Here is a 72,089-nt window from a genome sequence, read left to right as displayed (position 1 = left end):
TGATAGAAACCCCATTATCACAGGACCTATTCCTGATAGAGAACACTACATGTCACAGGACCTATACCTGATAGAGAACCCTACATGTCACAGGACCTAGACCTGGTAGAGAACCCTACATGTCACAGGACATAGACCTGATAGAGAACCCAACATGTCATAGGACCTAGACCTGATAGAGAACTGTACATGTCACAGAACCTACACCTGATAGAGAACCCTACATGTCACAGGACCTAGACCTGATAGAGAACCCTACATGTCACAGGACCTAGACCTGGTAGAGAACCCTACATGTCACAGGACATAGACCTGATAGAGAACCCTACATGTCACAGGACCTAGACCTGATAGAGAACCGTACATGTCACAGAACCTAGACCTGATAGAGAACCCAACATGTCACAGGACCTAGACCTGATAGAGAACCCTACATGTCACAGGAACTACACCTGATAGAAACCCCATTATCACAGGACCTATACCTGGTAGAGAACCCTACTTTTCAAAGGACATAGACCTGATAGAGAACCCTACATGTCACAGGACCTGATAGAAAGCCTGTTATCACAGGACCTAGACCTGATAGAGACCCCGTTATCACAGGACCTAGACCTGGTAGAGAACCCTACATGTCAAAGGACCTAGACCTGATAGAGAACCCTACATGTAACAGGAACTAGACCTGGTAGAGAACCCAACATGTCACAGGACCTAGACCTGATAGAGAACCCAACATGTCACAGGATTTAGACCTGGTAGAGAACCCGTTATCACAGGAACTAGACCTGGTAGAGAACCCGTTATCACAGGACCTAGACCTGGTAGAGAACCCTACATGTCAAAGGACCTAACCCTACATGTAACCTAACCCTACATGTAACCCTAGACCTAACCCTACATGTAACAGGAACTAGACCTGGTAGAGAACCCTACATGTCACAGGAACTAGACCTGGTAGAGAACCCGTTATCACAGGACCTAGACCTGGTAGAGAACCCTACATGTCAAAGGACCTAACCCTACATGTGACCTAACCCTACATGTAACCCTAGACCTAACCCTACATGTAACAGGAACTAGACCTGGTAGAGAACCCTACATGTCACAGGACCTAGACCTGGTAGAGAACCCTACATGTCACAGGGACCAAGACCTGATAGAGAACCCTACATGTCACAGGACCTATACCTGATAGAGAACCCTACATGTCACAGGAACTAGACCTGGTAGAGAACCCAACATGTCACAGGAACTAGACCTGATAGAGAGGGATGGAGCACTGAGACTGAATGGAGACACCAAACTATCAGATGGGGATGAAGTACACTGACTTGGTTAGGGTCAAGGTCAGGGTTAGACTAAGAGGTATACTGTACTGACTATCCATGTCTCTCTGGTTGATTCTGAGCGTGGACACTGACTTGGTCAGGGGGAGTGTCATGGGAGGACAGCTGTGTCTCAACGGACGATACCTCCTGGACTTCTGATGTAGAAAAACAAAAAACAATCAACCAAATCATTTTTTAACCTTTATTTAACTAGGCAAGACAGCTAAGAACAATAAAAAAGGCTACCTGCCTCTAACCACTAGGCTACCTGCTCTAACCACTAGGCTACCTGCTCTAACCACTAGGCTACCTGCTCTAACCACTAGGCTACCTGCTCTAACCACTAGGCTACCTGCCTCTAACCACTAGTCTACCTGCCTCTAACCACTAGGCTACCTGCTCTAACCACTAGGCTACCTAACCTCTAACCACTAGGCTACCTGCCTCTAACCACTAGGCTACCTGCCTCTAACCACTAGGCTACCTAACCTCTAACCACTAGGCTACCTGCCTCTAACCACTAGGCTACCTGCCTCTAACCACTAGGCTACCTGCTCTAACCACTAGGCTACCTAACCTCTAACCACTAGGCTACCTGCCTCTAACCACTAGGCTACCTGCCTCTAACCACTAGGCTACCTGCTCTAACCACTAGGCTACCTAACCTCTAACCACTAGGCTACCTGCCTCTAACCACTAGGCTACCTGCCTCTAACCACTAGGCTACCTAACCTCTAACCACTAGGCTACCTGCCTCTAACCACTAGGCTACCTAACCTCTAACCACTAGGCTACCTGCCTCTAACCACTAGGCTACCTGCCTCTAACCACTAGGCTACCTAACCTCTAACCACTAGGCTACCTGCTCTAACCACGAGGCTACCTTCCTCTAACCACTAGGCTACCTGCCTCTAACCACTAGGCTACCTGCCTCTAACCACTAGGCTACCTGCCTCTAACCACTAGGCTACCTGCCTCTAACCACTAGGCTACCTGCCTCTAACCACTAGGCTACCTGCCTCTAACCACTAGGCTACCTTCCTCTAACCACTAGGCTACCTGCTCTAACCACTAGGCTACCTAACCTCTAACCACTAGGCTACCTGCCTCTAACCACTAGGCTACCTGCCTCTAACCACTAGGCTACCTGCCTCTAACCACGAGGCTACCTAACCTCTAACCACTAGGCTACCTGCCTCTACCACTAGGCTACCTGCCTCTAACCACTAGGCTACCTAACCTCTAACCACTAGTCTACCTTCCTCTAACCACTAGGCTACCTGCCTCTAACCACTAGGCTACCTAACCTCTAACCACTAGGCTACCTGCCTCTAACCACTAGGCTACCTTCCTCTAACCACTAGGCTACCTGCTCTAACCACTTGGCTACCTAACCTCTAACCACTAGGCTACCTGCCTCTAACCACTAGGCTACCTGCCTCTAACCACTAGGCTACCTGCCTCTAACCACGAGGCTACCTAACCTCTAACCACTAGGCTACCTGCCTCTAACCACTAGGCTACCTAACCTCTAGGCTACCTGCCTCTAACCGGCTACCTGCCGCCCCACAACAATACAACTATTTGAATGTTAGGTGGAGACTGTGTTGCAGATCCATAATGACTTACCTGTCCGTGCTCCGTGGTGCGAACCCCCAGCTCAGATTGGTGTTCTTCTGTCAGAGATTCTAGAGACCTGACCCTCTCCTCGTTGCTGCCCTGGTGACAGACCACTCCACGCAGCCTGGCCTCCTGGGTAATGGCGCCCAGGGCCGACTTCCCGTCATCACTTACTTCACTCAGACCCTCCAGGCTGTAGCTGAGAAGAAGAACAAGTCAATCTGCTGGACTGTACATAGGACATATTACAGATTGTGGTGTACCATACTATAAATTACCCTAATAATGTGCTGTATCATAGACACTGAGTGGCAATGTACAGTGGGCTCCAAAATGACTGGCAGCCCTGACTGGCAATGCACAAACAAAACTTTAAAAATATATAAACAATATAAATATAGAGATAAACTCAAAATACCAACATGTGAGAAATACTGGACTTTAATCATGTTTCAACAGAACCAACCAAAATAATTTATCGATTTAATTAAAAATCAATGTCCTCCAAAATCAAGGTTTCACAACTAATGGCACCCTTAAATATTATTGTAAATAACACCTACCAAAATTAAACCAGGAATTAAATTCCACTTATTAAATTAAGTGCGTCTAAGTGTTAAAGAACTATATTGAGCCATTACATCACTTCCTGTTTCACTAGGGTATAAAATGAGGTAACAGGCATGCAATTTCCCTTTGTCATCCAACACCATGGAGAAAAGAACTGGCAGTTCAAACGAGACAGATGGTCGTAGACCTTCATAAATCTGGTCACGGCTACAAGAAGATCCACAAACTATTGAATATACCACAGAGCACTGTCAGGGAAATTTTTTGAAAATTCAAAAGATATGGAACAGTTGAAAACCTCACCGGTAGAAGATGCAAATTAATTTTGCCCCCCAAGATAGGGAGGAGGATGGTGAGAGAAGCAACAAAATCCCCAAGAATCACTGTGAAAGAATTGCAGGCCTTGGGGTCACCAGGTTTCAAAAAGCACCATCAGACCCCACCTTCACAACCACAGGAAGGTGGACAGGGAGATGGAGAGGACAGGTCATGTCTTGATCAGTTCATGTCTTGATCAGAGGAAGGTGGACAGGGAGATGGTTGATGATGATGGAGTCTGGTGAAGATATTGTACAGGGAGATGGTTGATGATGATGGAGTTTGGTGAAGATATTGTACGGGGAGATGGTTGATGATGATGGAGTTTGGTGAAGATATTGTTCAGGGAGATGGTTGATGATGATGGAGTCTGGTGAAGATATTGTACAGGGAGATGGTTGATGATGATGGAGTCTGGTGAAGATATTGTACAGGGAGATGGTTGATGATGATGGAGTTTGGTGAAGATACTGTACAGGGAGATGGTTGATGATGATGGAGTCTGGTGAAGATATTGTACAGGGAGATGGTTGATGATGATGGAGTTTGGTGAAGATATTGTACAGGGAGATGGTTGATGATGATGGAGTCTGGTGAAGATATTGTACAGGGAGATGGTTGATGATGATGGAGTTTGGTGAAGATACTGTACAGGGAGATGGTTGATGATGATGGAGTCTGGTGAAGATATTGTACAGGGAGATGGTTGATGATGATGGAGTTTGGTGAAGATATTGTACAGGGAGATGGTTGATGATGATGGAGTCTGGTGAAGATATTGTACAGGGAGATGGTTGATGATGATGGAGTCTGGTGAAGATATTGTACAGGGAGATGGTTGATGGAGTCTGGTGAAGATATTGTACAGGGAGATGGTTGATGGAGTCTGGTGAAGATATTGTACAGGGATACTCTGGGAACCAGCCTGAGTCATGTACACTAGTTCTTCCTATAAAAGTTGTGTCATACTGCAGCACAGCTTGCGGGGTGCTACAGAATGGTATGGCATGTTGGAAAAACCACGGCAGAACCACAGTACCAATCACACAGACACAGTACCTTAGACAACCACAGTACCCTAGACGACCACAGTACCATAAACAGCCACAGTACCTTAAACAACCACAGTACCTTAGACAACCACAGTACCTTTGACAATCACAGTACCAATCACACAGACACAGTACCTTAGAACCACGGCAGAACCACTCAGACACAGTACCTTAGAACCACGACAGAACCACTCAGACACAGTACCTTAGAACCACGGCAGAACCACTCAGACACAGTACCCTAGAACCACGGCAGAACCACTCAGACACAGTACCTTAGAACCACGGCAGAACCACTCAGAGGTGGTGGAGGGGAATGGAGTTACTGGGATGTGTTTAAGTCAATGGTTTGGTCTGAGTGGAGAGGGAGAGGGTCTGAGTGGAGAGGGAGAGGGTCTGAGTGGAGAGGGAGAGGGTCTGAGTGGAACTGAGCATCAGTGTTCAGTATGATGTACTAATGTACTAAATGTTCAGTATGAGGATGCAGTACTTTGGGGTGTTGTGATGTACTAAATGTTCAGTATGAGGATGCAGTACTTTGGGGTGTTGTGATGTACTAAATGTTCAGTATGAGGATGCAGTACTTTGGGGTAATGTACTAAATGTTCAGTATGAGGATGCAGTACTTTGGGGTGTTGTAGTGTACTAAATGTTCAGTATGAGGATGCAGTACTTTGGGGTAATGTACTAAATGTTCAGTATGAGGATGCAGTACTTTGGGGTGTTGTAATGTACTAAATGTTCAGTATGAGGATGCAGTACTTTGGGGTAATGTACTAAATGTTCAGTATGAGTATGCAGTACTTTGGGGTAATGTACTAAATGTTCAGTATGAGGATGCAGTACTTTGGGGTAATGTACTAAATGTTCAGTATGAGGATGCAGTACTTTGGGGTAATGTACTAAATGTTCAGTATGAGGATGCAGTACTTTGGGGTAATGTACTAAATGTTCAGTATGAGGATGCAGTACTTTGGGGTAATGTACTAAATGTTCAGTATGAGGATTCAGTACTTTGGGGTAATGTACTAAATGTTCAGTATGAGGATGCAGTATTTTGGGGCGTTGTAGTGCTTCCATTGTTAAACAACGTCAATCTAATGAACATAATATAAGTTCCATTAGTACCTTCTCCTGTGAAACGTTGGCTGTCCTTCCCCGGGACTTTGTGTGGCCCTGAAGGAGATAGAAGATAAGGGATGAGAGGAACGATAGAGAGATTAAATGGATTTCTACACACATCAAGATGACAGCCTGGCATGTTATGATCAGTGATCAAAACTGATGGATGGGTGTGGAAACTATAGTACAGTAACATACAGTAATTTACAGTATTGTACAGTAACGTACAGTAATTTACAGTATTGTACAGTAAAGTATAGTATTGTACAGTAACGTACAGTAATTTACAGTATTGTACAGTAAAGTACAGTAAAGTGTATCCACATGACTGCAACTGTTGTGCTGGTAAAAGTTGTGCCTCAACAGACCCTCCTCAGAACCTCCCGGCCCTGCTCAGTTCAGCTCCAGTCTCCTGTACCTGCATTGGTTCATGTCTCCGTTTCCTGCTGTGTTCTTCCCTGCTCCCCAGCTGTGGCGTCTGAACGGGGACAGAGACCTGATGCTGGGACGATGTTTAGCTGGGCGCCGTGGCACCTCCGTCAGTCTGTCCTTCACCTCTTCCTCTGCCTCTCCTCCTGGACCTTCTCTTGCCGTGGGCCCTTGTGTGTGGCCCTCTACAGGGCTCCAGCTGCGGCCGTGGTCCCTGCAGCCCCTCTCCCCCAGGCCCCCCTCCACACAGCTCTCTGGGCTGGAGCTGGTCGGATCCCCGCTGGCCGTGTCATCTGTGGAGGAACAGGATACAGACACCTCACTGGTGCTGTCCCCCATCACCGTATCATCCCCCTGGAAACAGAGAGCAGTTAGACAGATCAGGGGGAGCTTAGTTACGAGAGAGAGACAGCGAGACAGAGAGAGACAGCGACAGAGACAGAGACAGAGAGAGAGAGAGAGAGAGATGTTATGTGGGAGATGACAGGAGAGAGACCAATAACTGATAGGACTGAATGATAGGGGCGGCAGGGTAGCCTAGTGGTTAGAGCGTTGGACTAGGAACCGAAAGGTTGCAAGATCGAATCCCCGAGCTGACAAGGTACAAATCTGTCGTTCTGCCCCTGAACATGGCAGTTAACCCACTGTTCCTAGGCTGTCATTGAAAATAATAATTTGTTCTTCACTGACTTGCCTAGTTAAATAAAAAAATACTTGATCCGCTGGACACTGTCATGAGTCTACCATCCTCCTAGTGGTTCACTGTACTGTATGTAATAGATACTGGACACTGTAATGAGTCTACCATCCTCCTAGTGGTTCACTGTACTGTATGTATTAGATACTGGACACTGTAATGAGTCTACCATCCTCCTAGTGGTTCACTGTACTGTATGTAATAGATACTGGACACTGTAATGAGTCTACCATCCTCCTAGTGGTTCACTGTACTGTATGTAATAGATACTGGACACTGTAATGAGTCTACCATCCTCCTAGTGGTTCACTGTACTGTATGTAATAGATACTGGACACTGTAATGAGTCTACCATCCTCCTAGTGGTTCACTGTACTGTATGTAATAGATACTGGACACTGTCATGAGTCTACCATCCTCCTAGTGGTTCACTGTACTGTATGTAATAGATACTGGACACTGTAATGAGTCTACCATCCTCCTAGTGGTTCAATGTACTGTATGTAATAGATACTGGACACTGTAATGAGTCTACCATCCTCCTAGTGGTTCACTGTACTGTATGTAATAGATGCTGGACACTGTCATGAGTCTACCATCCTCCTAGTGGTTCAATGTACTGTATGTAATAGATACTGGACACTGTCATGAGTCTACCATCCTCCTAGTGGTTCACTGTACTGTATGTAATAGATACTGGACTCTGTAATGAGTCTACCATCCTCCTAGTGGTTCAATGTACTGTATGTAATAGATACTGGACACTGTCATGAGTCTACCATCCTCCTAGTGGTTCACTGTACTGTATGTAATAGATACTGGACACTGTCATGAGTCTACCATCCTCCTAGTGGTTCACTGTACTGTATGTAATAGATACTGGACACTGTAATGAGTCTACCATCCTCCTAGTGGTTCAATGTACTGTATGTAATAGATACTGGACACTGTAATGAGTCTACCATCCTCCTAGTGGTTCACTGTACTGTATGTAATAGATACTGGACACTGTCATGAGTCTACCATCCTCCTAGTGGTTCAATGTACTGTATGTAATAGATACTGGACACTGTCATGAGTCTACCATCCTCCTAGTGGTTCACTGTACTGTATGTAATAGATACTGGACACTGTCATGAGTCTACCATCCTCCTAGTGGTTCACTGTACTGTATGTAATAGATACTGGACACTGTAATGAGTCTACCATCCTCCTAGTGGTTCACTGTACTGTATGTAATAGATACTGGACACTGTCATGAGTCTACCATCCTCCTAGTGGTTCACTGTACTGTATGTAATAGATACTGGACACTGTCATGAGTCTACCATCCTCCTAGTGGTTCACTGTACTGTATGTAATAGATACTGGACACTGTAATGAGTCTACCATCCTCCTAGTGGTTCACTGTACTGTATGTAATAGATACTGGACACTGTCATGAGTCTACCATCCTCCTAGTGGTTCACTGTACTGTATGTAATAGATACTGGACACTGTAATGAGTCTACCATCCTCCTAGTGGTTCAATGTACTGTATGTAATAGATACTGGACACTGTCATGAGTCTACCATCCTCCTAGTGGTTCACTGTACTGTATGTAATAGATACTGGACACTGTAATGAGTCTACCATCCTCCTAGTGGTTCACTGTACTGTATGTAATAGATACTGGACACTGTCATGAGTCTACCATCCTCCTAGTGGTTCACTGTACTGTATGTAATAGATACTGGACACTGTCATGAGTCTACCATCCTCCTAGTGGTTCAATGTACTGTATGTAATAGATACTGGACACTGTAATGAGTCTACCATCCTCCTAGTGGTTCACTGTACTGTATGTAATAGATACTGGACACTGTAATGAGTCTACCATCCTCCTAGTGGTTCACTGTACTGTATGTAATAGATACTGGACACTGTCATGAGTCTACCATCCTCCTAGTGGTTCACTGTACTGTATGTAATAGATACTGGACACTGTAATGAGTCTACCATCCTCCTAGTGGTTCACTGTACTGTATGTAATAGATACTGGACACTGTCATGAGTCTACCATCCTCCTAGTGGTTCACTGTACTGTATGTAATAGATACTGGACACTGTCATGAGTCTACCATCCTCCTAGTGGTTCAATGTACTGTATGTAATAGATACTGGACACTGTCATGAGTCTACCATCCTCCTAGTGGTTCACTGTACTGTATGTAATAGATACTGGACACTGTAATGAGTCTGCCATCCTCCTAGTGGTTCACTGTACTGTATGTAATAGATACTGGACACTGTAATGAGTCTACCATCCTCCTAGTGGTTCACTGTACTGTATGTAATAGATACTGGACACTGTCATGAGTCTACCATCCTCCTAGTGGTTCAATGTACTGTATGTAATAGATACTGGACACTGTCATGAGTCTACCATCCTCCTAGTGGTTCAATGTACTGTATGTAATAGATACTGGACACTGTCATGAGTCTACCATCCTCCTAGTGGTTCAATGTACTGTATGTAATAGATACTGGACACTGTCATGAGTCTACCATCCTCCTAGTGGTTCAATGTACTGTATGTAATAGATACTGGACACTGTCATGAGTCTGCCATCCTCCTAGTGGTTCACTGTACTGTATGTAATAGATGCTGGACACTGTATGTAATAGATACTGGACACTGTAATGAGTCTACCATCCTCCTAGTGGTTCACTGTACTGTATGTAATAGATACTGGACACTGTCATGAGTCTACCATCCTCCTAGTGGTTCAATGTACTGTATGTAATAGATACTGGACACTGTCATGAGTCTGCCATCCTCCTAGTGGTTCACTGTACTGTATGTAATAGATACTGGACACTGTCATGAGTCTACCATCCTCCTAGTGGTTCACTGTACTGTATGTAATAGATACTGGACACTGTCATGAGTCTACCATCCTCCTAGTGGTTCAATGTACTGTATGTAATAGATACTGGACACTGTAATGAGTCTACCATCCTCCTAGTGGTTCACTGTACTGTATGTAATAGATACTGGACACTGTCATGAGTCTACCATCCTCCTAGTGGTTCAATGTACTGTATGTAATAGATACTGGACACTGTAATGAGTCTACCATCCTCCTAGTGGTTCACTGTACTGTATGTAATAGATACTGGACACTGTCATGAGTCTACCATCCTCCTAGTGGTTCACTGTACTGTATGTAATAGATGCTGGACACTGTAATGAGTCTACCATCCTCCTAGTGGTTCACTGTACTGTATGTAATAGATACTGGACACTGTCATGAGTCTACCATCCTCCTAGTGGTTCACTGTACTGTATGTAATAGATACTGGACACTGTAATGAGTCTACCATCCTCCTAGTGGTTCAATGTACTGTATGTAATAGATACTGGACACTGTAATGAGTCTACCATCCTCCTAGTGGTTCACTGTACTGTATGTAATAGATACTGGACACTGTCATGAGTCTACCATCCTCCTAGTGGTTCAATGTACTGTATGTAATAGATACTGGACACTGTCATGAGTCTACCATCCTCCTAGTGGTTCACTGTACTGTATGTAATAGATACTGGACACTGTCATGAGTCTACCATCCTCCTAGTGGTTCACTGTACTGTATGTAATAGATACTGGACACTGTAATGAGTCTACCATCCTCCTAGTGGTTCACTGTACTGTATGTAATAGATACTGGACACTGTCATGAGTCTACCATCCTCCTAGTGGTTCACTGTACTGTATGTAATAGATACTGGACACTGTCATGAGTCTACCATCCTCCTAGTGGTTCACTGTACTGTATGTAATAGATACTGGACACTGTAATGAGTCTACCATCCTCCTAGTGGTTCACTGTACTGTATGTAATAGATACTGGACACTGTCATGAGTCTACCATCCTCCTAGTGGTTCACTGTACTGTATGTAATAGATACTGGACACTGTAATGAGTCTACCATCCTCCTAGTGGTTCAATGTACTGTATGTAATAGATACTGGACACTGTCATGAGTCTACCATCCTCCTAGTGGTTCACTGTACTGTATGTAATAGATACTGGACACTGTAATGAGTCTACCATCCTCCTAGTGGTTCACTGTACTGTATGTAATAGATACTGGACACTGTCATGAGTCTACCATCCTCCTAGTGGTTCACTGTACTGTATGTAATAGATACTGGACACTGTCATGAGTCTACCATCCTCCTAGTGGTTCAATGTACTGTATGTAATAGATACTGGACACTGTAATGAGTCTACCATCCTCCTAGTGGTTCACTGTACTGTATGTAATAGATACTGGACACTGTAATGAGTCTACCATCCTCCTAGTGGTTCACTGTACTGTATGTAATAGATACTGGACACTGTCATGAGTCTACCATCCTCCTAGTGGTTCACTGTACTGTATGTAATAGATACTGGACACTGTAATGAGTCTACCATCCTCCTAGTGGTTCACTGTACTGTATGTAATAGATACTGGACACTGTCATGAGTCTACCATCCTCCTAGTGGTTCACTGTACTGTATGTAATAGATACTGGACACTGTCATGAGTCTACCATCCTCCTAGTGGTTCAATGTACTGTATGTAATAGATACTGGACACTGTCATGAGTCTACCATCCTCCTAGTGGTTCACTGTACTGTATGTAATAGATACTGGACACTGTAATGAGTCTGCCATCCTCCTAGTGGTTCACTGTACTGTATGTAATAGATACTGGACACTGTAATGAGTCTACCATCCTCCTAGTGGTTCACTGTACTGTATGTAATAGATACTGGACACTGTCATGAGTCTACCATCCTCCTAGTGGTTCAATGTACTGTATGTAATAGATACTGGACACTGTCATGAGTCTACCATCCTCCTAGTGGTTCAATGTACTGTATGTAATAGATACTGGACACTGTCATGAGTCTACCATCCTCCTAGTGGTTCAATGTACTGTATGTAATAGATACTGGACACTGTCATGAGTCTACCATCCTCCTAGTGGTTCAATGTACTGTATGTAATAGATACTGGACACTGTCATGAGTCTGCCATCCTCCTAGTGGTTCACTGTACTGTATGTAATAGATGCTGGACACTGTATGTAATAGATACTGGACACTGTAATGAGTCTACCATCCTCCTAGTGGTTCACTGTACTGTATGTAATAGATACTGGACACTGTCATGAGTCTACCATCCTCCTAGTGGTTCAATGTACTGTATGTAATAGATACTGGACACTGTCATGAGTCTGCCATCCTCCTAGTGGTTCACTGTACTGTATGTAATAGATACTGGACACTGTCATGAGTCTACCATCCTCCTAGTGGTTCACTGTACTGTATGTAATAGATACTGGACACTGTCATGAGTCTACCATCCTCCTAGTGGTTCAATGTACTGTATGTAATAGATACTGGACACTGTCATGAGTCTACCATCCTCCTAGTGGTTCACTGTACTGTATGTAATAGATGCTGGACACTGTAATGAGTCTACCATCCTCCTAGTGGTTCAATGTACTGTATGTAATAGATACTGGACACTGTAATGAGTCTACCATCCTCCTAGTGGTTCACTGTACTGTATGTAATAGATACTGGACACTGTCATGAGTCTACCATCCTCCTAGTGGTTCACTGTACTGTATGTAATAGATACTGGACACTGTAATGAGTCTACCATCCTCCTAGTGGTTCAATGTACTGTATGTAATAGATACTGGACACTGTAATGAGTCTACCATCCTCCTAGTGGTTCAATGTACTGTATGTAATAGATACTGGACACTGTATGTAATAGATACTGGACACTGTAATGAGTCTACCATCCTCCTAGTGGTTCACTGTACTGTATGTAATAGATACTGGACACTGTAATGAGTCTGCCATCCTCCTAGTGGTTCACTGTACTGTATGTAATAGATACTGGACACTGTAATGAGTCTACCATCCTCCTAGTGGTTCACTGTACTGTATGTAATAGATACTGGACACTGTAATGAGTCTGCCATCCTCCTAGTGGTTCACTGTACTGTATGTAATAGATACTGGACACTGTAATGAGTCTGCCATCCTCCTAGTGGTTCAATGTACTGTATGTATTAGATACTGGACACTGTAATGAGTCTACCATCCTCCTAGTGGTTCACTGTACTGTATGTAATAGATACTGGACACTGTAATGAGTCTACCATCCTCCTAGTGGTTCACTGTACTGTATGTAATAGATACTGGACACTGTAATGAGTCTACCATCCTCCTAGTGGTTCACTGTACTGTATGTAATAGATACTGGACACTGTCATGAGTCTACCATCCTCCTAGTGGTTCACTGTACTGTATGTAATAGATACTGGACACTGTCATGAGTCTACCATCCTCCTAGTGGTTCAATGTACTGTATGTAATAGATACTGGACACTGTCATGAGTCTACCATCCTCCTAGTGGTTCAATGTACTGTATGTAATAGATACTGGACACTGTAATGAGTCTACCATCCTCCTAGTGGTTCAATGTACTGTATGTAATAGATACTGGACACTGTAATGAGTCTACCATCCTCCTAGTGGTTCACTGTACTGTATGTAATAGATGCTGGACACTGTAATGAGTCTACCATCCTCCTAGTGGTTCAATGTACTGTATGTAATAGATACTGGACACTGTAATGAGTCTACCATCCTCCTAGTGGTTCACTGTACTGTATGTAATAGATACTGGACACTGTCATGAGTCTACCATCCTCCTAGTGGTTCAATGTACTGTATGTAATAGATACTGGACACTGTAATGAGTCTACCATCCTCCTAGTGGTTCAATGTACTGTATGTAATAGATACTGGACACTGTCATGAGTCTACCATCCTCCTAGTGGTTCAATGTACTGTATGTAATAGATACTGGACACTGTAATGAGTCTACCATCCTCCTAGTGGTTCACTGTACTGTATGTAATAGATACTGGACACTGTCATGAGTCTACCATCCTCCTAGTGGTTCACTGTACTGTATGTAATAGATACTGGACACTGTAATGAGTCTGCCATCCTCCTAGTGGTTCACTGTACTGTATGTAATAGATGCTGGACACTGTAATGAGTCTACCATCCTCCTAGTGGTTCACTGTACTGTATGTAATAGATGCTGGACACTGTATGTAATAGATACTGGACACTGTAATGAGTCTACCATCCTCCTAGTGGTTCACTGTACTGTATGTAATAGATACTGGACACTGTAATGAGTCTACCATCCTCCTAGTGGTTCACTGTGCTGTATGTAATAGATACTGGACACTGTAATGAGTCTACCATCCTCCTAGTGGTTCAATGTACTGTATGTAATAGATACTGGACACTGTAATGAGTCTACCATCCTCCTAGTGGTTCACTGTGCTGTATGTAATAGATACTGGACACTGTAATGAGTCTACCATCCTCCTAGTGGTTCAATGTACTGTATGTAATAGATACTGGACACTGTAATGAGTCTACCATCCTCCTAGTGGTTCACTGTGCTGTATGTAATAGATACTGGACACTGTAATGAGTCTACCATCCTCCTAGTGGTTCACTGTGCTGTATGTAATAGATACTGGACACTGTAATGAGTCTACCATCCTCCTAGTGGTTCAATGTACTGTATGTAATAGATACTGGACACTGTAATGAGTCTACCATCCTCCTAGTGGTTCACTGTACTGTATGTAATAGATACTGGACACTGTAATGAGTCTACCATCCTCCTAGTGGTTCAATGTACTGTATGTAATAGATACTGGACACTGTAATGAGTCTACCATCCTCCTAGTGGTTCACTGTACTGTATGTAATAGATACTGGACACTGTAATGAGTCTGCCATCCTCCTAGTGGTTCACTGTACTGTATGTAATAGATACTGGACACTGTAATGAGTCTACCATCCTCCTAGTGGTTCACTGTACTGTATGTAATAGATACTGGACACTGTAATGAGTCTGCCATCCTCCTAGTGGTTCACTGTACTGTATGTAATAGATACTGGACACTGTAATGAGTCTGCCATCCTCCTAGTGGTTCAATGTACTGTATGTATTAGATACTGGACACTGTAATGAGTCTACCATCCTCCTAGTGGTTCACTGTACTGTATGTAATAGATACTGGACACTGTAATGAGTCTACCATCCTCCTAGTGGTTCACTGTACTGTATGTAATAGATACTGGACACTGTAATGAGTCTACCATCCTCCTAGTGGTTCACTGTACTGTATGTAATAGATACTGGACACTGTCATGAGTCTACCATCCTCCTAGTGGTTCACTGTACTGTATGTAATAGATACTGGACACTGTCATGAGTCTACCATCCTCCTAGTGGTTCAATGTACTGTATGTAATAGATACTGGACACTGTCATGAGTCTACCATCCTCCTAGTGGTTCAATGTACTGTATGTAATAGATACTGGACACTGTAATGAGTCTACCATCCTCCTAGTGGTTCAATGTACTGTATGTAATAGATACTGGACACTGTAATGAGTCTACCATCCTCCTAGTGGTTCACTGTACTGTATGTAATAGATGCTGGACACTGTAATGAGTCTACCATCCTCCTAGTGGTTCAATGTACTGTATGTAATAGATACTGGACACTGTAATGAGTCTACCATCCTCCTAGTGGTTCACTGTACTGTATGTAATAGATACTGGACACTGTCATGAGTCTACCATCCTCCTAGTGGTTCAATGTACTGTATGTAATAGATACTGGACACTGTAATGAGTCTACCATCCTCCTAGTGGTTCAATGTACTGTATGTAATAGATACTGGACACTGTCATGAGTCTACCATCCTCCTAGTGGTTCAATGTACTGTATGTAATAGATACTGGACACTGTAATGAGTCTACCATCCTCCTAGTGGTTCACTGTACTGTATGTAATAGATACTGGACACTGTCATGAGTCTACCATCCTCCTAGTGGTTCACTGTACTGTATGTAATAGATACTGGACACTGTAATGAGTCTGCCATCCTCCTAGTGGTTCACTGTACTGTATGTAATAGATGCTGGACACTGTAATGAGTCTACCATCCTCCTAGTGGTTCACTGTACTGTATGTAATAGATGCTGGACACTGTATGTAATAGATACTGGACACTGTAATGAGTCTACCATCCTCCTAGTGGTTCACTGTACTGTATGTAATAGATACTGGACACTGTAATGAGTCTACCATCCTCCTAGTGGTTCACTGTGCTGTATGTAATAGATACTGGACACTGTAATGAGTCTACCATCCTCCTAGTGGTTCAATGTACTGTATGTAATAGATACTGGACACTGTAATGAGTCTACCATCCTCCTAGTGGTTCACTGTGCTGTATGTAATAGATACTGGACACTGTAATGAGTCTACCATCCTCCTAGTGGTTCAATGTACTGTATGTAATAGATACTGGACACTGTAATGAGTCTACCATCCTCCTAGTGGTTCACTGTGCTGTATGTAATAGATACTGGACACTGTAATGAGTCTACCATCCTCCTAGTGGTTCACTGTGCTGTATGTAATAGATACTGGACACTGTAATGAGTCTACCATCCTCCTAGTGGTTCAATGTACTGTATGTAATAGATACTGGACACTGTAATGAGTCTACCATCCTCCTAGTGGTTCACTGTGCTGTATGTAATAGATACTGGACACTGTAATGAGTCTACCATCCTCCTAGTGGTTCAATGTACTGTATGTAATAGATACTGGACACTGTAATGAGTCTACCATCCTCCTAGTGGTTCAATGTACTGTATGTAATAGATGCTGGACACTGTAATGAGTCTACCATCCTCCTAGTGGTTCACTGTACTGTATGTAATAGATACTGGACACTGTAATGAGTCTACCATCCTCCTAGTGGTTCACTGTACTGTATGTAATAGATACTGGACACTGTCATGAGTCTACCATCCTCCTAGTGGTTCACTGTACTGTATGTAATAGATGCTGGACACTGTAATGAGTCTACCATCCTCCTAGTGGTTCACTGTACTGTATGTAATAGATGCTGGACACTGTCATGAGTCTACCATCCTCCTAGTGGTTCACTGTACTGTATGTAATAGATGCTGGACACTGTAATGAGTCTACCATCCTCCTAGTGGTTCAATGTACTGTATGTAATAGATGCTGGACACTGTATGTAATAGATACTGGACACTGTCATGAGTCTACCATCCTCCTAGTGGTTCAATGTACTGTATGTAATAGATACTGGACACTGTAATGAGTCTACCATCCTCCTAGTGGTTCACTGTACTGTATGTAATAGATACTGGACACTGTAATGAGTCTACCATCCTCCTAGTGGTTCACTGTACTGTATGTAATAGATACTGGACACTGTAATGAGTCTACCATCCTCCTAGTGGTTCAATGTACTGTATGTAATAGATACTGGACACTGTCATGAGTCTACCATCCTCCTAGTGGTTCACTGTGCTGTATGTAATAGATACTGGACACTGTAATGAGTCTACCATCCTCCTAGTGGTTCAATGTACTGTATGTAATAGATACTGGACACTGTAATGAGTCTACCATCCTCCTAGTGGTTCAATGTACTGTATGTAATAGATGCTGGACACTGTAATGAGTCTACCATCCTCCTAGTGGTTCACTGTACTGTATGTAATAGATACTGGACACTGTAATGAGTCTACCATCCTCCTAGTGGTTCACTGTACTGTATGTAATAGATACTGGACACTGTCATGAGTCTACCATCCTCCTAGTGGTTCACTGTACTGTATGTAATAGATGCTGGACACTGTAATGAGTCTACCATCCTCCTAGTGGTTCACTGTACTGTATGTAATAGATGCTGGACACTGTCATGAGTCTACCATCCTCCTAGTGGTTCACTGTACTGTATGTAATAGATGCTGGACACTGTATGTAATAGATACTGGACACTGTCATGAGTCTACCATCCTCCTAGTGGTTCAATGTACTGTATGTAATAGATACTGGACACTGTAATGAGTCTACCATCCTCCTAGTGGTTCACTGTACTGTATGTAATAGATACTGGACACTGTAATGAGTCTACCATCCTCCTAGTGGTTCACTGTACTGTATGTAATAGATGCTGGACACTGTCATGAGTCTACCATCCTCCTAGTGGTTCACTGTACTGTATGTAATAGATGCTGGACACTGTAATGAGTCTACCATCCTCCTAGTGGTTCACTGTACTGTATGTAATAGATACTGGACACTGTAATGAGTCTACCATCCTCCTAGTGGTTCACTGTACTGTATGTAATAGATGCTGGACACTGTAATGAGTCTGCCATCCTCCTAGTGGTTCATTGTACTGTATGTAATAGATACTGGACACTGTCATGAGTCTGCCATCCTCCTAGTGGTTCAATGTACTGTATGTAATAGATACTGGACACTGTAATGAGTCTGCCATCCTCCTAGTGGTTCAATGTACTGTATGTAATAGATACTGGACACTGTAATGAGTCTACCATCCTCCTAGTGGTTCATTGTACTGTATGTAAAAGATACTGGACACTGTCATGAGTCTACCATCCTCCTAGTGGTTCAATGTACTGTATGTAATAGATGCTGGACACTGTCATGAGTCTACCATCCTCCTAGTGGTTCAATGTACTGTATGTAATAGGTACTGGACACTGTATGTAATAGATACTGGACACTGTCATGAGTCTAGTGGTTCACTGTACTGTATGTAATAGATGCTGGACACTGTCATGAGTCTACCATCCTCCTAGTGGTTCAATGTACTGTATGTAATAGATGCTGGACACTGTCATGAGTCTACCATCCTCCTAGTGGTTCATTGTACTGTATGTAATAGATGCTGGACACTGTATGTAATAGATACTGGACATTGTAATGAGTCTACCATCCTCCTAGTGGTTCAATGTACTGTATGTAATAGATGCTGGACACTGTCATGAGTCTGCCATCCTCATAGTGGTTCAATGTACTGTATGTAATAGATACTGGACACTACCATCCTCCTAGTAGTTCACTGTACTGAATGTAATAGATACTGGACACTGTCATGAGTCTAGTGGTTCACTGTACTGTACTATATGTAATAGATACTGGACACTGTCATGAGTCTAGTAGTTCACTGTACTGTATGTAATAGATACTGGACACTGTATGTAATAGATACTGGAAACTGTCATGAGTCTACCATCCTCCTAGTGGTTCAATGTACTGTATGTAATAGATGCTGGACACTGTCATGAGTCTGCCATCCTCATAGTGGTTCAATGTACTGTATGTAATAGATACTGGACACTACCATCCTCCTAGTAGTTCACTGTACTGAATGTAATAGATACTGGACACTGTCATGAGTCTAGTGGTTCACTGTACTGTACTATATGTAATAGATACTGGACACTGTCATGAGTCTAGTAGTTCACTGTACTGTATGTAATAGATACTGGACACTGTATGTAATAGATACTGGAAACTGTCATGAGTCTACCATCCTCCTAGTGGTTCAATGTACTGTATGTAATAGATGCTGGACACTGTCATGAGTCTGCCATCCTCATAGTGGTTCAATGTACTGTATGTAATAGATACTGGACACTACCATCCTCCTAGTAGTTCACTGTACTGAATGTAATAGATACTGGACACTGTCATGAGTCTAGTGGTTCACTGTACTGTACTATATGTAATAGATACTGGACACTGTCATGAGTCTAGTAGTTCACTGTACTGTACTATATGTAATAGATACTGGACACTGTCATGAGTCTAGTAGTTCACTGTACTGTATGTAATAGATACTGGACACTGTCATGAGTCTAGTAGTTCACTGTACTGTATGTAATAGATACTGGACACTGTCATGAGTCTAGTAGTTCACTGTACTGAATGTAATAGATACTGGACACTGTCATGAGTCTAGTGGTTCACTGTACTGTACTATATGTAATAGATACTGGACACTGTCATGAGTCTAGTAGTTCACTGTACTGAATGTAATAGATACTGGACACTGTCATGAGTCTAGTGGTTCACTGTACTGTACTATATGTAATAGATACTGGACACTGTCATGAGTCTAGTAGTTCACTGTACTGTATGTAATAGATACTGGACACTGTCATGAGTCTAGTGGTTCACTGTACTGTACTATATGTAATAGATACTGGACACTGTCATGAGTCTAGTAGTTCACTGTACTGTATGTAATAGATACTGGACACTGTCATGAGTCTAGTGGTTCACTGTACTGTACTATATGTAATAGATACTGGACACTGTCATGAGTCTAGTAGTTCACTGTACTGTATGTAATAGATACTGGACACTGTCATGAGTCTAGTGGTTCACTGTACTGTACTATATGTAATAGATACTGGACACTGTCATGAGTCTAGTAGTTCACTGTACTGAATGTAATAGATACTGGACACTGTCATGAGTCTAGTGGTTCACTGTACTGTACTATATGTAATAGATACTGGACACTGTCATGAGTCTAGTAGTTCACTGTACTGTATGTAATAGATACTGGACACTGTCATGAGTCTAGTGGTTCACTGTACTGTACTATATGTAATAGATACTGGACACTGTCATGAGTCTAGTGGTTCACTGTACTGTACTATATGTAATAGATACTGGACACTGTCATGAGTCTAGTAGTTCACTGTACTGAATGTAATAGATACTGGACACTGTCATGAGTCTAGTGGTTCACTGTACTGTACTATATGTAATAGATACTGGACACTGTCATGAGTATAGTAGTTCACTGTACTGTATGTAATAGATACTGGACACTGTCATGAGTCTAGTGGTTCACTGTACTGTACTATATGTAATAGATACTGGACACTGTCATGAGTCTAGTAGTTCACTGTACTGTATGTAATAGATACTGGACACTGTCATGAGTCTAGTAGTTCACTGTACTGTATGTAATAGATACTGGACACTGTCATGAGTCTAGTAGTTCACTGTACTGTATGTAATAGATACTGGACACTGTCATGAGTCTAGTAGTTCACTGTACTGAATGTAATAGATACTGGACACTGTCATGAGTCTAGTGGTTCACTGTACTGTACTATATGTAATAGATACTGGACACTGTCATGAGTCTAGTAGTTCACTGTACTGAATGTAATAGATACTGGACACTGTCATGAGTCTAGTGGTTCACTGTACTGTACTATATGTAATAGATACTGGACACTGTCATGAGTCTAGTAGTTCACTGTACTGTATGTAATAGATACTGGACACTGTCATGAGTCTAGTGGTTCACTGTACTGTACTATATGTAATAGATACTGGACACTGTCATGAGTCTAGTAGTTCACTGTACTGTATGTAATAGATACTGGACACTGTCATGAGTCTAGTGGTTCACTGTACTGTACTATATGTAATAGATACTGGACACTGTCATGAGTCTAGTAGTTCACTGTACTGTATGTAATAGATACTGGACACTGTCATGAGTCTAGTGGTTCACTGTACTGTACTATATGTAATAGATACTGGACACTGTCATGAGTCTAGTAGTTCACTGTACTGAATGTAATAGATACTGGACACTGTCATGAGTCTAGTGGTTCACTGTACTGTACTATATGTAATAGATACTGGACACTGTCATGAGTCTAGTAGTTCACTGTACTGTATGTAATAGATACTGGACACTGTCATGAGTCTAGTGGTTCACTGTACTGTACTATATGTAATAGATACTGGACACTGTCATGAGTCTAGTGGTTCACTGTACTGTACTATATGTAATAGATACTGGACACTGTCATGAGTCTAGTAGTTCACTGTACTGAATGTAATAGATACTGGACACTGTCATGAGTCTAGTGGTTCACTGTACTGTACTATATGTAATAGATACTGGACACTGTCATGAGTCTAGTAGTTCACTGTACTGTATGTAATAGATACTGGACACTGTCATGAGTCTAGTGGTTCACTGTACTGTACTATATGTAATAGATACTGGACACTGTCATGAGTCTAGTAGTTCACTGTACTGTATGTAATAGATACTGGACACTGTCATGAGTCTAGTGGTTCACTGTACTGTACTATATGTAATAGATACTGGACACTGTCATGAGTCTAGTAGTTCACTGTACTGTATGTAATAGATACTGGACACTGTCATGAGTCTAGTGGTTCACTGTACTGTACTATATGTAATAGATACTGGACACTGTCATGAGTCTAGTAGTTCACTGTACTGTACTATATGTAATAGATACTGGACACTGTCATGAGTCTAGTAGTTCACTGTACTGTATGTAATAGATACTGGACACTGTCATGAGTCTAGTAGTTCACTGTACTGTATGTAATAGATACTGGACACTGTCATGAGTCTAGTGGTTCACTGTACTGTACTATATGTAATAGATACTGGACACTGTCATGAGTCTAGTAGTTCACTGTACTGTATGTAATAGATACTGGACACTGTCATGAGTCTAGTAGTTCACTGTACTGTATGTAATAGATACTGGACACTGTCATGAGTCTAGTAGTTCACTGTACTGTATGTAATAGATACTGGACACTGTCATGAGTCTAGTAGTTCACTGTACTGTATGTAATAGATACTGGACACTGTAATGAGTCTAGTAGTTCACTGTACTGTATGTAATAGATACTGGACACTGTCATGAGTCTAGTAGTTCACTGTACTGTATGTAATAGATACTGGACACTGTAATGAGTCTAGTAGTTCACTGTACTGTATGTAATAGATACTGGACACTGTCATGAGTCTAGTGGTTCACTGTACTGTATGTAATAGATACTGGACACTGTCATGAGTCTAGTAGTCCACTGTACTGTACTGTATGTAATAGATACTGGACACTGTCATGAGTCTAGTAGTTCACTGTACTGTATGTAATAGATACTGGACACTGTCATGAGTCTAGTAGTCCACTGTACTGTACTGTATGTAATAGATACTGGACACTGTCATGAGTCTAGTAGTTCACTGTACTGTACTATATGTAATAGATACTGGACACTGTCATGAGTCTAGTAGTTCACTGTACTGTATGTAATAGATACTGGACACTGTCATGAGTCTAGTAGTTCACTGTACTGTATGTAATAGATACTGGACACTGTCATGAGTCTAGTAGTTCACTGTACTGTACTGTATGTAATAGATACTGGACACTGTCATGAGTCTAGTAGTTCACTGTACTGAATGTAATAGATACTGGACACTGTCATGAGTCTAGTGGTTCACTGTACTGTACTATATGTAATAGATACTGGACACTGTCATGAGTCTAGTAGTTCACTGTACTGTATGTAATAGATACTGGACACTGTCATGAGTCTAGTGGTTCACTGTACTGTACTATATGTAATAGATACTGGACACTGTCATGAGTCTAGTAGTTCACTGTACTGTATGTAATAGATACTGGACACTGTCATGAGTCTAGTGGTTCACTGTACTGTACTATATGTAATAGATACTGGACACTGTCATGAGTCTAGTAGTTCACTGTACTGTATGTAATAGATACTGGACACTGTCATGAGTCTAGTGGTTCACTGTACTGTACTATATGTAATAGATACTGGACACTGTCATGAGTCTAGTAGTTCACTGTACTGTACTATATGTAATAGATACTGGACACTGTCATGAGTCTAGTAGTTCACTGTACTGTATGTAATAGATACTGGACACTGTCATGAGTCTAGTAGTTCACTGTACTGTATGTAATAGATACTGGACACTGTCATGAGTCTAGTGGTTCACTGTACTGTACTATATGTAATAGATACTGGACACTGTCATGAGTCTAGTAGTTCACTGTACTGTATGTAATAGATACTGGACACTGTCATGAGTCTAGTAGTTCACTGTACTGTATGTAATAGATACTGGACACTGTCATGAGTCTAGTAGTTCACTGTACTGTATGTAATAGATACTGGACACTGTCATGAGTCTAGTAGTTCACTGTACTGTATGTAATAGATACTGGACACTGTAATGAGTCTAGTAGTTCACTGTACTGTATGTAATAGATACTGGACACTGTCATGAGTCTAGTAGTTCACTGTACTGTATGTAATAGATACTGGACACTGTAATGAGTCTAGTAGTTCACTGTACTGTATGTAATAGATACTGGACACTGTCATGAGTCTAGTGGTTCACTGTACTGTATGTAATAGATACTGGACACTGTCATGAGTCTAGTAGTCCACTGTACTGTACTGTATGTAATAGATACTGGACACTGTCATGAGTCTAGTAGTTCACTGTACTGTATGTAATAGATACTGGACACTGTCATGAGTCTAGTAGTCCACTGTACTGTACTGTATGTAATAGATACTGGACACTGTCATGAGTCTAGTAGTTCACTGTACTGTACTATATGTAATAGATACTGGACACTGTCATGAGTCTAGTAGTTCACTGTACTGTATGTAATAGATACTGGACACTGTCATGAGTCTAGTAGTTCACTGTACTGTATGTAATAGATACTGGACACTGTCATGAGTCTAGTAGTTCACTGTACTGTACTGTATGTAATAGATACTGGACACTGTCATGAGTCTAGTAGTCCACTGTACTGTATGTAATAGATACTGGACACTGTCATGAGTCTAGTAGTTCACTGTACTGTACTATATGTAATAGATACTGGACACTGTCATGAGTCTAGTAGTTCACTGTACTGTATGTAATAGATACTGGACACTGTCATGAGTCTAGTAGTTCACTGTACTGTATGTAATAGATACTGGACACTGTCATGAGTCTAGTAGTCCACTGTACTGTACGTAATAGATACTGGACACTGTCATGAGTCTACCATCCTCCTAGTGGTTCACTGTACTGTATGTAATAGATACTGGACACTGTCATGAGTCTAGTAGTTCACTGTACTATATGTAATAGATACTGGACACTGTCATGAGTCTAGTAGTCCACTGTACTGTATGTAATAGATACTGGACACTGTACTGTATGTAATAGATACTGGACACTGTCATGAGTCTAGTAGTTCACTGTACTGTATGTAATAGATACTGGACACTGTCATGAGTCTAGTAGTCCACTGTACTGTATGTAATAGATACTGGACACTGTCATGAGTCTAGTAGTTCACTGTACTATATGTAATAGATACTGGACACTGTCATGAGTCTAGTAGTCCACTGTACTGTATGTAATAGATACTGGACACTGTACTGTATGTAATAGATACTGGACACTGTCATGAGTCTAGTAGTCCACTGTACTGTATGTAATAGATACTGGACACTGTACTGTACGTAATAGATACTGGACACTGTACTGTACGTAATAGATACTGGACACTGTCATGAGTCTAGTAGTCCACTGTACTGTATGTAATAGATACTGGACACTGTACTGTATGTAATAGATACTGGACATTGTACTGTATGTAAAAGATACTGGACACTGTCATGAGTCTACCATCCTCCTAGTGGTTCAATGTACTGTATGTAATAGATGCTGGACACTGTCATGAGTCTACCATCCTCCTAGTGGTTCAATGTACTGTATGTAATAGGTACTGGACACTGTATGTAATAGATACTGGACACTGTCATGAGTCTAGTGGTTCACTGTACTGTATGTAATAGATGCTGGACACTGTCATGAGTCTACCATCCTCCTAGTGGTTCAATGTACTGTATGTAATAGATGCTGGACACTGTCATGAGTCTACCATCCTCCTAGTGGTTCATTGTACTGTATGTAATAGATGCTGGACACTGTATGTAATAGATACTGGACATTGTAATGAGTCTACCATCCTCCTAGTGGTTCAATGTACTGTATGTAATAGATGCTGGACACTGTCATGAGTCTGCCATCCTCATAGTGGTTCAATGTACTGTATGTAATAGATACTGGACACTACCATCCTCCTAGTAGTTCACTGTACTGAATGTAATAGATACTGGACACTGTCATGAGTCTAGTGGTTCACTGTACTGTACTGTACGTAATAGATACTGGACACTGTCATGAGTCTAGTAGTTCACTGTACTGTATGTAATAGATACTGGACACTGTATGTAATAGATACTGGAAACTGTCATGAGTCTACCATCCTCCTAGTGGTTCAATGTACTGTATGTAATAGATGCTGGACACTGTCATGAGTCTGCCATCCTCATAGTGGTTCAATGTACTGTATGTAATAGATACTGGACACTACCATCCTCCTAGTAGTTCACTGTACTGAATGTAATAGATACTGGACACTGTCATGAGTCTAGTGGTTCACTGTACTGTACTATATGTAATAGATACTGGACACTGTCATGAGTCTAGTAGTTCACTGTACTGTATGTAATAGATACTGGACACTGTATGTAATAGATACTGGAAACTGTCATGAGTCTACCATCCTCCTAGTGGTTCAATGTACTGTATGTAATAGATGCTGGACACTGTCATGAGTCTGCCATCCTCATAGTGGTTCAATGTACTGTATGTAATAGATACTGGACACTACCATCCTCCTAGTAGTTCACTGTACTGAATGTAATAGATACTGGACACTGTCATGAGTCTAGTGGTTCACTGTACTGTACTATATGTAATAGATACTGGACACTGTCATGAGTCTAGTAGTTCACTGTACTGTACTATATGTAATAGATACTGGACACTGTCATGAGTCTAGTAGTTCACTGTACTGTATGTAATAGATACTGGACACTGTCATGAGTCTAGTAGTTCACTGTACTGTATGTAATAGATACTGGACACTGTCATGAGTCTAGTAGTTCACTGTACTGAATGTAATAGATACTGGACACTGTCATGAGTCTAGTGGTTCACTGTACTGTACTATATGTAATAGATACTGGACACTGTCATGAGTCTAGTAGTTCACTGTACTGAATGTAATAGATACTGGACACTGTCATGAGTCTAGTGGTTCACTGTACTGTACTATATGTAATAGATACTGGACACTGTCATGAGTCTAGTAGTTCACTGTACTGTATGTAATAGATACTGGACACTGTCATGAGTCTAGTGGTTCACTGTACTGTACTATATGTAATAGATACTGGACACTGTCATGAGTCTAGTAGTTCACTGTACTGTATGTAATAGATACTGGACACTGTCATGAGTCTAGTGGTTCACTGTACTGTACTATATGTAATAGATACTGGACACTGTCATGAGTCTAGTAGTTCACTGTACTGTATGTAATAGATACTGGACACTGTCATGAGTCTAGTGGTTCACTGTACTGTACTATATGTAATAGATACTGGACACTGTCATGAGTCTAGTAGTTCACTGTACTGAATGTAATAGATACTGGACACTGTCATGAGTCTAGTGGTTCACTGTACTGTACTATATGTAATAGATACTGGACACTGTCATGAGTCTAGTAGTTCACTGTACTGTATGTAATAGATACTGGACACTGTCATGAGTCTAGTGGTTCACTGTACTGTACTATATGTAATAGATACTGGACACTGTCATGAGTCTAGTGGTTCACTGTACTGTACTATATGTAATAGATACTGGACACTGTCATGAGTCTAGTAGTTCACTGTACTGAATGTAATAGATACTGGACACTGTCATGAGTCTAGTGGTTCACTGTACTGTACTATATGTAATAGATACTGGACACTGTCATGAGTATAGTAGTTCACTGTACTGTATGTAATAGATACTGGACACTGTCATGAGTCTAGTGGTTCACTGTACTGTACTATATGTAATAGATACTGGACACTGTCATGAGTCTAGTAGTTCACTGTACTGTATGTAATAGATACTGGACACTGTCATGAGTCTAGTAGTTCACTGTACTGTATGTAATAGATACTGGACACTGTCATGAGTCTAGTAGTTCACTGTACTGTATGTAATAGATACTGGACACTGTCATGAGTCTAGTAGTTCACTGTACTGAATGTAATAGATACTGGACACTGTCATGAGTCTAGTGGTTCACTGTACTGTACTATATGTAATAGATACTGGACACTGTCATGAGTCTAGTAGTTCACTGTACTGAATGTAATAGATACTGGACACTGTCATGAGTCTAGTGGTTCACTGTACTGTACTATATGTAATAGATACTGGACACTGTCATGAGTCTAGTAGTTCACTGTACTGTATGTAATAGATACTGGACACTGTCATGAGTCTAGTGGTTCACTGTACTGTACTATATGTAATAGATACTGGACACTGTCATGAGTCTAGTAGTTCACTGTACTGTATGTAATAGATACTGGACACTGTCATGAGTCTAGTGGTTCACTGTACTGTACTATATGTAATAGATACTGGACACTGTCATGAGTCTAGTAGTTCACTGTACTGTATGTAATAGATACTGGACACTGTCATGAGTCTAGTGGTTCACTGTACTGTACTATATGTAATAGATACTGGACACTGTCATGAGTCTAGTAGTTCACTGTACTGAATGTAATAGATACTGGACACTGTCATGAGTCTAGTGGTTCACTGTACTGTACTATATGTAATAGATACTGGACACTGTCATGAGTCTAGTAGTTCACTGTACTGTATGTAATAGATACTGGACACTGTCATGAGTCTAGTGGTTCACTGTACTGTACTATATGTAATAGATACTGGACACTGTCATGAGTCTAGTGGTTCACTGTACTGTACTATATGTAATAGATACTGGACACTGTCATGAGTCTAGTAGTTCACTGTACTGAATGTAATAGATACTGGACACTGTCATGAGTCTAGTGGTTCACTGTACTGTACTATATGTAATAGATACTGGACACTGTCATGAGTCTAGTAGTTCACTGTACTGTATGTAATAGATACTGGACACTGTCATGAGTCTAGTGGTTCACTGTACTGTACTATATGTAATAGATACTGGACACTGTCATGAGTCTAGTAGTTCACTGTACTGTATGTAATAGATACTGGACACTGTCATGAGTCTAGTGGTTCACTGTACTGTACTATATGTAATAGATACTGGACACTGTCATGAGTCTAGTAGTTCACTGTACTGTATGTAATAGATACTGGACACTGTCATGAGTCTAGTGGTTCACTGTACTGTACTATATGTAATAGATACTGGACACTGTCATGAGTCTAGTAGTTCACTGTACTGTACTATATGTAATAGATACTGGACACTGTCATGAGTCTAGTAGTTCACTGTACTGTATGTAATAGATACTGGACACTGTCATGAGTCTAGTAGTTCACTGTACTGTATGTAATAGATACTGGACACTGTCATGAGTCTAGTGGTTCACTGTACTGTACTATATGTAATAGATACTGGACACTGTCATGAGTCTAGTAGTTCACTGTACTGTATGTAATAGATACTGGACACTGTCATGAGTCTAGTAGTTCACTGTACTGTATGTAATAGATACTGGACACTGTCATGAGTCTAGTAGTTCACTGTACTGTATGTAATAGATACTGGACACTGTCATGAGTCTAGTAGTTCACTGTACTGTATGTAATAGATACTGGACACTGTAATGAGTCTAGTAGTTCACTGTACTGTATGTAATAGATACTGGACACTGTCATGAGTCTAGTAGTTCACTGTACTGTATGTAATAGATACTGGACACTGTAATGAGTCTAGTAGTTCACTGTACTGTATGTAATAGATACTGGACACTGTCATGAGTCTAGTGGTTCACTGTACTGTATGTAATAGATACTGGACACTGTCATGAGTCTAGTAGTCCACTGTACTGTACTGTATGTAATAGATACTGGACACTGTCATGAGTCTAGTAGTTCACTGTACTGTATGTAATAGATACTGGACACTGTCATGAGTCTAGTAGTCCACTGTACTGTACTGTATGTAATAGATACTGGACACTGTCATGAGTCTAGTAGTTCACTGTACTGTACTATATGTAATAGATACTGGACACTGTCATGAGTCTAGTAGTTCACTGTACTGTATGTAATAGATACTGGACACTGTCATGAGTCTAGTAGTTCACTGTACTGTATGTAATAGATACTGGACACTGTCATGAGTCTAGTAGTTCACTGTACTGTACTGTATGTAATAGATACTGGACACTGTCATGAGTCTAGTAGTTCACTGTACTGAATGTAATAGATACTGGACACTGTCATGAGTCTAGTGGTTCACTGTACTGTACTATATGTAATAGATACTGGACACTGTCATGAGTCTAGTAGTTCACTGTACTGTATGTAATAGATACTGGACACTGTCATGAGTCTAGTGGTTCACTGTACTGTACTATATGTAATAGATACTGGACACTGTCATGAGTCTAGTAGTTCACTGTACTGTATGTAATAGATACTGGACACTGTCATGAGTCTAGTGGTTCACTGTACTGTACTATATGTAATAGATACTGGACACTGTCATGAGTCTAGTAGTTCACTGTACTGTATGTAATAGATACTGGACACTGTCATGAGTCTAGTGGTTCACTGTACTGTACTATATGTAATAGATACTGGACACTGTCATGAGTCTAGTAGTTCACTGTACTGTACTATATGTAATAGATACTGGACACTGTCATGAGTCTAGTAGTTCACTGTACTATATGTAATAGATACTGGACACTGTCATGAGTCTAGTAGTTCACTGTACTGTATGTAATAGATACTGGACACTGTCATGAGTCTAGTGGTTCACTGTACTGTACTATATGTAATAGATACTGGACACTGTCATGAGTCTAGTAGTTCACTGTACTGTATGTAATAGATACTGGACACTGTCATGAGTCTAGTAGTTCACTGTACTGTATGTAATAGATACTGGACACTGTCATGAGTCTAGTAGTTCACTGTACTGTATGTAATAGATACTGGACACTGTCATGAGTCTAGTAGTTCACTGTACTGTATGTAATAGATACTGGACACTGTAATGAGTCTAGTAGTTCACTGTACTGTATGTAATAGATACTGGACACTGTCATGAGTCTAGTAGTTCACTGTACTGTATGTAATAGATACTGGACACTGTAATGAGTCTAGTAGTTCACTGTACTGTATGTAATAGATACTGGACACTGTCATGAGTCTAGTGGTTCACTGTACTGTATGTAATAGATACTGGACACTGTCATGAGTCTAGTAGTCCACTGTACTGTACTGTATGTAATAGATACTGGACACTGTCATGAGTCTAGTAGTTCACTGTACTGTATGTAATAGATACTGGACACTGTCATGAGTCTAGTAGTCCACTGTACTGTACTGTATGTAATAGATACTGGACACTGTCATGAGTCTAGTAGTTCACTGTACTGTACTATATGTAATAGATACTGGACACTGTCATGAGTCTAGTAGTTCACTGTACTGTATGTAATAGATACTGGACACTGTCATGAGTCTAGTAGTTCACTGTACTGTATGTAATAGATACTGGACACTGTCATGAGTCTAGTAGTTCACTGTACTGTACTGTATGTAATAGATACTGGACACTGTCATGAGTCTAGTAGTCCACTGTACTGTATGTAATAGATACTGGACACTGTCATGAGTCTAGTAGTTCACTGTACTGTACTATATGTAATAGATACTGGACACTGTCATGAGTCTAGTAGTTCACTGTACTGTATGTAATAGATACTGGACACTGTCATGAGTCTAGTAGTTCACTGTACTGTATGTAATAGATACTGGACACTGTCATGAGTCTAGTAGTCCACTGTACTGTACGTAATAGATACTGGACACTGTCATGAGTCTACCATCCTCCTAGTGGTTCACTGTACTGTATGTAATAGATACTGGACACTGTCATGAGTCTAGTAGTTCACTGTACTATATGTAATAGATACTGGACACTGTCATGAGTCTAGTAGTCCACTGTACTGTATGTAATAGATACTGGACACTGTACTGTATGTAATAGATACTGGACACTGTCATGAGTCTAGTAGTTCACTGTACTGTATGTAATAGATACTGGACACTGTCATGAGTCTAGTAGTCCACTGTACTGTATGTAATAGATACTGGACACTGTCATGAGTCTAGTAGTTCACTGTACTATATGTAATAGATACTGGACACTGTCATGAGTCTAGTAGTCCACTGTACTGTATGTAATAGATACTGGACACTGTACTGTATGTAATAGATACTGGACACTGTCATGAGTCTAGTAGTCCACTGTACTGTATGTAATAGATACTGGACACTGTACTGTACGTAATAGATACTGGACACTGTACTGTACGTAATAGATACTGGACACTGTCATGAGTCTAGTAGTCCACTGTACTGTATGTAATAGATACTGGACACTGTACTGTATGTAATAGATACTGGACACTGTACTGTATGTAATAGATACTGGACACTGTACTGTATGTAATAGATACTGGACACTGTACTGTACGTAATAGATACTGGACACTGTACTGTATGTAATAGATACTGGACACTGTACTGTATGTAATAGATACTGGACACTGTACTGTATGTCATAGATACTGGACACTGTACTGTATGTAATAGATACTGGACACTGTACTGTATGTAATAGATACTGGACACTGTACTGTATGTAATAGATACTGGACACTGTACTGTATGTAATAGATACTGGACACTGTACTGTACGTAATAGATACTGGACACTGTACTGTACGTAATAGATACTGGACACTGTACTGTATGTAATAGATACTGGACACTGTACTGTACGTAATAGATACTGGACACTGTACTGTATGTCATAGATACTGGACACTGTACTGTACGTAATAGATACTGGACACTGTACTGTATGTCATAGATACTGGACACTGTACTGTACGTAATAGATACTGGACACTGTACTGTACGTCACCCTGCTGGTTTTTTTTCAGCAAACTTAAACATATTAAATATGTGTATGAACACAACAAGATTCAACAACTGAGACATAAACTGAACAAATTCCACAGACATGTGACTTAACAGAGATGGAATAACGTGTCCCTGAACAAAGGGAGGGTCAAAATCAAAAGTAACAGTCAGTATCTGGTGTGGCCACCAGCTGCATTAAGTACTGCAGTGCATCTCCTCCTCATGGACTGATGCACCAGATTTGCCAATTCTTGCTGTGAGATGTTACCCCACTCTCCCACCAAGGCACCTGCAAGTTCCCAGACATTTCTGGGGGGAATGGCCCTAGCCCTCACCCTCCGATCCAAAGGTCCCAGATCCGGGCTCTTCGCTGACCATGTCAGAACACTGACATTCCTGTCTTGCAGGAAATCACACACAGAACGAGCAGTATGGCTGGTGGCGTTGTCATGCTGGAGGGTCATGTCAGGATGAGCCTGCAGGAAGGGTACCACATGAGGGAGGAGGATGTCTTCCCTGTAAGCCTCCCTACACTGGCTTCCTGTCAAGGCAAGGGCTGATTTCAAGGTTTTACTGCTAACCTACAAAGCATTACACGGGCTTGCTCCTACCTATCTGTCTGATTTGGTCCTGCCGTACAAGAAGCAGGCCTCCTAATTGTCCCTAGAATTTCTAAGCAAACAGCTGGAGGCAGGGCTTTCTCCTATAGAGCTCCATTTTTATGGAACGGTCTGCCTACCCATGTCAGAGACTCAAACTCGGTCTTAACCTTTAAGTCTTTACTGAAGAGTCGTCTCTTCAGTGGGTCATATGATTGAGTGTAGTTTGTCCCAGGAGTGTGAAGGTGAACGGAAAGGCTCTGGAGCAACGAACCGCCCTTGCTGTCTCTGCCTGGCCGGTTCCCCTCTTTCCACTGGGATTCTCTCCCTCTAACTCTATTACAGGGGCTGAGTCACTGGCTTACTGGTGCTCTTTCATGCCGTCCCTAGGAGGGGTGCGTCACTTGAGTGGGTTGAGTCACTGACGTGATCTTCCTGTCTGGGTTGGCGCCCCCCCCCTTGGGTTGTGCCGTGGCGGAGATCTTTGTGGGCTATACTCGGCCTTGTCTCAGGATGGTAAGTTGTTGGTTGAAGATATCCTTCTAGTGGTGTGGTCCTGTGCTTTGGCAAAGTGGGTGGGGTTATATCCTTCCTGTTTGACCCTGTCCGGGGGTAACATCGGATGGGGCCACAGTGTCTCCTGACACTTCCTGTCTCAGCCTCCTGTATTTATGCTGCAGTAGTTTGTGTGTCGAGGGGCTAGGGTCAGTCTATTATCCGGTGTCCTGTGTGAATTTAAGTATGCTCTTTCTTTCTTTCTTTCTTTCTTTCTTTCTTTCTTTCTTTCTTTCTTTCTTTCTTTCTTTCTTTCTTTCTTTCTTTCTTTCTTTCTTTCTTTCTTTCTTTCTTTCTTTCTTTCTTTCTTTCTTTCTTTCTTTCTTTCTCTCTGCACACTAGGTAAGACCTGGGAGGACCATCCCCTGTATTTTGGTTAGCTCGTTAAGGTTAGGTAAGTGGTGGGTAGGTAGGAGAGGGTAGGTAAGGTAAGGTAGGAGAGGGTAGGTAAGGTAGGAGAGGGTTGGAGAGTGTAGGTAAGGTAGGAGAGGGTAGGTAAGGTAGGATAGGGTAGCAGAGGGTAGGTAAGGTAGGTGAGGGTAGGAGAGGGTAGGTAAGGTAGGAGAGGGTAGGAGAGGGTAGGTAAGGTAGGAGAGGGTAGGTAAGGTAGGAGAGGGTAGGAGAGGGTAGGTAAGGTAGGAGAGGGTAGGTAAGGTAGGAGAGTGGGCTCTCTTTGCTTTGGTTCCATTCAGCCCCTTTTCCTCAATTTACCGTGTGAAGGAGGAAATTAATTCCCAGTAAACGGTAATATTCTCTGCCTCTGTCTCTTTACATCCACCTACAGTCACATACCTCTTTACCTCCACCTACAGTCCCATACCTCTTTACCTCCACCTACAGTCCCATACCTCTTTACCTCCACCTACAGTCCCATACCTCTCTACCTCCACCTACAGTCACATACCTCTTTACCTCCACCTACAGTCACATACCTCTTTACCTCCACCTACAGTCACATACCTCTTTACCTCCACCTACAGTCCCATACCTCTTTACCTCCACCTACAGTCCCATACCTCTCTACCTCCACCTTCAGTCACATACCTCTTTACCTCCACCTACAGTCACATACCTCTATACCTACAGTCCCATACCTCTATACCTCCACCTACAGTCACATACCTCTTTACCTCCACCTACAGTCCCATACCTCTTTACCTCCACCTACAGTCCCATATCTCTTTACCTCCACCTACAGTCACATACCTCTTTACCTCCACCTACAGTCCCATACCTCTTTACCTCCACCTACAGTCACATACCTCTTTACCTCCACCTACAGTCCCATACCTCTTTACCTCCACCTACAGTCCCATACCTCCACCTACAGTCACATACCTCTTTACCTCCACCTACAGTCACATACCTCTATACCTCCACCTACAGTCCCATACCTCTTTACATCCACCTACAGTGTAGCAGGGTGTTGCGTTCCCTCCTAGAGGTGTACATAACATAATGGGGGCTCATCCGGGATCATTAAGCCCACCGGACCCTCCTGCTCTGAGCTCTGTGATTGGTGATTGAGGTGTGACCAGACCCTGCTGCTCTGAGCTCTGTGATTGGTGATTGAGGTGTGACCGGACAATGCTGCTCTGAGCTCTGTGATTGGTGATTGAGGTGTGACCGGACCCTGCTGCTCTGAGCTCTGTGATTGGTGATTGAGGTGTGACCGGACCCTGCTGCTCTGAGCTCTGTGATTGGTGATTGAGGTGTGACCTGACCCTGCTGCTCTGAGCTCTGTAATTGGTGATTGAGGTGTGACCGGACCCTGCTGCTCTGAGCTCTGTGATTGGTGATTGAGGTGTGACCGGACCCTGCTGCTCTGAGCTCTGTGATTGGTGATTGAGGTGTGACCGGACAATGCTGCTCTGAGCTCTGTGATTGGTGATTGAGGTGTGACCGGACCCTGCTGCTCTGAGCTCTGTGATTGGTGATTGAGGTGTGACCGGACCCTGCTGCTCTGAGCTCTGTGATTGGTGATTGAGGTGTGACCGGACCCTGCTGCTCTGAGCTCTGTGATTGGTGATTGAGGTGTGACCGGACCCTGCTGCTCTGAGCTCTGTAATTGGTGATTGAGGTGTGACCGGACCCTGCTGCTCTGAGCTCTGTGATTGGTGATTGAGGTGTGACCGGACCCTGCTGCTCTGAGCTCTGTGATTGGTGATTGAGGTGTGACCAGACCCTGCTGCTCTGAGCTCTGTGATTGGTGATTGAGGTGTGACCGGACCCTGCTGCTCTGAGCTCTCTGATTCTTGATTCAGGTGTGACCGGACCCTGCTGCTCTGAGCTCAGTGATTGGGGATTGAGGTGTGACCGGACCCTGCTGCTCTGAGCTCTGTGACTGGTGATTGAGGTGTGACCGGACCCTGCTGCTCTGAGCTCTGTGATTGGGGATTGAGGTGTGACCGGACCCTGCTGCTCTGAGCTCTGTGATTGGTGATTGAGGTGTGACCGGACCCTGCTGCTCTGAGGTCTGTGTTATTGGTGATTGAGGTGTGATGGTGTGATGGTGGGCTGTGAGTTTGGGTGACTTGTTTAGTTTGCGTGTGTTCAGTAGGCTGCAGTGTACAAGATGGTTGCCTCAGCAGTCTCCCAGTTTATTGAAGCGCCATCTGTTGATCGGTTGTTGGGGTTGCGTAACGTAGACCTTTGCCCCATAGCTGACCTTTATGGACTCTTCATCCCTGAGAAAGCCCTAAAGGCTGAGCTTGTGGTGCTAGTCAGGGAGGGTTTAGTGAGAACGCATTTTCTTGTTGAAAGATGAGATGGAGGCTTCATGAGAGGAGACGGGTAGACCTTCTGATGCCAAGTCGGAGGACAGTGTGGAGAAAGGGGTTGCTCGTACCCCCCTTTACATTTCCCAGATTCAACCCTTTCTCTTCTGCTTTTGGTTGCTCAGACGGGACCGCTAGGCTGATTGTGAGGCTGGTCCATTTGGAAATCAAGCAAAAAGATTAAGAGCGAGATAGACAGATGACGTTTGATTTAGAAATGAGGAAAATGGATAACGACAAGGAGGTGAGGATCCGACAGCTGGAGCCGCTGGCGCCAGTGCGACTCCACAACCTGCTCATCATCACTTCGATGTCAGTACAAATACAGCTCCCTCCGGGAGGCGGAAGTTGTTTCCTATTTCTCTGCGTTTGAGCGTGTGGCTGCTGCGCTGCATTGGCCACTCGAGGTTTGGCTGCTCCTGTTGCAATGTAAATTGTCTGGGAAAGCCCAGGAAGTGGTAGCTGCCCTCTCCCTGGAAGACAGTTTACACTACGATACAGTTAAAACTACCGTGTTGTGGGCTTATGAGTTGGTGCCTGAAGCTTTTAGGCAGCGCTTCAGGAACCACAAAAAAAAAAAAACTCTCACTGTACATTTGAGTTTGCAAGGGACAAAGAGTCCCTGTTTAATCGCAGGTGTTCAGCCGGCAAAGCTAACACTGGCTAGAGGACCAGGCAGAGACCCACACAAACCTCCCAGCATAGAATAGAGTGGATAAACCCCCCAGATTAAAGAAAGCCCCCAGAGAGTGCAGAGAAGAGGAGAGTTGAGCAAAGCAGAGAAGAGTTGAGCAAAGGAGAGAAGAGTTGAGCAAAGGAGAGAAGAGTTGAGCAAAGGAGAGGAGAGTAGAGCAAAGGAGAGGAGAGCAGGAGTCATTCATAGAGAAGTTATCTACCATCCCCCATTATCATTTACACAAAGCAAACCACCCTGAAGCCACCAGCAGTTTTTCATCATCTCTATTGTTATTCTCTATTCAAACATCAAACTATTACAGTGACAATTAAATGATCCCTGTTTAAAATCTTCCTGATGCACCCATCCCGTTAGCAGGATCATTTTCGTCAACATCCGCTGAATTACAGAGCGCCAAATTAAATTACTAAAAATATTTAATTTTCATGACAAGTGCAATAGAGCAAAACACAGCTTAGCTTGTTGTTAATCCACCTGGCGTGTCAGATTTCAAAAAAGCTTTTCGATGAAAGCATACCAAGCGTTTATATAAGGACAAAACATTACAAACAGCTATCAGCAAAGTAGATTGCTCACTAAAGTCAGAAAAGCAATAAAATGAATCGCTTACCTTTGATGATCTTCGGATGTTTGCACTCACGAGACTCCCAGTTACACAATAAATGTTCCTTTTGTTCCATAAAGATTATTTTTATATCCAAAATACCTCCATTTGGTTGGCGCGTTATGTTCAGAAATCCACAGGCTCGAGCGGTCAAGACCGGGCAGACGAAAAATTCCAAATAGTATCCATAAAGTTTGTAGAAACATGTCAAACATTTTTTATAATCAATCCTCAGGTTGTTTTTACAATATATAATCGATAATATTTAAACCGGACTGTACTTTCTTCAATAGGAGAGAGAGAGAAAATGTCTGCTCCAAACTGTTGCGCATGCAAAACGCTGCTGGCACCCAGCCATCCAATTTTGAAGAAAAACAGCACTTCCTGGTTTGATTTTCCTCAGGTTTCGTATGCAATATCAGTTATGTTATACTCACAGACAATATTTTGACAGTTTTGGAAGCTTTAGTGTTTTCTATCCTAATCTGACAATTATATGCATATTCTGGGCCTGAGAAATAGGCAGTTTCATTTGGGTACGTTTTTCATCCAAACATCAAATACTGCCCCCTACACTCAACAGGCTAAAGAAAAGTCTTACCTTGTTGAAAACACTGTCTTCTCCTGTGCTGAAGACGCTCTCAGTGTCGCTGTCTGAGTCTTTGTGGAGAGTAGTGCTGAAACTACTCACACTCTGACAGTCTGCAACCAGAACAACACAACAGGACAACAGGTTCGAGACGGGAACAGACAACAGTCTTCAGAAGGTCCTATTTATGCAGACAGGAACACGTACAGTCGTATTGCTACCCTGGTAAGAGGAACACCTAACACAGAACCACCAACACAGTCGTATTGTTACCCTGGTAAGAGGAACGCCAGTCATACTGTTACCCTGGTAAGAGGAACACCAGTATTACTGTTACCCTGGTAAGAGGAACACCAGTCTTACTGTTACCCTGGTAAGAGGAACACCAGTCATACTGTTACCCTGGTAAGAGGAACACCAGTCATACTGTTACCCTGGTAAGACGAACACCAGTCTTACTGTTACCCTGGTAAGAGGAACACCAGTCTTACTGTTACCCTGGTAAGAGGAACACCAGTCTTACTGTTACCCTGGTAAGAGGAACACCAGTCATACTGTTACCCTGGTAAGAGGAACACCTGTCGTACTGTAACCCTGGTAAGAGGAACACCAGTCATACTGTTACCCTGGTAAGAGGAACACCAGTCATACCCAGTCATACCCTGGTAAGAGGAACAACAGTCATACTGTTACCCTGGTAAGAGGAACACCAGTCATACTGTTACCCTGGTAAGAGGAACACCAGTCTTACTGTTACCCTGGTAAGAGGAACACCAGTCGTACTGTTACCCTGGTAAGAGGAACACCAGTCATACTGTTACCCTGGTAAGAGGAACACCAGTCATACCCAGTCATACCCTGGTAAGAGGAACACCAGTCATACTGTTACCCTGGTAAGAGGAACACCAGTCATACTGTTACCCTGGTAAGAGGAACACCAGTCTTACTGTTACCCTGGTAAGAGGAACACCAGTCGTACTGTTACCCTGGTAAGAGGAACACCAGTCATACTGTTACCCTGGTAAGAGGAACACCAGTCATACCCAGTCATACCCTGGTAAGAGGAACACCAGTCATACTGTTACCCTGGTAAGAGGAACACCAGTCTTACAGTTACCCTGGTAAGAGGAACACCAGTCTTACTGTTACCCTGGTAAGAGGAACACCAGTCATACTGTTACCCTGGTAAGAGGAACACCAGTCATACTGTTACCCTGGTAAGAGGAACACCAGTCATACTGTTACCCTGGTAAGAGTCATACTGAACTAATCCATACTGTCATCTCATCTAAAATGGAACTAATCCATACTGTCATCTCATCTGAAATGGAACTAATCCATACTGTCATCTCATCTGAAATGGAACTAATCCATACTGTCATCTCATCTGAAATGGAACTAATCTATACTGTCATCTCATCTGAAATGGAACTAATCCATACTGTCATCTCATCTGAAATGGAACTAATATATACTGTCATCTCATCTGAAATGGAACTAATCCATACTGTCATCTCTTCTGAAATGGAACTAATCCATACTGTCATCTCATCTGAAATGGAACTAATCTATACTGTCATCTGGACTAAAATGGAACTAATCCATACTGTTATCTCATCTGAAATGGAACTAATCCATACTGTCATCTCATCTGAAATGGAACTAATCCATACTGTCATCTCTTCTGAAATGGAACTAATCCATACTGTCATCTCATCTGAAATGGAACTAATCTATACTGTCATCTGGACTAAAATGGAACTAATCCATACTGTTATCTCATCTGAAATGGAACTAATCCATACTGTCATCTCATCTGAAATGGAACTAATCCATACTGTCATCTCATCTGAAATGGAACTAATCCATACTGTCATCTCATCTGAAATGGAACTAATCCATACTGTCATCTCATCTGAAATGGAACTAATCCATACTGTCATCTCATCTGAAATGGAACTAATCCATACTGTCATCTCATCTGAAATGGAACTAATCCATACTGTCATCTGGACTAAAATGGAACTCATCCATACTGTCATCTCATCTGAAATGGAACTAATCCATACTGTCATCTCATCTGAAATGGAACTAATCCATACTGTCATCTCATCTGAAATGGAACTAATCCATACTGTCATCTCATCTGAAATGGAACTAATCCATACTGTCATCTCATCTGAAATGGAACTAATCCATACTGTCATCTCATCTGAAATGGAACTAATCTATACTGTCATCTCATCTGAAATGGAACTAATCCATACTGTCATCTCATCTGAAATGGAACTAATCTATACTGTAATCTCATCTGAAATGGAACTAATAAGAAGGCAAGAAGCCTTGCCTTCAACAGGGACAGTAAGGTGACTTGATACAAGAAGCCTTACCTTCAACAGGGACAGTAAGGTGACTTGCAGAACAGACAGCATCGCTTCGGTTCTCAGGTAGATTCTCAGGTAGGATCTCATGCAGGTTCCCAGATAGAATCCCAGGTAGGTTTTCAGGTATGTCCTCTTGTTGGATCTCAGGTGGGATCTCAGGCGGGTTCTCAGAAGGGTTCTCAGGTGCGTTCTCAGGTAGAATCTCAGGTAGGTTCGCAGGTGCGTTCTCAGGTAGGTTCTCAGGTAGGTTTTCAGGTAAGTTCTCAGGTAGAATCTCAGGTAGGATCTCAGGTGCGTTCTCTGGTAGATTCTCGGGTAGGTTCTCAAGTAGGTTCTCAAGTAGGTTCTCAGGTATGTTCTCAGGTGACACTGGACTGTTAGGTGGGACATCCCCTGTACATGTGGACACCACTACAGCAGTGACATCATCTCCATCTCCACAGTCTGACCACGTCACAGAGGGGTCGAGGGTCAGGGTTAGGGTCACGGAGTGGTCGAGGGTTACAGAGGGGTTGAGGTTGAGGGCTTGGTCTGTAGCAGGTTGACTGTCTGAGTGTCCTGACCCCTCCTCCGCCCTGGTGCCACAGGACTCCTGATTCACTGTCCTGTCAGAGGGGTCTCCAATGTGTTCCCCTAGAACCGAGGGGGCCTCACTAGGTCTCCCTAGGACCTCCGTTATCTCCATCTCTACACCCTCTCCACCCTCCTCTCCATCCTTCTCTCCACCTGCCCCACCAGACGCTCCCCCAGAGTTGGAGCCTGTTTCTGGGGGCGGGAGGTCTCCATCCATGGGGGTAGTCCCATCCCTGTCCTCTGGAGGGGGCTCACTGTCCTGCAAGTCTGTCTGGTGGTCTGTCTGGAGGTCTGCAGGTACAGACAGTCTCCCCTCTGTTACCTCTGACCCTAACACACCCTGCATGATTTCAGCTCTGAGGCCAGAGTCACCAGCCTCTATGGGCTTGTCCTGTCTGACACCCTGTCTCTCACCTTCTCTGTCACCCTGTCTGTAACTGCCCTCTAGTGGCAGTTCCCCCTCGAACACCTGCTCTGACTGAGGCTCTGATGAGGACTCTGAGTGATGCTCTATTGCGGGCTCTAGTGTCAGCTCTAATAGGGGTTCTGGTATGTAGGGCTCTAGTGTCGGCTCTAACAGGGGTTCTGGTGTGTAGAGCTCTAACAGGGGTTCAGGGTCTAACAGGGGTTCTGTTGGTGTAGTCTCTAACAGGGGTTCTGGTGGTGTAGGCTCTAACAGGGGTTCTGGTGGTGTAGGCTCTAACAGGGGTTCAGGCTCTAACATGGGTTCTGGTGGTGTAGACTTTAACAGGGGTTCAGGCTCTAACAGGGGTTCTGGTGTGTAGAGCTCTAACAGGGGTTCAGGGTCTAACAGGGGTTCTGTTGGTGTAGTCTCTAACATGGGTTCTGTTGGTGTAGTCTCTAACAGGGGTTCTGGTGGTGTAGGCTCTAACAGGGGTTCTGGTGGTGTAGGCTCTAACAGGGGTTCTGGTGGTGTAGACTCTAACAGGGGTTCAGGCTCTAACAGGGGTTCTGGTGGTGTAGGCTCTAACAGGGGTTCAGGCTCTAACAGGGGTTCAGGCTCTAACATGGGTTCTGGTGGTGTAGGCTCTAACAGGGATTCTGTTGGTGTAGGCTCTAACAGGGGTTCTGGTGGTGTATCAGCAGATTCTCTATCAGCAGGCCCACTTCCTGAGAACAGCAACGCTCCACAGTTTAATACTGCTGTTACTGTACTGTCCATAGAGCCACTGATAGCTGAGATCTCAGCTGCATGGTCCATAGATGTTTCTACAGGGCCATAGACATCTCCCATTTCTCTATCATCACAGTCACCAGAATGGAGTCCAGTTTCCTGAGCCTCGTGGCTGCCCTTCTCAGAGTTGTGAAACTGTTCCTCTGTGGAGCCACCAGAGTCACCAGAGCCCTCCCCAGCCCTAGCAGAAGCTGTTTTCTTACTTTGTTCCAGTGGAGGTTCACCCTCACTGAGGCCCTCTATCTCTATAGGACATGATCTCACAGAGTCAGCTGTACCCTCCTGCATGTCCTGTCCATTGTCCAGGGTAGAAGTGTCTGACAGGGGAGAGGGGTCAGAGTCTGACAGACCCTTAGTGGTGGGGATAGAGTCTGTTGTGGTTAACCATTCACTGTCTGCAGGTTGGTCCTCTGGGTGAACGGTGTAGCAGCTTTCCTGACAGCTGTCTGCAGGTTGGTCCTCTGGGTGAACGGTGTAACAGCCCTCCTGACAGCTGTCTGCAGGTTGGTCCTCTGGGTGAACGGTGTAACAGCCCTCCTGACAGCTGTCTGCAGGTTGGTCCTTTGGGTGAACGGTGTAACAGCTGTCCTGACAGCTGTCTGCAGGTTGGTCCTCTGGGTGAACGGTGTAACAGCTCTCCTGACAGCAGTCTGCTTCCCTCCCCACACAGCTCTTACCTTCCTGGAGACACTCCTTCAGGTCTGTGTCTGAGGGATCTGAGTTGGCCACGTCTTCCAGGGACTGAGTGTGTCCCATGTCTTCTGTTGTTGCTGTGACTCCACTGAGGACAGGTGGATCTCTGTAATCTGTGTCTTTCTCTTCCTCCCCACTTCCTACTGTGCTCTCCTCCTCTCCTCCCTGGTTCTGCTGTTCCTGGTAAGGTAACAAGGTACCAGGGGTAGAGGAAGAGAAGTGTTAGGGTGGTAAGGTACCAGGGGTAGAGTAGTGTTAGGGTGGTGAGGTACCAGGGTAGAGGTAGAGTAGTGTTAGAGTGGTGAGGTACCAGGGGTAGAGGTAGAGTAGTGTTAGGGTGGTAAGGTACCAGGGGTAGAGTAGTGTTAGGGTGGTGAGGTAGCAGGGGTAGAGGTAGAGTAGTGTTAGGGTGGTAAGGTACCAGGGGTAGAGTAGTGTTAGGGTGGTGAGGTAGCAGGGTTAGAGGTAGAGTAGTGTTAGGGTGGTAAGGTACCAGGGGTAGAGTAGTGTTAGGGTGGTGAGGTAGCAGGGGTAGAGGTAGAGTAGTGTTAGGGTGGTAAGGTACCAGGGGTAGAGTAGTGTTAGGGTGGTGAGATACCAGGGGTAGAGTAGTGTTAGGGTGGTGAGGTACCAGGGGTAGAGGTCGAGTAGTGTTAGGGTGGTAAGGTACCAGGGGTAGAGGTAGAGTAGTGTTAGGGTGGTAAGGTCCCAGGGGTAGAGTAGTATTAGGGTGGTGAGATATCAGGGGTAGAGGTAGAGTAGTGTTAGTGTGGTAAGGTACCAGGGGTAGAGTAGTGTTAGGGTGGTAAGGTCTCAGGGGTAGAGGTAGAGTAGTGTTAGGGTGGTGAGGTACCAGGGGTAGCGTAGTGTTAGGGTGGTAAGGTACCAGGGGTAGAGTAGTGTTAGGGTGGTGAGATACCAGGGGTAGAGGTAGAGAAGTGATAGGGTGGTGAGGTACCAGGGGTAGAGGTAGAGTAGTGTTAGGGTGGTATGGTACCAGGGTAGAGGTAGAGTAGTGTTTGGGTGGTAAGGTACCAGGGGTAGAGTAGTGTTAGGGTGGTGAGATACCAGGGGTAGAGGTAGTGTTAGGGTGGTGAGACACCAGGGGTAGAGTAGTGTTAGGGTGGTGAGATACCAGGGGTAGAGTAGTGTTAGGGTGGTAAGGTACCAGGGGTAGAGTAGTGTTAGGGTGGTAAGGTACCAGGGGTAGAGTAGTGTTAGTGTGGTAAGGTACCAGGGGTAGAGGTAGAGTAGTGTTAGGGTGGTAAGGTACCAGGGGTAGAGGTAGAGTAGTGTTAGGGTGGTGAGGTACCAGGGGTAGAGTAGTGTTAGGGTGGTAAGGTACCAGGGGTAGAGGTAGAGTAGTGTTAGGGTGGTAAGGTACCAGAGGTAGAGGTAGAGTAGTGTTAGGGTGGTAAGGTACCAGAGGTAGAGGTAGAGTAGTGTTAGGGTGGTAAGGTACCAGGGGTAGAGGTAGAGTAGTGTTAGGGTGGTAAGGTACCAGGGGTAGAGTAGTGTTAGGGTGGTAAGGTACCAGAGGTAGAGGTAGAGTAGTGTTAGGGTGGTAAGGTACCAGGGGTAGAGTAGTGTTAGGATGGTGAGGTACCAGGGGTAGAGTAGTGTTAGGGTGGTAAGGTACTAGGGGTAGATTAGTGTTAGGGTGGTAAGGTACCAGGGGTAGAGTAGTTTTAGGGTGGTAAGGTACCAGGGGTAGAGGTAGAGTAGTGTTAGGGTGGTAAGGTACCAGAGGTAGAGGTAGAGTAGTGTTAGGGTGGTAAGGTACCAGAGGTAGAGGTAGAGTAGTGTTAGGGTGGTAAGGTACCAGGGGTAGAGGTAGAGTAGTGTTAGGGTGGTGAGGTACCAGGGGTAGAGTAGTGTTAGGGTGGTGAGGTACCAGGGGTAGAGTAGTGTTAGGATGGTGAGGTACCAGGGGTAGAGTAGTGTTAGGGTGGTAAGGTACTAGGGGTAGATTAGTGTTAGGGTGGTAAGGTACCAGGGGTAGAGTAGTTTTAGGGTGGTAAGGTACCAGGGGTAGAGTAGTTTTAGGGTGGTAAGGTACCAGGGGTAGAGTAGTTTTAGGGTGGTAAGGTAGCAGGGGTAGAGGTAGAGTAGTGTTAGGGTGGTAAGGTACCAGGGGTAGAGTAGTGTTAGGGTGGTAAGGTACCAGGGGTAGATTAGTGTTAGGGTGGTGAGATACCAGGGGTAGAGTAGTGTTAGGGTGGTAAGGTACCAGGGGTAGAGTAGTGTTAGGGTGGTGAGATACCAGGGGTAGAGTAGTGTTAGGGTGGTAAGGTACCAGGGGTAGAGTAGTGTTAGGGTGGTGAGGTACCAGGGGTATAGTAGTGTTAGGGTGGTGAGGTACCAGGGGTAGAGTAGTGTTAGGGTGGTGAGGTAGCAGGGGTAGAGGTAGAGTAGTGTTAGGGTGGTAAGGTACCAGGGGTAGTGTAGTGTTAGGGTGGTGAGATACCAGGGGTAGAGTAGTGTTAGGGTGGTGTGGCACCAGGGATAGAGTAGTGTTAGGGTGGTAAGGTACCAGGGGTAGAGTAGTGTTAGGATGGTAAGGTACCAGGGGTAGAGTAGTTTTAGGGTGGTAAGGTACCAGGGGTAGAGTAGTTTTAGGGTGGTAAGGTAGCAGGGGTAGAGGTAGAGTAGTTTTAGGGTGGTAAGGTACCAGGGGTAGAGTAGTGTTAGGATGGTAAGGTACCAGGGGTAGAGTAGTGTTAGGGTGGTGAGATACCAGGGGTAGAGTAGTGTTAGGGTGGTAAGGTACCAGGGGTAGAGTAGTGTTAGGGTGGTAAGGTACCAGGGGTAGAGTAGTGTTAGGGTGGTAAGGTACCAGGGGCAGAGTAGTGTTAGGGTGGTAAGGTAGCAGGGGTAGAGTAGTGTTAGGGTGGTAAGGTAGCAGGGGTAGAGTAGTGTTAGGGTGGTAAGGTACCAGGGGTAGAGTAGTGTTAGGGTGGTAAGGTACCAGGGGTAGAGTAGTGTTAGGGTGGTATGGTACCAGGGGTAGAGTAGTGTTAGGGTGGTGAGATACCAGAGGTAGAGTAGTGTTAGGGTGGTAAGGTACCAGGGGTAGAGTAGTTTTAGGGTGGTAAGGTACCAGGGGTAGAGTAGTTTTAGGGTGGTAAGGTAGCAGGGGTAGAGGTAGAGTAGTGTTAGGGTGGTGAGGTAGCAGGGTTAGAGGTAGAGTAGTGTTAGGGTGGTAAGGTAGCAGGGGTAGAGTAGTGTTAGGGTGGTGAGATACCAGGGGTAGAGTAGTGTTAGGGTGGTAAGGTAGCAGGGGTAGAGTAGTGTTAGGGTGGTGAGGTAGCAGGGTAGAGGTAGAGTAGTGTTAGAGTGGTGAGGTAGCAGGGGTAGAGTAGTGTTAGGGTGGTGAGGTACCAGGGGTAGAGTAGTGTTAGGGTGGTGAGGTAGCAGGGGTAGAGTAGTGTTAGGGTGGTAAGGTACCAGGGGTAGAGTAGTGTTAGGGTGGTGAGATACTAGGGGTAGAGTAGTGTTAGGGTGGTAAGGTACCAGGGGTAGAGTAGTGTTAGGGTGGTGAGATACCAGGGGTAGAGTAGTGTTAGGGTGGTAAGGTACCAGGGGTAGAGTAGTGTTAGGGTGGTGAGATACCAGGGGTAGAGTAGTGTTAGGGTGGTAAGGTACCAGGGGTAGAGTAGTGTTAGGGTGGTGAGATACTAGGGGTAGAGTAGTGTTAGGGTGGTGAGATACCAGGGGTAGAGTAGTGTTAGGGTGGTGAGATACTAGGGGTAAAGTAGTGTTAGGGTGGTAAGGTACCAGGGGTAGAGTAGTGTTAGGGTGGTGAGGTACCAGGGGTAGAGTAGTGTTAGGGTGGTGAGATACCAGGGGTAGAGTAGTGTTAGGGTGGTGAGATACCAGGGGTAGAGTAGTGTTAGGGTGGTGAGATACCAGGGGTAGAGTAGTGTTAGGGTGGTGAGATACCAGGGGTAGTGTAGTGTTAGGGTGGTGAGATACCAGGGGTAGAGTAGTGTTAGGGTGGTGAGATACCAGGGGTAGAGTAGTGTTAGGGTGGTAAGGTACCAGGGGTAGAGTAGTGTTAGGGTGGTGAGATACCAGGGGTAGAGTAGTGTTAGGGTGGTGAGATACCAGGGGTAGTGTAGTGTTAGGGTGGTGAGATACCAGGGGTAGAGTAGTGTTAGGGTGGTGAGGTAGCAGGGGTAGAGGTAGAGTAGTGTTAGGGTGGTGAGATACCAGGGGTAGAGTAGTGTTAGGGTGGTGAGGTACCAGGGGTAGAGTAGTGTTAGGGTGGTAAGGTACCAGGGGTAGTGTAGTGTTAGGGTGGTAAGGTACCAGGGGTAGAGTAGTGTTAGGGTGGTATGGTACCAGGGGTAGAGTAGTGTTAGGGTGGTAAGGTACCAGGGGTAGAGTAGTGTTAGGGTGGTAAGGTACCAGGGGTAGAGTAGTGTTAGGGTGGTGAGATACCAGGGGTATAGTAGTGTTAGGGTGGTAAGGTACCAGGGGTAGAGTAGTGTTAGGGTGGTAAGGTACCAGGGGTAGAGGTAGAGTAGTGTTAGGGTGGTAAGGTACCAGGGGTAGAGTAGTGTTAGGGTGGTGAGATACCAGAGGTAGAGTAGTGTTAGGGTGGTAAGGTACCAGGGGTAGAGTAGTTTTAGGGTGGTAAGGTACCAGGGGTAGAGTAGTGTTAGGGTGGTGAGATACCAGGGGTATAGTAGTGTTAGGGTGGTAAGGTACCAGGGGTAGAGTAGTGTTAGGGTGGTAAGGTACCAGGGGTAGAGTAGTGTTAGGATGGTAAGGTACCAGGGGTAGAGTAGTGTTAGGGTGGTAAGGTACCAGGGGTAGAGTAGTTTTAGGGTGGTAAGGTAGCAGGGGTAGAGGTAGAGTAGTGTTAGGGTGGTGAGGTACCAGGGGTAGAGTAGTGTTAGGGTGGTGAGATACCAGGGGTAGAGTAGTGTTAGGGTGGTAAGGTACCAGGGGTAGTGTAGTGTTAGGGTGGTGAGATACCAGGGGTAGAGTAGTGTTAGGGTGGTGAGATACCAGGGGTAGTGTAGTGTTAGGGTGGTGAGGTAGCAGGGGTAGAGGTAGAGTAGTGTTAGGGTGGTGAGGTAGCAGGGGTAGAGGTAGAGTAGTGTTAGGGTGGTAAGGTACCAGGGGTAGTGTAGTGTTAGGGTGGTGAGATACCAGGGGTAGAGTAGTGTTAGGGTGGTGAGGTACCAGGGGTAGAGTAGTGTTAGGGTGGTAAGGTACCAGGGGTAGAGGTAGAGTAGTGTTAGGGTGGTGAGATACCAGGGGTAGAGTAGTGTTAGGGTGGTGAGATACCAGGGGTAGAGTAGTGTTAGGGTGGTGAGGTAGCAGGGGTAGAGGTAGAGTAGTGTTAGGGTGGTGAGGTACCAGGGGTAGTGTAGTGTTAGGGTGGTGAGATACCAGGGGTAGAGTAGTGTTAGGGTGGTAAGGTACCAGGGGTAGAGTAGTGTTAGGGTGGTGAGGTACCAGGGGTAGAAGTAGAGTAGTGTTAGGGTGGTGAGGTACCAGGGATAGTGTTGTGTTAGGGTGGTAAGGTACCAGGGGTTCACAGCTCACCCTGACCAGGGGTCTCAGCTCCTCCACCAGTCTCTGGAGGGTAGGGGGGGCTGTGCCGGGTGCTGTGCCCACTGTCAGGGTGTGGGTGTTCAGCCTGGGAAGGTTACACACCACCCTGGAGCCGGTAGAGGATGGATGGACCGTCCCTCTGTAAGTCTTTGTCTCCGCTCTGTGTGGACCAAAATAAACTACCTGAAGACTCTGGGTCATGTGATTGGCCAACACAGTGGGGGGAGGTCATGTGATTGGCCAACACTGTGATTCTCTGGTATTCTGTCAAGTAGTCAGACTGGGATTCTCTGGGATTGGCCAACACGTAGTGGGGAGGTCATGTTATTTTCCAACACAGCGGGGGTCAGCAGCCAAAAGGTACTGTTATTCATTGTCTGGTTTTACTAGTATTCTCTCAGGTAGTCAGACTGGGATTCTCTGGGATTCCCTCAGGTAGTCAGACTGGGATTTTCTGGGATTCTCTCTGGTAGTCAGACTGGGATTCTCTGGCATTCTCTTAGGTAGTCAGACTGGGATTCTCGGGCATTCTCTCAGGTTGTCAAACTGGGATGCTCTGGGATTCTCTCATGTAGTCAGACTGGAATTCTCTGGGATTCTGTCCGTTAGTCAGACTGGGATTCTCTGGGATTCTCTCAGGTAGTCAGACTGTGATGCTCTGGGATTCTCTCAGGTAGTCAGACTGGGATGCTCTGGGATTCTCTCAGGTAGTCAGACTGTGATGCTCTGGGATTCTGTCCATTAGTCAGACTGGGATTCTCTGGGATTCTCTGGGATTCTGTCCGTTAGTCAGACTGGGATTCTCTGGGATTCTGTCCGTTGGTCAGACTGGAATTCTCTGGGATTCTCTCAGGTAGTCAGACTGTGATTCCCTCTGGCCACTGATACTACACTGAGACTTTGTTATTCTGACTGTGATTCCCTCTGGCCACTAGTCTCTGTAGACAGACAGGTTGCCTTCCACAATGTACCAATGTTCTGATTTACACGTCTGTAGAAGTTCCTATGTCAGTTGGGACAGAGAGAAGTCGGGAATTGAACTCATGTCACAGGTGACATCACCGCCATTTTGGCCTGTTGCCCTAGTGTAAACATCCCCGCCCGGACACAAAGTGTTAGCTAGCTAGATGGAGAACATTGAGATTATTTCAATGACACAAGTGTTAGCTAGCTTGATGGAAAACACTGAGGTTATTTCAATGACACAGTGTTAGCTAGCTAGATGGAGAACACTGAGGTTATTTCAATGACACAGTCTTAGCTAGCCAGATGGTGAACACTGAGGTTATTTTAACGACAGTGTTAGCTAGCCAGATGGAGAACACTGAGGTTATTTTAATGACAGTGTTAGCTAGCTAGATGGAGAACACTGAGGTTATTTTAATGACACAAAGTGTTAGCTAGCTAGATGGAGAACGCTGAGGTGATTTTAATGAAACAGTGTTAGCTAGCCAGACGGAGAACACTGAGGTTATTTTAATGACAGTGTTAGCTAGCTAGATGGAGAACACTGAGGTTATTTTAATGACATGTGTTAGCTAGCTAGATGGAGAACACTGAGGTTATTTCAATGACACAAAGTGTTATCTAGCTAGATGGAGAACACTGAGGTTATTTCAATGACACAAAGTCTTAGCTAGCTAGATGGAGAACACTGAAGTAATTTCAATGACACAAAGTGTTAGCTAGCCAGATGGAGAACACTGAGGTTATTTCAATGACAAAAAGTGTTAGCTAGCTAGATGGAGAACACTGAGGTTATTTCAATGACACAAAGTGATAGCTAGCCAGATGGAGAACACTGAGGTAATTTCAATGACACAAAGTGTTAGCTAGCTAGATGGAGAACACTGAGGTTATTTCAATGACACAAAGTGTTAGCTAGCCAGATGGAGAACACTGAGGTTATTTCAATGACAAAAAGTGTTAGCTAGCTAGATGGAGAACACTGAGGTTATTTCAATGACACAAAGTGATAGCTAGCTAGATGGAGAACTCTGAGGTTATTTCAATGACACAAAGTGATAGCTAGCTAGATGGAGAACACTGAGGTTATTTCAATGACACAGTCTTAGCTAGCCAGATGGAGAACACTGAGGTTATTTTGATGACACAGTGTTAGCTAGCCAGATGGATAACACTGAGGTTATTTTAATGACAGTGTTAGCTAGCTAGATGGAGAACACTGAGGTTATTTTAATGACACAAAGTGTTAGCTAGCTAGATGGAGAACGCTGAGGTGATTTTAATGAAACAGTGTTAGCTAGCCAGACGGAGAACACTGAGGTTATTTTAATGACAGTGTTAGCTAGCTAGATGGAGAACACTGAGGTTATTTTAATGACACAAAGTGTTAGCTAGCTAGATGGAGAACGCTGAGGTGATTTTAATGACACAGTGTTAGCTAGCCAGATGGAGAACACTGAGGTTATTTTAATGACAGTGTTAGCTAGCTAGATGGAGAACACTGAGGTTATTTTAATTACACAAAGTGTTAGCTAGCCAGATGGAGAACACTGAGGTTATTTCAATGACAGAAAGTGTTAGCTAGCCAGATGGAGAACACTGAGGTTATTTTAATGACAGTGTTAGCTAGCTAGATGGAGAACACTGAGGTTTTTTAATGATACAAAGTGTTAGCTAGCCAGATGGAGAACACTGAGGTTAAAGCTTGGTGTTAACATGGGCATGAGAGTTGAACAGCTTGGTGTTAACATGGGCATGAGACCTGAAACAGCTTGGTGTTAACATGGGCATGAGACCTGAAACAGCTTGGTGTTAACATGGGCATGAGAGTTGAACAGCTTGGTGTTAACATGGACATGAGAGTTGAACAGCTTGGCGTTAACATGGACATGAGAGTCGAACAGCTTGGTGTTAACATGGACATGAGAGTCGAACAGCTTGGTGTTAACATGGACATGAGAGTCGAACAGCTTGGTGTTAACATGGACATGAGAGTTGAACAGCTTGGTGTTAACATGGACATGAGAGTTGAACAGCTTGGCGTTAACATGGACATGAGAGTCGAACAGCTTGGTGTTAACATGGACATGAGAGTCGAACAGCTTGGTGTTAACATGGACATGAGAGTTGAACAGCTTGGTGTTAACATGGACATGAGAGTTGAACAGCTTGGTGTTAACATGGACATGAGAGTTGAACAGCTTGGCGTTAACATGGACATGAGGGTCGAACAGCTTGGCGTTAACATGGACATGAGAGTCGAACAGCTTGGTGTTAACATGGACATGAGAGTTGAACAGCTTGGTGTTAACATGGACATGAGAGTTGAACAGCTTGGTGTTAACATGGACATGAGAGTTGAACAGCTTGGTGTTAACATGGACATGAGAGTTGAACAGCTTGTTAGTTTCCTTCCACCATGTTTCCTGCACCAGTCTAATCCTTCACATTGATGGTGCCTTCAAGAAAACTCGGAACTAGGAAATCTTTGACCTCTGACTTCAGTAGGTTCAAGATAATGGAATTCTCCGACCTGAAGATCACGGATGAGACGATTTTTACCAATCTGAGTTTGTTTCTTTCTGAGTTCCCAATTGTCAAACATCACCACAACATCCAGCTAGGAGAAACAACAACATGGTCTGTCCTTACTTTGTGAGGAGCTGGTGCAGGTCTCGGTGGCTCCGCTGCTGAGCGATGCTTGCAGGTGTGGCCCCCTGTCTGTTGGTCAGTCTGAGGGCTTCAGGGGCCCCTGGTTGCAGTAGGAGCCACACAGCTACCCTCTTAAGACCCCGCCGTGCTGCAAAGTGGACCAAAGTCTCCTGGGGCTCTGCAGGGATGAGGGGGGGCGGGAAGGAGAAAAAGGGGAGGGAAGGAGCAAGAGGAATTACACAATCAGTAAATAGACTGAAACTAAAAACATCCCAATGTTGGTTGGCTGGTTAGTGCTGACTTACTCTACCCTGGTTGGCTGGTTAGTGCTGACTTACTCTATCCTGGTTGGCTGGTTAGTGCTGACTTACTCTACCCTGGTTGGCTGGTTAGTGCTGACTTACTCTACCCTGGTTGGCTGGTTAGTGATGACTTACTCTACCCTGGTTGGCTGGTTAGTGCTGACTTACTCTACTCTGGTTGGCTGGTTAGTGATGACTTACTCTACCCTGGTTGGCTGGTTAGTGCTGACTTACTCTACTCTGGTTGGCTGGTTAGTGCTGACTTACTCTACTCTGGTTGGCTGGTTAGTGCTGACTTACTGTACCCTGGTTAGCTGGTTAGTGCTGACTTACTGTACCCTGGTTGGCTGGTTAGGGCTGATTTACTGTACCCTGGTTGGCTGATTAGTGCTGACTTACTGTACCCTGGTTGGCTGGTTAGTGCTGACTTACTCTACCCTGGTTGGCTGGTTAGTGCTGACTTACTCTACCCTGGTTGGCTGGTTAGTGCTGACTTATTCTCCCCTGTTTAGCTGGTTAGTGCTGACTTATTCTCCCCTGTTTGGCTGGTTAGTGCTGACTTATTCTCCCCTGTTTGGCTGGTTAGTGCTGTGTCTGTGAAGCTACACTGAGCTCGCTACATGGAGGGAGGGCTGGTGGTGTTAGGACAGGACAGGACAGGACAGGTCAGGTCAGGACAGGACAGGACAAGTCAGGACAAGACAGGACAGGACAGGTCAGGACAGGACAGGACAGGTCGGTACGTGTTAGTGGTACTGCTAGCCTGTGTGTGTCTACTGTATTATCTCACCAACTGATCCCTGATCAGCCAGTTAGACCTGTCAGACTCCATGGTAGAGAGATGTACTGTCTACTGTAGGGGAGAGGTGAATCACTGAGCACATAGCATGCTACTCCTGTTGTATTATCTCATCAACTGATCCCTGATCAGCCAGTTAGACCTGTCAGACTCCATGGTAGAGAGCTGTACTGTCTACTGTAGGGGAGAGGTGAATCACTGAGCACATAGCATGCTACTCCTGCTGTATTATCTCATCAACTGATCCCTGATCAGCCAGTTAGACTCCATGGTAGAGAGCTGTACTGTCTACTGTAGGGGAGAGGTGAATCACTGAGCACATAGCATGCTACTCCTGTTGTATTATCTCATCAACTGATCCCTGATCAGCCAGTTAGACCTGTCAGACTCCATGGTAGAGAGCTGTACTGTCTACTGTAGGTGAGAGGTGAATCACTGAGCACATAGCATGCTACTCATGCTGTATTATCTCATCAACTGATCCCTGATCAGCCAGTTAGACTCCATGGTAGAGAGCTGTACTGTCTACTGTAGGGGAGAGGTGAATCACTGAGCACATAGCATGCTACTCCTGCTGTATTATCTCAGCGCTGTAGCGGGTGTTTTAGTGGGAGTTGGGCTGGGGGACCCTAGTCTGTCCTCTGACAACAGCTCCAGGGCAAGTCTAGTGTTTGGGCACCTGAGCTTAGCCACTTTGTGTTTGGGAAAAAGTTCATCCCCTTGAATGTATTTGCCATTTCAATCAATGAGGAGCACAATGTCTGTCTGTCTGTCTGTCTGTCTGTCTGTCTGTCTGTCTGTCTGTCTGTCTGACTGACTGACTGTCTCTCTCTCTCTCTCTCTCTCTCTCTCTCTCTCTCTCTCTCTCTCTCTCTCTCTCTCTCTCTCTCTCTCTCTCTTTCTCTCTCTCTGTCTCTGTCTCTCTCTCTCTCTCTCTCTGTCTCTCTCTCTCTGTCTCTCTCTCTCTCTCTCTGTCTCTCTCTCTCTCTCTCTCTCTCTCTCTCTCTATCTCTCTCTCTCTCTGATAAACCAAGTAAATGTTGACTGCGATGTTATACTGTAGGTGCTACCTTGAAATACCCTCCCTCCCTCCCTCCCTCCCTCCCTCCCTCCCTCCCTCCCTCCCTCCCTCCCTCCCTCCCTCCCTCCCTCCCTCACCAGTGATGTTCCTGAGGTGTGTTCCCAGTAGGTTCCACCCATCAGGCAGGTCCAGGTGTCTCAGTGCCAGAGACAGACTTTCATCCAGTCTCTCACATTCCTCCAGAGGGATCTGACACTCATCGAGTAACATCGCCCCCTCAAGGCCGTCTGGCCTCCCTGCAGTGCTCACCTAGGTTGAGGATACCAGGTGAGGACAATGTTATATTCACGTGCAGCGAGCTTTAAAAAATAAACATATTCATGGGACCACCTTTGTTCAAAATACTCTTGACTCAATGTTCATATTTTCAACCTAGATGCTCACCAGAAACTGGGCCATGTCGAAGGCCAGGTCCTGGACGAAGTTGAACCTCTGCTCCGCCACCGCCACCACAGACACCGGGGATACACCGGCCGGGAGGTGGCCGGGTCGGGCCCTGCACAGGGTGACCTGCACCGCCTCACAGCAGTCATGGGCTGGGGGACAGAGATGAGAAGAGAGGAGAGGAGAGTGTTAGAGATCGGGAGAGGAGAGAGACAAATGCAGGAAGAGATATGACGAAAGAGACATATGGGGGAAGAGAGATGAGGAGAGAAATATGGGGAAGAGAGATGAGGAGAGAGGAGAAATATGGGGAAGAGAGATGAGGAGATAGGCCACAGTGTCTCCTGACCCCTCCTGTCTCAGCCTCCAGTATTTATGCTGCAGTAGTTTATGTGTCGGGGGGCTAGGGTCAGTTTGTTATATCTGGAGTACTTCTCCTGTCCTATTCGGTGTCCTGTGTGAATCTAAGTGTGCGTTCTCTAATTCTCTCCTTCTCTCTTTCTCTCTCTCGGAGGACCTGAGCCCTAGGACCATGCCCCAGGACTACCTGACATGATGACTCCTTGCTGTCCCCAGTCCACCTGGCTGTGCTGCTGCTCCAGTTTCAACTGTTCTGCCTTATTATTATTCGACCATGCTGATCATTTATGAACATTTGAACATCTTGGCCATGTTCTGTTATAATCTCCACCCGGCACAGCCAGAAGAGGACTGGCCATCCCACATATGCTCTCTCTAATTCTCTCTTTCTTTCTCTCTCTCGGAGGACCTGAGCCCTAGGACCATGCCCCAGGAATACCTGACATGATGACTCCTTGCTGTCCCCAGTCCACCTGACTGTGCTGCTGCTCCAGTTTCAACTATTCTGCCTTATTATTATTCGACCATGCTGGTCATTTATGAACATTTGAACATCTTGACCATGTTTTGTTATAATCTCCACCCGGCACAGCCAGAAGAGGACTGGCCACCCCACATAGCCTGGTTCCTCTCTAGGTTTCTTCCTAGGTTTTGGCCTTTCTAGGGAGTTTTTCCTAGCCACCGTGCTTCTTCACCTGCATTGCTTGCTGTTTGGGGTTTTAGGCTGGGTTTCTGTACAGCACTTTGAGATATCAGCTGATGTACGAAGGGCTATATAAAATAAATTTGAAATTTGAAATTTGAGATAGGAGAAAGGAGAGAGGAGAGAGACATATGGAGGAAATAGATGAGGACAGGAGAGAGGAGAGAGACATATGGGGGAAGTGAGATGAGGAGAGAGGAGATAGGAGAGAGACATATGGAGGAAAGAGATGAGGACAGGAGAGAGGAGGGAGACATGGGGGAAAAAGATGAGGACAGGAGAGTGGAGGGAGACAAATGGGGGAAGAGAGATGATGAGAGAGGAGATAGGAGAGAGGAGAGACATATGAGGGAAATAGATGAGGACAGGAGAGTGGAGGGAGACAAATGGGGGAAGAGAGATGAGGAGAGAGGAGATATGAGAGAGGAGAGACATATGAGGGAAATAGATGAGGACAGGAGAGAGGAGAGAGACATATGAGGGAAATAGATGAGGACAGGAGAGTGGAGAGAGACATATGAGGGAAATAGATGAGGACAGGAGAGAGGACAGTGTGTATTTATTCCTCATGTTATGAGTTTTCTATTATTTCTCTTTTCTTCTCTCTGTATTTCTATTTGTATTCATTATGGGTCCCCATTAGTTCCTGCCAAGGCAGCAGCTACTCTTCCTGGGGTTTATTATGGGTCCCCATTAGTTCCTGTCAAGGCAGCAGCTACTCTTCCCGGGGTTTATTATGGATCCCCATTAGTTCCTGCCAAGGCAGCAGCTACTCTTCCTGGGGTTTATTATGGATCCCCATTAGTTCCTGCCAAGGCAGCAGCTACTCTTCCTGGGGTTTATTATGGATCCCCATTAGTTCCTGCCAAGAAAGCAGCTACTCTTCCTGGGGTTTATTATGGATCCCCATTAGTTCCTGTCAAGGCAGCAGCTACTCTTCCTGGGGTTTATTATGGATCCCCATTAGTTCCTGCCAAGGCAGCAGCTACTCTTCCTGGGGTTTATTATGGATCCCCATTAGTTCCTGTCAAGGCAGCAGCTACTCTTCCTGGGGTTTATTATGGATCCCCATTAGTTCCTGCCAAGGCAGCAGCTACTCTTCCTGGGGTTTATTATGGATCCCCATTAGTTCCTGCCAAGGCAGCAGCTACTCTTCCTGGGGTTTATTATGGATCCCCATTAGTTCCTGTCAAGGCAGCAGCTACTCTTCCTGGGGTTTATTATGGATCCCCATTAGTTCCTGCCAAGGCAGCAGATACTCTTCCTGGGGTTTATTATGGATCCCCATTAGTTCCTGCCAAGGCAGCAGCTACTCTTCCTGGGGTTTATTATGGATCCCCATTAGTTCCTGTCAAGGCAGCAGCTACTCTTCCTGGGGTTTAGTATGTATCCCCATTAGTTCATGCCAAGGCAGCAGCTACTCTTCCTGGGGTTTATTATGGATCCCCATTAGTTCCTGCCAAGGCAGCAGCTACTCTTCCTGGGGTTTATTATGGATCCCCATTAGTTCCTGTCAAGGCAGCAGCTACTCTTCCTGGGGTTTATTATGGATCCCCATTAGTTCCTGCCAAGGCAGCAGCTACTCTTCCTGGAGTTTATTATGGATCCCCATTAGTTCCTGCCAAGAAAGCAGCTACTCTTCCTGGGGTTTATTATGGATCCCCATTAGTTCCTGTCAAGGCAGCAGCCACTCTTCCTGGGGTTTATTATGGATCCCCATTAGTTCCTGCCAAGGCAGCAGCTACTCTTCCTGGGGTTTATTATGGATCCCCATTAGTTCCTGTCAAGGCAGCAGCTACTCTTCCTGGGGTTTATTATGGGTCCCCATTAGTTCCTGCCAAGGCAGCAGCTACTCTTCCTGGGGTTTATTATGGGTCCCCATTAGTTCCTGTCAAGGCAGCAGCTACTCTTCCTGGGGTTTATTATGGATCCCCATTAGTTCCTTTCAAGGCAGCAGATACTCTTCCTGGGGTTTATTATGGATCCCCATTAGTTCCTGTCAAGGCAGCAGCTTCTTTTCCTGGGGTTTATTATGGATCCCCATTAGTTCCTGCCAAGGCAGCAGATACTCTTCCTGGGGTTTATTATGGATCCCCATTAGTTCCTGTCAAGGCAGCAGCTACTCTTCCTGGGGTTTATTATGGAACCCCATTAGTTCCTGTCAAGGCAGCAGCTACTCTTCCTGGGGTTTATTATGGATCCCCATTAGTTCCTGCCAAGGCAGCAGATACTCTTCCTGGGGTTTATTATGGATCCCCATTAGTTCCTGTCAAGGCAGCAGCTACTCTTCCTGGGGTTTATTATGGGTCCCCATTAGTTCCTGTCAAGGCAGCAGCTACTCTTCCTGGGGTTTATTATGGATCCCCATTAGTTCCTTTCAAGGCAGCAGATACTCTTCCTGGGGTTTATTATGGATCCCCATTAGTTCCTGTCAAGGCAGCAGCTTCTTTTCCTGGGGTTTATTATGGATCCCCATTAGTTCCTGCCAAGGCAGCAGATACTCTTCCTGGGGTTTATTATGGATCCCCATTAGTTCCTGTCAAGGCAGCAGCTACTCTTCCTGGGGTTTATTATGGAACCCCATTAGTTCCTGTCAAGGCAGCAGCTACTCTTCCTGGGGTTTATTATGGATCCCCATTAGTTCCTGCCAAGGCAGCAGATACTCTTCCTGGGGTTTATTATGGATCCCCATTAGTTCCTGTCAAGGCAGCAGCTACTCTTCCTGGGGTTTATTATGGAACCCCATTAGTTCCTGCCAAGGCAGCAGCTACTCTTCCTGGGGTTTATTATGGATCCCCATTAGTTCCTGCCAAGACAGCAGATACTCTTCCTGGGGTTTATTATGGATCCCCATTAGTTCCTGCCAAGGCAGCAGCTACTCTTCCTGGGGTTTATTATGGATCCCCATTAGTTCCTGCCAAGACAGCAGATACTCTTCCTGGGGTTTATTATGGATCCCCATTAGTTCCTGCCAAGGCAGCAGCTACTCTTCCTGGGGTTTATTATGGATCCCCATTAGTTCCTGCCAAGGCAGCAGCTACTCTTCCTGGGGTTTAATATAGATCCCCATTAGTTCCTGCAGAGGCAGCAGCTACTCTTCCTGGGGTTTATTATGGAACCCCATTAGTTCCTGCCAAGGCAGCAGCTACTCTTCCTGGGGTCCAAACACATCAAGGCACCTACATCACAAATACATTGCACTCAGAAAGTATTCAGACCCCTTGACAATTTCCAAGTTGTTTTGACATTACAGCCTAATTCTCAAATGGATTAAATAAATCTAAAATCCTTATCAATCTACACACAATACCCCATGATGACAAGGCAAAAACTGGTTAAGACATTTTTGCAAATGTATTAATAATAAAAAAACAGAAATACCATATTTTCGTGCGTATTCAGACCCTTTGCTTTGAGACTCTAAATTGATCTCAGGTGCATCTTGTTTCCATTGATCATCCTTGAGATGTTTCTACAACTTGATTGGAGCCCACCTGTGGTAAATTCAATTGATTGGACATGATTTGGAAAGGCACACACCTGTCTATATAAGGTCCCACAGTTGACAGTGCATGTCAGAGCAAAAATCAAACCATGAGGTCGAAGGAATTGTCCGTCGAGCTCCGAGACAGGATTGTGTCGAGGCACAGATCTGGGGAAGGGTACCAATCATTATATCACTCTTAATAAATAGAAGACTTTTGGAACCAGCAAGACTCTACCTAGAGCTGACCGCCCGGCCAAAATGAGCAGTTGGAGGAGAAGGGCCTTGGTCAGGGATGTGACCAAGAACCCGATGGTCACCTTGACAGAGCTCTGTAGTTCCTCTGAGGAGATGGGAGAATCTTCCAGAAGGACAACCACCTCTGCAGCACTCCACCAATCAGGCTTTTATGGTAGAATAGCCTGACGGAAGCCACTCCTCAGTAAAAGGCATGATGTGTAGACTGCTGTGTAGATTGATGTGTAGATTGATGTGTAGACTGATGTGTATATTGATATGTAGATTGATGTGTAGACTGATGTGCATATTGATATGTAGATTGATGTGTAGATTGATGTGTAGACTGATGTGCATATTGATATGTAGATTGATATGTAGATTGATGTGTAGATTGATGTGTAGATTGATGTATAGACTGATGTGTAGACTGATGTGTAGACTGATGTGTAGACTGATGTGTAGATTGATGTATAGACTGATGTGTATACGGTTAGACAGCCAGACTTGTTTGCCATTCCTTTTGCCTCATCCCTCTACAATGTTTCAATTCCTCATCTCTCTCAACCACACAATTCTTCAATTCCTCATCCCTCTCAACCACACAATTCTTCAATTCCTCATCCCTCTAAACCACACAATTCTTCAATTCCTCATCCCTTTTAACCACTTAATTCTTCAATTCCTCATCCCTCTCAACCACTTAATTCTTCAATTCCTCATCCCTCTTAACCACACAATTCTTCAATTCCTCATCCCTCTTAACCACTTAATTCTTCAATTCCTCATCCCTCTCAACCACTTAATTCTTCAATTCCTCATCCCTCTCTACCACACAATTCTTCAATTCCTCATCCCTCTCAACCACACAATTCTTCAATTCCTCATCCCTCTCAACCATGGTCTGGTTGCTCCTCATTACACATTACACGCCAGCAGCGTCTGGTTGCTCCTCATTACACACCACAGACCAGCAGCGTCTGGTTGCTCCTCATTACACACCACAGACCAGCAGCGTCTGGTTGCTCCTCATTACACACCACAGACCAGCAGTGTCTGGTTGCTCCTCATTAAACACCACAGACCAGCAGCGTCTGGTTGCTCCTCATTACACACCACAGACCAGCAGCGTCTGGTTGCTCCTCATTACACACCACAGACCAGCAGCGTCTGGTTGCTCCTCATTACTCATCACAGACCAGCATATATTATTTACATCAACATAGGAATCACTACAGAACGTATTGTATGACCTCTTATACACTCTATTAGGCCCAGCCTTTGGAACTGTGGTTTTCCTAGATATGGCTACTATATTGTGATCACTACATCTGATGAATCTGGATGCTGCTTTAGAGCAGATTTCTGCAGCATTAGTAAAGATGTGATCAATACATGTTGATGATTTAATGCCTGTGCTGTTTGTAACTACCCTGGTAGGTTGACTGATAACCTGCAGGCACTGGCTACAGTTTGAAGCTTTTTCTTGAGTGGGCAGCTTGATGAAAGCCAGTCAAAGTCGGGCATCAGTACTCAGCCTATGATTCTCTGATGTAGTCATGAACTGTGCTTGTTTCTCCAGCCATCAGTTCTCAGTCGGTTTCTCTGATGTAGTCATGAACTGTGCTTGTTTCTCCAGCCATCAGTTCTCAGCCTATGATTCTCTGATGTAGTCATGAACTGTGCTTGTTTCTCCAGTTCTCAGTCTGTTTCTCTGATGTAGTCATGAACTGTGCTTGTTTCTCCAGTTCTCAGTCTGTTTCTCTGATGTAGTCATGAACTGTGCTTGTTTCTCCAGCCATCAGTTCTCAGTCTGTTTCTCTGATGTAGTCATGAACTGTGCTTGTTTCTCCAGCCATCAGTTCTCAGTCTGTTTCTCTGATGTAGTCATGAACTGTGCTTGTTTCTCCAGCCATCAGTTCTCAGTCTGTTTCTCTGGTATATGTAAATTTTTTTTTATTTTATTTATTTTACCTTTATTTAACCAGGCAAGTCAGTTAAGAACAAATTCTTATTTTCAATGACGGCCTGGGAACAGTGGGTTAACTGCCTGTTCAGGGGCAGAACGACAGATTTGTACCTTGTCAGCTCGGGGGTTTGAACTCGCAACCTTCCAGTTACTAGTCCAACGCTCTAACCACTAGGCTACCCTGCCGCCCCATGTTGCTGTATGTGTCTGTTGACCAATCCTCTGTGATTAATCAAGTTTATTTAAAGTCTTACCAGGACAGAGGGTGTGCAGAGTGTCATGGCCGCTCCACAAGGCACTGGTCAGGTGACTCTGGGAGGAGCCAGAGAACAACAGGAAGTACTCTTCACCCTCCTCATCCTCAGTCTGCTCTTCATCACATAGCTGTACTGTTATCACAACCTTACCCTACAGAGAAGGAGAGGAGGGGTAAAGGTTACCTTACCCTACAGAGAAGGAGAGGAGGGGTTAAGGTTACCTTACCCTACAGAGAAGGAGAGGAGGGGTTAAGGTTACCTTACCCTACAGAGAAGGAGAGGAGGGGTTAAGGTTACCTTACCCTGCAGAGAAGGAGAGGAGGGGTTAAAGGTTACCTTGCGTAACTGCTTAAAATTGCAGAAATGCCATTGAGATTTTACAGTTGGTGTTTGTACGTTTTCCACAAAACTGTGAGAGCTGTTTAGGTGACAGAAAATGCCCTCCTGAGTGTTAAATCCCCCACCTCCTCCCCACTCCACCCACATATTAATTTAAATACAACATAACCTAAACTCAGCAAAAAAAGAAATGTCCTTTCAATGTCAACTGCGTTTATTTTCAGCAAACTTATAATGTGTAAATATTTGTATGAATGTAAAAAGATTCAACAAGTGAGACATAAACTGAACTGAAGTTCCACAGACATGTGACTAACAGAAATGGAATAATGTGTCCCTGAACAAAGGGGGGGTGGTCAAAATCAAAAGTAACAGTCAGTATCTGGTGTGGCCACCAGCTGCATTAAGTACTGCAGTGCATATCCTCATGGCCTGCACCAGATTTGCCCTTTCTTGCTGTGAGACGTTACCCCACTCTTCCACCAAGGCCTGCAAGTTCCCGGACATTTCTGGGGGCAATGGCCCTAGCCCTCACCCTCCGATCCAACAGGTGTCAGACGTGCTCAATGGGATTGAGATCCGGGTTCTTCGCTGGCCATGGCAGAACACAGACATTCCTGTCTTGCAGGAAATCACGCACAGAACGAGCAGTATGGCTGGTGGCATTGTCATGATGAAGGGTCATGTAAGTATGAGCCTGCAGGAAGGGTACTACATGAGTTTGTGCCCATAGGCGACATTGTTGCTGGTGATGTCTGGTGAGGACCTGCCTTACAACAGGCCTACAAGCCCTCAGTCCAGCCTCTCTCATTATATTGCGGACAGTCTGAGCAATGATGGAGGGATTGTGCGTTGCTGGTGTATCTCGGGCAGTTGTTGCCATCCTGTACCTGTCCTGCAGGTGTGATGTTACACGTGGTCTGCCACTGCGAGGACGATCATCTGTCCGTCCTGTCTCCCTGTCTCCTCTTAGGCATCTCACAGTACAGACATTGCAATTTATTGCCCTGGCCACATCTGCAGTCCTCATGCCTCCTTGCAACATGCCTAAGGCACATTCACACAGATGAGCAGGGACCCAGGGCATATTTCTTTTGGTGTTTTTCAGAGTCAGTAGAAAGGCCTCTTTAGTGTCCTAAGTTTTCATAACTGTGACCTTAATTGCCTACCGTCTGTAAGCTGTTAGTGTCTTGACGACCGCTCCACAGGTGCATGTTCATTCATTGTTTATGGTTCATTGAACAAGCATTTTAAACAGTGTTTAAACATTTTATAATGAAGATCTGTAAAGTTATTTGGATTTTTACGAATTATCTTTGAAAGACAGGGTCCTGAAAACAGGATGTATATTTTTTTACTGCCGCCTCATCGGCCGTACGACTGCCCCATTGACCTCCAGCCTGGAGCTCCTCTCCCCAGTAGCCGGGTGTTTAACCTCTCTCTTCCCGTGCAAAAGAGGCTATGGAGAGGTACATCCAGGACTCTCTGGCTGCAGGACTTATCCTCTTCCTCCCTGGTGGAGGTTGGGTTTTTCTTTGAGAAGAAGAAGGACGGGTCATTGAGGCCGTGCAGAGACATCAGTGGGCTGAATAACATCACTGTTAAGAACAAGTACCACTTGCCACTCATGAGCTCTGCTTTTGCCCCCCTCCATGGTGCCACGGTGTTTACCAAACTGGACCTCCGGAACCACCTGGTCCACATAAGAGAGGGGACGAGTGGAAGACTCTGTTCAACACACCTCTGGGTCACTTTGAGTATTTGGTATTTTGGCCTTACTAACGCCCCTGCTGTTTTCCAGAACCTAGTCATTGACGTGCTGAGGGATGTGATTGGACGCTTCGTTTTTGTGTATTTAGATTGTCGTGGAAGATTCTGAATTTGTTGGTAACATATGTAAGATGTTTTATATTCATCAAATGTGTGTAAATTACTTCTCATCAAGAATGTTATTTTTGTATAATAATGTGGCGAGGTTGCAGTTATCTGTTCTATGTCAAGACTAAGTTGCATGGGCCGCAGAGAGGGGAGAGGTCAAAGTATCATCATGTGTAAACATATATTTTGCTCCACTGTGTGTGTGCCAGTTCACTCCCTACTTTTCCCATGGAGGATGGCAGTGTCTGGAATCATTCTATACTCTCCGTGAGCTTGTCCAGGATTGGTTGTATTTAGAGTTGGTTGTATCTAAATGACAATTTGATATATGCCTGTCGATATGGAGGGTTGGCTTATGGTTCTGGGGTTTGAGTAAGGAGACAAAGCTGAACGATGTATTATGTCTATGCTGTCTGACTATGTGTGTGTCTTTGCTATAAAGGACCTCATTTGAAATGTGGAAGGGGCTCTCAGAGAATTCATGGTTAGACACTGAATTGCCTGAGAGTCACAGGATTGAGATAGAGCTCATATAATTAAAGATGGACTTTGATAACTAACTCTGACTTGTGTGTGTGGTTTGCTCCCAGGATTTGGTAAATAGAGGAAATTTCCACGACAAGATGACATCCTGATTTTTTTCCAAGGACCCTGAGGCTCACCAGCAACACGTTCGCCAAGTTCTTAAACGGCTGTTGGAGAATACGCTTTTTATTAAAGCTGAAAAATTTGAGTTCCGTGCTGCCATAGCGTCCTTCCTGTGTTATATCATTGCACAGGGACAGTGACATATTGACGCCGCCAAGGTCATGGCACACACAACAATATACTGCAGCCACCCCAGACCCTATTCACACACTACTAATATACTACTAATATACTACAGCTTCCCCAGACCCTATTCACACACTACTAATATACTACTAATATACTACAGCCACCCCAGACCCTATTCACACACTACTAATATACTACTAATATACTACAGCCACCCCAGACCCTATTCACACACTACTAATATACTAATAATATACTACAGCCACCCCAGACCCTATTCACACACTACACCCACCCCAGACCCTAGTCACACACTACTAATATACTACTAATATACTACAGCCACCCCAGACCCTATTCACACACTACTAATATACTACTAATAAACTACAGCCACCCCAGACCCTATTCACACACTACTAATATACTACTAATATACTACAGCCACCCCAGACCCTATTCACACACTACTAATATACTACTAATATACTACAGCCACCCCAGACCCTATTCACACACTACTAATACACTACAGCCACCCCAGACCCTATTCACACACTACTAATATACTACTAATATACTGCAGCCACCCCAGACCCTATTCACACACTACTAATATACTACTAATATACTACAGCCACCCCAGACTCTATTCACACACTACTAATATACTACTAATATACTACAGCCACCCCAGACCCTATTCACACACTACTAATACACTACAGCCACCCCAGACCCTATTCACACACTACTAATACACTACAGCCACCCCAGACCCTATTCACACACTACTAATATACTACTAATATACTACAGCCACCCCAGACCCTATTCACACACTACTAATATACTACTAATATACTACAGCCACCCCAGACCCTATTCACACACTACTAATATACTACTAATATACTACAGCCACCCCAGACCCTATTCACACACTACTAATACACTACAGCCACCCCAGACCCTATTCACACACTACTAATATACTACTAATATACTGCAGCCACCCCAGACCCTATTCACACACTACTAATATACTAATAATATACTGCAGCCACCCCAGACCCTATTCACTCACTACTAATATACTACTAATATACTACAGCCACCCCAGACCCTATTCACACACTACTAATATACTACAGCCACCCCAGACCCTATTCACACACTACTAATACACTACAGCCACCCCAGACCCTATTCACACACTACTAATATACTACTAATATACTGCAGCCACCCCAGACCCTATTCACACACTACTAATATACTACTAATATACTACAGCCACCCCAGACCCTATTCACACACTACTAATATACTACTAATATACTACAGCCACCCCAGACCCTATTCACACACTACTAATACACTACAGCCACCCCAGACCCTATTCACACACTACTAATATACTACAGCCACCCCAGACCCTATTCACACACTACTAATATACTACAGCCACCCCAGACCCTATTCACACACTACACCCACCCCAGACCCTAGTCACACACTACAGCCACCCCAGACCCTATTCACACACTACTAATATACTACTAATATACTACAGCCACCCCAGACCCTATTCACCCACTACTAATATACTACTAATATACTACAGCCACCCCAGACCCTATTCACACACTACTAATATACTACTAATATACTACAGCCACCCCAGACCCTATTCACACACTACTAATACACTACAGCCACCCCAGACCCTATTCACACACTACTAATATACTACAGCCACCCCAGACCCTATTCACACACTACTATTACACTACAGCCACCCCAGACCCTATTCACACACTACACCCACCCCAGACCCTATTTACACACTACAGCCACCCCAGACCCTAGTCACACACTACAGCCACCCCAGACCCTATTCACACACTACTAATATACTACAGCCACCCCAGACCCTATTCACACACTACTAATATACCACTAATATACTACAGCCACCCCAGACCCTATTCACACACTACTAATATACTACTAATATACTACAGCCACCCCAGACCCTATTCACACACTACTAATATACTACTAATATACTACAGCCACCCCAGACCCTATTCACACACTACTAATATACTACTAATATACTACAGCCACCCCAGACCCTATTCACACACTACTAATATACTACTAATATACTACAGCCACCCCAGACCCTATTCACACACTACTAATATACTACTAATATACTACAGCCACCCCAGACCCTATTCACACACTACTAATACACTACAGCCACCCCAGACCCTATTCACACACTTCATGGGATCAAGCACCAGTCGTAATACTTACATATAACGGAGCTTGATGTGGATTCAGTTTCATGACCCTGGAAAGAATGAAAGTAGAATCAGTAGATCATACAGAAAACAGTTGGGATCATCCTACCTTAAGGAGTCTAGGTATCACCTGTCTACCTGGTATCACATGACCAGAGCCCAGGTATCACCTGTCTACCTGGTATCACATGACCAGAGCCTAACACCCCTGTTAAAGTTGGGATCATCCTACCTTAAGGACCCCAGGTATCGCCTGTCTTCCTGGTATCACATGACCAGAGCCCAGTTATCACCTGTCTACCTGGTATCACATGACCAGAGCCTTACACCCCTGTTAAAGTTGGGATCATCCTACCTTAAGGACCCCAGGTATCACCTGTCTACCTGGTATCACATGACCAGAGCCTTACACCCCTGTTAAAGTTGGGATCATCCTACCTTAAGGAACCCAGGTATCACCTGTCTACCTAGTGTCACATGACCAGAGCCTAACACCCCTGTTAAAGTTGGGATCATCCTACCTTGAGGAACCCAGGTATCACCTGTCTACCTGGTATCACATGTTAGGCTCTGGTCATGTGTATCAGACGATACCATCCTGTTCGGTGTGTCTGTTGTCAGACGATACCATCCTGTTCGGTGTGTCTGTTGTCAGACGATATCGTCCTGTGTTCTGTGTGTCTGTTGTCAGACGATGCCGTCCTGTTTTCTGTGTGTCTGTTGTCAGACAATACCGTCCTATGTTCTGTGTGTCTGTTCAGGAGAGATTTTATAAAAGCAACATGGACTGCTTATGAAGTCAACTAATACAGAGCATCAGGACAACAAGACAGCATAGGTTATTACTTATGAGATCAGCTGATACAGAGCATCAGGACATCAAGACAGCATAGGTTATTACTTATGAGGTCAGCGCTCTGTAACAAACAAGACTGACCACAAATGATTAATTAAAGTAAATAGGATGAGATACAGTACATATGAGTTATGACAGGCTCATGAGGACTAATCATATGATATGACATGATCTCTTTATTGTCCTCAAGGGGGAAAGTAGGACAGTGAAGGGTGGACACAGGAACAGTGAAAGGTGAACACAGGAACAGTGAAAGGTGAACACAGGAACAGTGAAAGGTGAACACAGGAACAGTGAAGGGTGAACACAGGAACAGTGAAGGGTGGACACAGGAACAGTGAAGGGTGGACACAGGAACAGTGAAGGGTGGACACAGGAACAGTGAAGGGTGGACACAGGAACAGTGAAGGGTGGACACAGGAACAGTGAAGGGTGGACACAGGAACAGTGAAGTGTGGACACAGGAACAGTGAAGGATGGACACAGGAACAGTGAAGGGTGGACACAGGAACAGTGAAGGGTGGACACAGGAACAGTGAAGGGTGGACACAGGAACAGTGAAGGGTGGACACAGGAACAGTGAAGGGTGGACACAGGAACAGTGAAGGGTGGACACAGGAACAGTGAAGGGTGGACACAGGAACAGTGAAGGGTGGACACAGGATCAGTGAAGGGTGGACACAGGAACAGTGAAGGGTGGACACAGGAACAGTGAAGGATGGACACAGGAACAGTGAAGGGTGGACACAGGAACAGTGAAGGGTGGACACAGGAACAGTGAAGGGTGGACACAGGAACAGTGAAGGGTGGACACAGGAACAGTGAAGGGTGGACACAGGAACAGTGAAGTGTGGACACAGGAACAGTGAAGGATGGACACAGGAACAGTGAAGGGTGGACACAGGAACAGTGAAGGGTGGACACAGGAACAGTGAAGGGTGGACACAGGAACAGTGAAGGGTGGACACAGGAACAGTGAAGGGTGGACACAGGAACAGTGAAGGGTGGAGACAGGAACAGTGAAGGGTGGACACAGGAACAGTGAAGGGTGGACACAGGAACAGTGAAGGGTGGACACAGGAACAGTGAAGGGTGGACACAGGAACAGTGAAGGGTGGACACAGGAACAGTGAAGGGTGGACACAGGAACAGTGAAGGGTGGACACAGGAACAGTGAAGGGTGGACACAGGAACAGTGAAGGGTGGACACAGGAACAGTGAAGGGTGGACACAGGAACAGTGAAGGGTGGACACAGGAACAGTGAAGGGTGGACACAGGAACAGTGAAGGGTGGACACAGGAACAGTGAAGGGTGGACACAGCTGGTTAACAGGAACAGGAACAACCAGCTAAAAAATGTATCCACTAACAACTGTAAGTGGCCCTGGATAAGAGCCTGTAAAGAAATGTATCCACTACCAACTGTAAGTGGCCCTGGATAAGAGCCTGTAAAGAAATGTATCCACTAACAACTGTAAGTGGCCCTGGATAAGAGCCTGTAAAGAAATGTATCCACTAACAACTGTAAGTGGCCCTGGATAAGAGCCTGTATAGAAATGTATCCACTACCAACTGTAAGTGGCCCTGGATAAGAGCCTGTAAAGAAATGTATCCACTAACAACTGTAAGTGGCCCTGGATAAGAGCCTGTATAGAAATGTATCCACTACCAACTGTAAGTGGCCCTGGATAAGAGCCTGTAAAGAAATGTATCCACTACCAACTGTAAGTGGCCCTGGATAAGAGCCTGTATAGAAATGTATCCACTACCAACTGTAAGTGGCACTGGATAAGAGCCTGTAAAGAAATGTATCCACTAACAACTGTAAGTGGCCCTGGATAAGAGCCTGTAAAGAAATGTATCCACTACCAACTGTAAGTGGCCCTGGATAAGAGCCTGTAAAGAAATGTATCCACTAACAACTGTAAGTGGCCCTGGATAAGAGCCTGTAACATATGTTTAAATGTAAAGCAGAAGGGTAATCGATTGGCTGTGCCCATAGCAATGTTATGAAATGAGTTTGGATAAATCAATAGAGAAAGCTTACCCCCAAAGTATTCCAGAGAACAATGAACAGATATCCTTTACTGGATCCACATTAGACGCAGCAGGTGTGTTGATAATGAGGGTGATGTGTATTTCCTAGTGTTAGACCACCTGTTAGTCAGGACTCTCTCCCAGGGCTCATGGCTCATTACTGGCAGATAAATATATCTTTGTGCTGCTAGCGGGCGGAGACGGTGGGGGGGGGGGGGGGATAAAAGGCGGATTAAACCTGTGATGTCACAGGGGGAGGGAGGAGCATAGGAGATGAGCAAACTACAGGTCAAGTGTCTCTGTACATACAGGAAACTGCTACAGAGCTGCTCCACCTAGCCTCCGTCACTGTCTATGTAACAACATGTTAGTGTTATGTTGTTACTAGGGAGCTGCTCCACCTAGCCTCCGTCACTGTCTATGTAACAACATGTTAGTGTTGTGTTGTTACTAGAGAGCTGCTCCACCTAGCCTCAGTCACTGTCTATGTAACAACATGTTAGTGTTGTGTTGTTACTAGAGAGCTGCTCCACCTAGCCTCCGTCACTGTCTATGTAACAACATGTTAGTGTTGTTACCAGGGAGCTGCTCCACCTAGCCTCCGTCACTGTCTATGTAACAACATGTTAGTGTTGTTACTAGGGAGCAGCTCCATCTAGCCTCCTTCACTGTCTATGTAACAACATGTTAGTGTTATGTTGTTATTAGAGAGCTGCTCCACCTAGCCTCCGTCACTGTCTATGTAACAACATGTTAGTGTTATGTTGTTACTATGGAGCTGCTGCACCTAGCCTCCTTCACTGTCTTCACTATTATTAATGACTTGTAGCTTTTTATTAATGACTTGTAGCTTATTATTAATGACTTGTAAGGGAATAAAATGGAAATGGACAAAAATGAATGGCAACATATTGGCATAGGACAAACCATATACACAATGTCCAATACCACCCAATGTGGCGTTGATTCGTGCAAAGTGTATGGCAAATGCCATATGGCAATTGCCAGTTGTAACACTTCAAAAATCCAACAGGGGGCGAGTGCGCTCCACCGTTGTTTTTCATATTGGAAATGCAACCCAAGTCAACATCCAAAAGCAAAATTTTGAAAAAATGATTTTTTTTGTCAAAAACTCACCCCTTAAAAAAGTGCTTTCTGGACCGTTTTTCAAAATTCTTTCGATTTTTGTGTCAATTACACACGTATAAGAACTGTATCAACATACTTTATTCGTATTTTATTATCATAATTTTTTTTTTTTTTTTTTTACTTGTGCATAAGGCATATGTTTTGTCCATTTGCAATATGATTTAATAGGAAGTCAAAAGTCAAAAATG

This window comes from Oncorhynchus mykiss, chromosome 26 (genome assembly GCF_013265735.2).
Source record: "Oncorhynchus mykiss isolate Arlee chromosome 26, USDA_OmykA_1.1, whole genome shotgun sequence".
Lineage (NCBI taxonomy): Eukaryota > Metazoa > Chordata > Actinopteri > Salmoniformes > Salmonidae > Oncorhynchus > Oncorhynchus mykiss.
The sequence above is the reverse complement of the archived record's forward strand: the minus strand, read 5'-3'. Positions refer to the sequence as shown.